At 44.6% G+C, this 72,089-nt stretch overlaps 1 protein-coding gene across 1 annotated transcript; it reads right to left on the minus strand.

The window, feature by feature from the left end:
• Nucleotides 1-9,177: 9,177 nt before the first annotated feature.
• On the minus strand, nt 9,178-54,159 carry Ror2 (receptor tyrosine kinase like orphan receptor 2). Its single transcript, XM_042686802.1, has 8 exons — nt 54,057-54,159; nt 37,017-37,304; nt 35,826-35,856; nt 23,255-23,382; nt 17,079-17,393; nt 15,730-15,975; nt 13,845-14,047; nt 9,178-11,654 (listed from the first exon to the last, which is right to left on the minus strand). Exons 1-8 carry the CDS (start codon nt 54,157-54,159, stop codon nt 10,209-10,211), a joined length of 2,760 nt encoding a protein of 919 aa, XP_042542736.1. The 3' UTR covers nt 9,178-10,208.
• Between the last annotated feature and the right edge of the window lie 17,930 nt (nt 54,160-72,089).

Below are 72,089 nucleotides of genomic sequence, written 5' to 3' on the forward strand. Positions count from 1 at the left end.
ACAAAGGAGGTGCCACATAACAAAGCAGTTCATGAATCCAATGCCTCTTAGTGCATGTCACCCTTCAACATTCTCTCTCCCCTTCTACCCACCCCCTTCTCTGACTTTTCTGAGTTTTGTTTTAAAAGGCTTTTTTATCTGTTTCTTTTTGGGACCCCATGTCTTGATGTGTCAGGACACATCCTTACACTTAAGATCTTAGGTTCATGGTTCAAAGCCACCCCAGTAAAGTCCATGAGACTCTTATGTCCAATTAGCCACCAAAAAGCCAGAAATAACACTGTGGCTTAAATGGTAGAACACAGAAAAGCTAAGGGACAGCACCCAAGCCCTGAGTTCTAGCCCTAGGACAAGCACAAAAACTAAATAGCTAACTAAGTAACTAAATGAATAAATAAATACATAAACAATCTGGTCCCTCTTGGGAAAGGTGTGAGATGAATGTTCATGTCCTGTTATTGGCTTCTGAAGTCTTTAAGTGCCTGACTGAAGGTTAGGTTGGCATTTCCATATGACGTCATATTTAAACAGTGTCCCACAAAGCCATAACTTACAAGTCACCAACCCATTGTTCATGTCTCGCTTGCTTATGGAGATTCTGCTTGGGCTGAGTACGAGAGGGGGTAGCCCCTGCCCTGGAGACTTCCTAGGTAGGAAGGAGCTTGCTTTGTCTGAGGTGCTCACTTCCAGGGCTGCTGGACAGTCACTTTGTCCACTAGCTCATGTCTGTCCATCTGCTTTAAACTGGTACTCCACGCTGCTTTCCTATTATTTTTGTGGAGGCATGTGTGGGTTGCTTCCAAGCCCACTGCCAGTCATGTAAGATGAGCCCCTAGTTGGGCCCTATAATCCTAGCGACTCAGGAAGCTGAGATCTGAGAATCACAGTTCAAAGTCAGCCCAGACAGCAAAGTCCATCAGACGCTTAGCTCCAATTAACCGGCAAAAAGCCAGAAGTGGAAGGGTGGTAGCTCAAGTGATACAGTGCCAAACTTCACCAAAAAAGCCAGTTGACTGTGAGACCCCGAGTTCAAGTCCAAGTACCAACACCAAAAAAAAAAAAAAAAAAAAAGATGGGTCTGCAGTATTCCACCCACTTACCATCTGCTTTTATTCTCCCACTGTCTGTGGTCCTTATGACCCTCACAGCACAGCTGGAACCTCACAGCACCTGCTGGAACCTCACAGCACCTGCTGGAACTGCAGCTTTCAGGGATGCGCTGGCTCAGCAGCAGCAGCAAGTGAGTTACCCATGCTATTACCTGCACAAGTGAGACATCTATGTTATTAGCTGCTTATTTTTGTTACTGCTTAAAAGGGATGAAGTCCTCATCTGAGTAAGGAAATAAACAATGGAGATAGTGTTCTAGATTATTTCATTTCAGGACTTTTTAGAAGTGCATTTAGTGACCAAAAAGAGAAACCTTTTCTGACCAGATTGTTTATGTATTTATTTATTCATTTAGTTACTTAGTTAGCTATTTAGTTTTTGTGCTTGTCCTGGGGCTAGAACTCAGGGCTTGGGTGCTGTCCCTTAGCTTTTCTGTTCAAGACTTGTGTTCTACCATTTAAGCCACAGTGCTATTTCTGGCTTTTTGGTGGCTAATTGGACATAAGTGTCTCATGGACTTTACTGGGGTGGCTTTGAACCATGATCCTCAGATCTTAGCCTTCTGAATAGCTAGGATTGCAGGTATGAGCTACTAGTGCCAGGCACCTGACCAGATTAGTTAAACTGACCATTTGGTCTAAGAAGTGCCTTCACCCAGCAGGGCTTTTTCAGGAACTGTGCATTGTTTTGGAGCTGTACATGGCACCTCCTTGTGCATCTCCAGGTCTTCCGCTGCAGCCCTGTGGGAGGAACACGGGGTCCCCTGCAGGTTGAATCCACGTCTGCCATTCAAAAATCAAGTGATCATCCTACATGGAATCAGTTTGGAGCATGTCTGGTCAGGATTTCTGTGGCTCCATCTGTAGTACTGATGCATTTGCATTTGGAATAGCGCATTCCACCCTTAAATATATCTTGTGTGCTGTTCTCTATAACTGTATTGGCTGGAAACAGCTTTGCTAATAAAGACTCTGGCTTTCCCACACATACAAAAAGGAGATTGGCCTTTTGTATGTGTAAAGTTAATAGAAAACTCCACCCACATCATGAATATGCATATTTGTTGGAACTACATAATAAATTGGGGTTCTCCCACCTGCTCAAGTCTGGTGCTCTACCACTTGAGCCACAGCTCCATTTTTGGCTTTTTGCTGGTTTTGGAGATAAGAATCTCATGGATGTTCCTACCCAGGCTGGCTTCAAACTGTGATGCTCAGATCTCAGCCTCTTGAGTAGTTAGGATGACAGGTGTGAGCCACCACAGCTAGATCACAAAACACACCTCAATTGTATTTTGCAGGAAAGAAACCTAACCTTTACCTTATACTAATGAAACCCATATGGAAAATGGTGTTAAGTAAGTAGAAGTTTCCCTTTATTGCATGATAAATAAAACGTGATGACACCTGAAAACGCGCATGTGTGTGCGCGCGCACATACACACACACACACACACCAAAAAGGAATAAGAAGAAAGCATTAAGGGACTGGGAAGGTGGCTCAGTGGTAGAGCGCTTGCCTTGCATGCATGAGGCCCTGGGTTCAATTCCTCAGCACCACATAAGCAACACCCTCCCAGCTGCTTGGCCTGGCCCTGCAGTGCGCATTCCAACACAATTGGTCCCAAGTCGAGGGCGCACTTAAAAGTTCTTTAAAAGTCCCGGTAGTGGGACTGGGAAGGTGGCTCAAGTGGTAGAGTGCTAGCCTTGAGCTGCAAGAGCTGAGGGACAGTGCCCAGGCCCAGAGTTCAGGCCCCATGACCAACAACAACAACAAAAAAACCAATAGCAATAAAAAAAAAAAAAAAAAGAAGAAGAAAGCATTGCTCACTCTGTCACGGAGTGTCCAGGGCCTGAGCTCTGACCCGCCAGGGCTGCGTATGGCAGGGAAGAGCTATCCATGTCTGTTTGTGTCACCGGGCCCCTGAGGGCACCACGGGCAGGATGACCCTTCACAGCGAGGGCTGCAGGGAAGCAACAACATTGATATTTATCCAAAAAGCTTAAACAAAGCTTAGGCTCCTGTTCAGCCAGAATTGGGTGTGCTTTTGTACAGTACCCAGTTCTTGACATGAACTTTGCAGCACACTTTGCAGAAATGCAGGTCAGCAGGTGGGTTCTTACCTAAACCTGGCACCCTACTCTTCCAACTCACTGGAATGAAACAGGCAAAAGGCAAGAGCCATGGTGCAAGTGCAGAAGAGCCAAGATTCGAGGGTAGGGGGCAGCTAGAATGCAGGGAGGATGCCGACAAGGAAGGAGCCAGGTGCTGGTGGGGGAGGAGCAGGACAAGGGGAGGGGCGGGTGGAGGTGAGGAGGAGCAGATGCAGGTAGGAGGAGCCAGGAGGAGGGAAGGGATGGCTGGAGATGTTGAGCAGCCAGGTACCTGTGGGTAAGGAGCCAGGTATAGGTGGGGAGGAGAGCAGAGAGGAAAGGGCCCAGCCTGGTGTGTGAATGCTGCTGGGTTCTGGGAGAAGTTGCTGTGGCTGGGTCTGCAGGTAGACACACAGTTGCATCCTAGGAGCATCAGGGTTTGGATGTGGCAGATGTGCAGAGCTGGTATCAAAGGCTGGCAGAAGCTGATGAGCCCCTTGACTGGGTTACACAGTAAAGCAAGCCCAGCCCTCTGGGGCTTCTGCCTCCTCGTTCACCTTGAAGCGCCCCACATGCTGCTACGGGCAGACACTTGCCACACTGTGATGCAGACACAAGGCCTTCACACGATAATGCATCATGCCATGAGACTTTCCAACCACCAGAACTGAGGAGCCAAATAACAGGCATCCCTATTTATAAAGTAGCCAGCCTCAGATATTTTTTTTTCTTACTAAGTAGGCAGGCACTCTACCATTTGATACTCTAGCCCCTCCTCCCCAGCCCCCCCTTTTTTATTTTAATTTTTGGATAGGGCCTTGGCACTTTTTCCTGGGACTGACCTTGGACTAAGAGCCTCCTACTTATGCTTCTGTGTTCTGGGGATTACAGGTGTGAGCCTGTCTTTAGAACAATGAATAAAGTAAAAAGTTGTATCCCAGAATAAAGGTCTTAGTAGACTTAGGAGCAAAGTTTTTCTTTGACTTCCGGCTCTCCTCATTCTCCCCAGAAGCAGGTCATAGACATCAGAGCCTTCTGCCCCACAAAACAAGAGCTCAAACCTAACTATATTAGTCTAAACTTGCACCCTTCTTTCTGTATTTAAGAAAACACGTCCCCACATCTGTAAGGAGAGAAGCCGTGCACAGAGGGGCTCCTCTGTGACTTTGGATCTCCAATCCGAAACTGTCCAGTCACATAAACCCATGACTGCATCCATCTGTATTGCTTTCTCTTGTTAATCTGTCTTTAATTCAAAAGATGTCAGCCAGGACTCTCAGGAGAGAAGGAAAGGCTTCACCTGCTTTCTCAGCTACGTATTTCCAATGAAATACTCCAGCCACATCTTGCACGGCTCTAAAAAGAATATGGGCATTTCTGGAGCTAGTGGATCAAGTCTGTAATGCTAGCTACTCAGAAGGCTGAGACCAGAAGATGGCAGTTTGAAAGCAACGCAGGCAGCAGAGTTCACAAGATTCCATCTCCAATCAGCTAGCAAAAATGGGACTGGAGGTGTGGTTCAAGCGGTAAAGTGCCATTCTTGAGCAAACAAAGCAAAAGGAAAGGAAGCTTTGAGCTCAAGCCCTGGTACTAGAGAAGGAGGATGGGGGGGGGGGAGTGCAGGCAGAGACAGAGAATGTGAGCACCCTTGCAGGTAACATATCGGTTAAGTTTTGACTCATGCCCGGGCCAAAGGGTCACATAACCAATACTGCTTTCTCAGAAAGACCTTTTGTTATGACTACAATATTCTTGGTTAAGGGGTGGTATTTCCAAGCTTGCTCACTGAGCTAGGATGAATCCAGCCCATAGAGTATGTCCAAAAATATTTACTGAAGGGCTGTGTGAAAATACAGAATGAGGGCATTTGGTAGACTAATCAACTCATAGTTCCTATAATTTGCCCTTTAACCTTGGAGTCCTTTCATCTAAGTAGTTCTATTCAGATAAAACTTGTGTGTACATGTGTGAGTGTGTGTGTGCACGACTGTGCATGTGCACATGCTTTTGTGTATTCCCACCATGGGAATTATTGTTCCTTAGCTTTTTCACTTCAGGGTGGAGTTCTACTATATGAACCACAACTTCACTTCCACTTTTTGGTGGTTAATTTGAGCTAAGAATCTCACAGATGTTCCTGCCTGGGCTGGCTTTGAACTTTGAACCTCAGATCTCAGCCTCCTGAGTAGCTAGGATTACAGGCGTGAGCCACTGATACCCAGCACTGGCTTAGCAATTTTGTTCATGGTTAGTGTTCTACAATGGAGCCAGACCTCCAATCCAGCTCTTTCAGAGCCTAAGTGAGAGTCTCAAGAATTGTTCTGACGGGGCTATCTTTGAACCAAGAGCCTCAGAACTCAGCTTCCCGAATAGCATACAGGCATGAGCCATGGCACCTGGCCTCAGATATTCTTAGATGTTCTTAGAAGCAGGTGATTCTCCATAAATGCCTTAGGATGGTTATTGGTGTATATTTAAGAAGATGACATCAAGAGCTTGTGAGGGTATGCAGACACTGGAGCCCTCTGACACTGCTGGTGGGAACATGACATGCAACCACTATGGAAAATAATTTGAAGCTTTCTTTAAAAACAAAACATTATGAAGCCAGCCACTAGTGGCTCATGCCTGTAACACCAGCTACTTAGGAGACTGAGATGTGAGAATCTTGGTTCAAAGCCATCTCAGGAAGACAAATCAGAGAGATTCTTTTCTCCGATTAACCAGCAAAAGCCAGAAGTAGAGGTATGGTTCAAATGGTAGAGCTCCAGGCTTGAATGGATAAAACTGAGAGGCAGTCCTCAGGCCGAGTTCAAGCCTCAATACTGCCTTTCCTCCCAAAAGACAACCAATTTTTTTTTCCTATACGACTCAGCAGTTCCTTTCCCAGGACCCTCCCAAAAGAAAAGTGCTAAAGAAAATCTTGGGGAAGTCAATGACTTGGGCTGAGCTCCAGCACTAGGGAGGTCTGGTAGATTGAACCAACATGGGAGTGACCTTTGTGAACGTTCTATATTACTAAGCCAAAACTTTGTAATTTCCAAGAAATCAGGAGAGTGAGGAATAATAGCTAAATAGTAACACGCCAATTTTAGATGGCAGGAAAAGGAAGAAAGTAACATTGAATGGAGTGATCCCCTTTGTTCTGTCTCTGACTTCACCCCTTTTCTGAACATGAAGCCAGCCTAGTTCCCAGGTAGAGAATTCTAGCGTCCCAAATCGAGTTAGATTTCCATCCTAATGTCATAATTTCGTCTGTGTGTGTGTGTGTGTGTGTGTGTGTGTGTGTGTCCCCGCACGTGCACGTGCATGTGCACACGCATGCGTGCTGATACTGGGATTTGAATACAGGGTCTCATACTCTCTCTTGGCCTTTTCATTTCTAGCTTTGGACTTCTCTTCCCGGGATGGCTTCAAGCTATGATCCTCAGATTTCAGCCTCCTGAGTAGCTAGGATTACAGGTGTGAGCACTGGAACCCAGCAATTCTGTCTTTTCAAAAATGAGAACTTAAGCCTGCAGATGAACAAATGCCAATAGTCACGGGAGAATTTCTCATTTCAGTCAGTCCAAATCCGAAAAATCCACACTTCACTGATGGATGACCAGTGATAAATGTACGACATTCAGTATAAATATCATTTAGTAATGGAATGATTCTGATCCTCATACAGCAGAGATAACTTCAAAAACATTTGGCTAAGGGAAAGAAGTCAGAAGCAAAATTCCTCATATCCTCTAATTCCTTTGATACACAAAGTCCAGAAAAGTCAAATCCTGAGACAGAGAGCAGAGTGGACCACCTGGGGCTCACAAACATGCAGGGCATTTGTGAAGACAGAAACATTCCAAATTTAGGCTGGGGTAAAGGCTTCACACTTGGGAAAGTTAATAAAAACCAATACATATGGCTCTAGAATAGGCTAAACCTATGGAAATATATCACAGCACAGTAAAACTGTTACAAAATGAGCGATTCCTTGCTAGACATTGGTAGGTCACACCTGTAATCCTAGCTACTCAGGAGCTTGAGATCCAGAAGATTGAAGTTCAACGCCAGCCTGAGTAGGAAAGTATTTGAGACTCTCATTCCCATAAACCAACAAAATGCTAACAAAAAGCCACGTGTGAAGGCATGGCTTGAGTAATAGAACACTAGATGAGCATGTAAGATGAAAGAAAGGCCCTGGTTCAGACAAATTATATATACATATACACACAAATTAGTGATACATATGATATATTTGCATATAGTATATAAATATAGTGTGTGTGTGTGATAGAGAGAGAGAGAGAGAGAGAGAGAGAGAGAGAGAGAAAGGTTGTTAAATCAGCTATAACCACAAATCTTTAGGCTAAAGAACCCAGGGATTCCCTCTAAATGATCAGGAATAGTGTCTCCTGGGGCTCACACTCCTAATTAATGACTGTCCCCAGGGAAGAAGTAGGAAGAAAGTGTGCACAAGAGAAGTTTCATTCACAATCTGAACTCTAAGAATTTTTGAGCTCTCGTTAGAGTTGAATACCCACCCATTTCCCCTCAGACATAAGTTAATTTAGTGCCCCAGCTGAAGTCTGCTCACATTTATGGGTAAAGCTTTCCTGCTCAGCAGAATGGACAGAGATGGGGGAGTAAAAGATGAGAACTCTAATAGATTTTTCTAGATAATATGTATGTTAGTCACTTGGTTTTGATAGCCTACCTTGATTGTTTTGTGTATCTGAAATTAATGATGATTTTCCTTAACAAAATTCTTGCTTCTACATCTCAGAGAGGCAGTGTTAGTGTGTTGTCTTTCCACAGCCTGGCACTGGTGGCTCATGCCTGTAAGCCTAGCCACTCAGACGGCTGAGATCTGAGGCTCATTTTTTGAAAGCCAGCTGACCAAACAAGTCCAAGAGACTCTCATTGCCAAACAGACAGAGGAGAGGGAGGCAGGAGATGGAAGAGAAGGTGTTGCTCAAGTGGTAGAGTGCCAGCCTTAAAAAAAAAAAAAGGCAAGCAAAAACACAAGGCCTGAGTTCAAGCGCCCCTGTCCCCCAAAGACCTCACTATGGTGAGAAGATATACACATTCAAAAAAAGATGCTTTTTAAAAAATTCTAGGAGAGAACCAGGCACTGGCGGCTCACATCTGTAATCCTAGCCACTAAGAGATCTGAGGAATGAGGTTTGAAGCCAGCCCAGGTAGGATTACTCACCAAAAAGCCAGAAGTAAAGCTGTGGCAATACAGCTCAGGGAAAGTGCCCAGGACTTAAGTTCAAGCTCCACTCCCAGCATAAATAAAACAAAACCCAAAGGTCATTTTCATGTCTTCGGTAATTAATTTGTACTTGAGATCTCAACAGAAAATATTTGGAAAAGAGTCATTCTGAGTCCAAAATAGTAGTGATCACTAAATATTGGGAAGTTGCAGCAAGGGTGGACAAAGGCCTGGATTTTATCAGTACATGCATATGTTGAAAAATTATGCTGAATCCTGTTCATATATCCAATTAATATAGACTAACAAACTTTTTTAAGGTTATATTAAAAATAAAGGAGTAAGTTGAGTGCCAGTGGCCCATACCTGTAACTTCCTGTTACTCAGGAAGCTGAGATCTGAAGATCACAGTTCAAAGCCAGACCAGGCAGGAAAGGCCTTGAGACTTTTATCTTCAATGAACCAGCAAAAAGCCAGAAGTACAGCTGTGTCACAAGTGATAGAGTGCATGGTTCTTCTTGAGTGAAGGACCAAGTGAGATGAAGAGGCCCTGTGTTCGAGTGCTAGAACTGGCACAAACAAACAAACAAGCAGTGCAACCACTTTTTTTTTTTTGCATTTCTCATAATTATTACTGCTATATCCACGTTAGCATGGAACACCAGTCCTAGCAAGTCTCTGAAATCTAGAGAAAAGGCTTCATCTCAATAATCAGCATTAACACAGCCTTCCGCCCTCCCAGCCTGGAGAGAGCCAGCCAAATGGTCTGCTTCACTTTATTGGATACACCAGCCATGAGATTTACAAACAGAACTGACAAGGTATTCAAGGTACAGGCAGCGGCATTGCCTGTGAGCTTTTGTGTGACGGGGATTCTGAAATGAATGGACCTGGCTTACACGTGGCACAAAAAATCAGCACATCAAAACCACAGCTTGATAGCATCCCCAAGTGGATCATGTAAACAGTTAAATTATTAAGTCATTATTTAAGATCAAATACTTCCATGAAAATGGTATACCAAACAAAGGAAAACCCCATATAAATTACACGTAAGGTCTGTACATGATTGTTAAAAAAAAATAACAATGCTGTTTTCTGTACAAGATTGCTTCCTTTTGAACATCTGAAAGCCAAGAAATACTTTTTCCAATTCTGGAATTGTGGGCACCACATATATGCAAATATAATTAAAATCATTTCACAAAATTACAAGGCTTTGTCGGTTTGTGTTAAGGCACATACTGCTTTTCTTTTTAAATTCAAGGGGGGGGCTCCAAATTTCAGAAGCCCCTTTCTCCTTAGTCCCTGGAAGGTGGCAGTGTCCTGTCCCTATTTATCTCTAGCTGCTCAGAGTCCCAGAAGAAGGCAGCTGAGGGAATCAGCAGCCTCCAGCCTCAAGCCAGCAGGCCAGCTTGCTGAGAATCTCCAAATCCCAGGTGCCTCTCCATCACCTTCAGTAGCCCTGTTTTCTCCAAGTCTGGAAATAACTTGATCCATCTACAACATGGAACAGAGATGACACAGCTCCCTTTGGATCTACCACCAGGATAAGCAGGCAGTGCCGTGGGGTCACCGTGTCCTGCTTCCAAAGCGGTCCCGTGGGCCTACAGTAGCCCAATCAGGGGGTCACAGTGGCAGCTCTCAGTGCGGAGAACGGACAATCCAGGGCAGGATTTTGCCCCGTCTCAGGAAATAAAGTCTGCAAACCAGTGCTGGGGGCTCTGCTGTGGCTGCCGGCTGAAGTTCCAGTGAGCTGCGGCAGGAACTTCTCTCCCGGTGCCCTGGGCCCTGCAGGCCACTCAGGCTTCCATCTGAACCTGGGCTTCATCCACCTGCAGGGCATCACTGTCTCCCAGGAGCTCGGTCTCCGGGACTGAGCCTTCCTCTTCCTCCTCTGCTTCCTGCACGGGGTGGTGGGCGACGTCTTCTGGAACGTTCTGTGCGTCCTCGGTGCCCTCGGAGAGTACGGCGGCCCTGTCCGCCACAGAGGTGTTGGAGGGCGCGGTGGTGACATAGCCCGTGCTAGTGGAGCCACTGCCGCTGTGGCACGAGCTGGGCTTGGGGACCACCTGCGGGGGCACCTGCTGCGGCGCCATCTGTATGGGGATCTGGACGGGGTAGAAGTTGGGCAGGTAGGCCCCATATGCCGGCACTGGCTGGTAGCCATTGACCGGGATGTAGAGCTGGGGCGGAGGCACCATGGGTCTGATCTGGCCCTTCATGGGGATGAACTGGGGCTGTGGGAAGGCCTGGGCCTTCTGCTTGGGCCCTATGTAGCGGGCGTTGCTCACGTTGCTCACGGGGCTGGTGCTCAGGGAGCTGGTCTGTGTGGTGTTGCTGGCTCCCGACGTCTGTGCCGAGCTGTTGTAGTTGGACAGATTGCCCCAGGCTCGCAGCCGGCTGTGGATGTCTTTGAACCGCGGTCGCCGGCTGGGGAACTCATTCCAGCACTCGATCATGAGGGCGTAGACCCAGGCGGGGCAGTCATCCGGGCAGGGGAGCACCTGCCGGTTCCGGACCATCTCCACCACGTCCTGGTTGGAGTATCCACAGTAGGGCTGCAGGCCATAGCTGAAGACCTCCCACAGGACCACGCCGTAGGACCAGATGTCCGAGTCGATGGAAAACTTGCCATACATGATGGCCTCGGGGGACATCCAGCGGATGGGCAGCAGCGAATTACCGGTCAGCTTGTGGTAGTCGGCAGAATAGACCTCACGGAAGAGGCCCAAGTCTGAGATCTTCACGTTCAGCTTGTCATACACCAGCACGTTACGGGTGGCCAGGTCCTTGTGGACCACGTGGTGGCTGGACAGATACTCCATGCCGGCAGCGATCTGTGCCACCACGTGTACAAAGTCGGGGGGCTCCAGGGCCGACTTCACAGTGCGGTCATCGTCCGTGCTGCCCACATCAGAGTGAGGCGAGCGCATGACCAGGAACTCGTGGAGGTCGCCGTGTGGGCAGTAGCTGAAGATCATGCTGAGGGGCTGGTCCTTGGTCACCACGCCCAGCATGCAGACAAGGTTGGGGTGCTGCAGCCGCGCCCGCAGCATGGCCTCATGCCGGAACTCCTCCCGGAGGGCTCCTTCCGCTTTGTCCTTCAATGTCTTGACAGCCACGGCCTGGGTCTGCTCCCCCGGGGTGGGCCCAAATAGGTGTCCTTTGTAGACTTTTCCAAACCGGTCTTCCCCCAGCTCCTCTGTGAACCTCACTGTGGACAGGCTGATCTCTTTGAGTTTAGCCTGCCAAGAAGAAAACCACCAAATGAAACCTGTCACAGAGATGCCAGAAGAGAGAGGCAGGGCATCTGGAGAGGCATACTCCTGATGCCACCATCATATGGCACAACTTTGTTAGTCCTACCAGCTCCAGGTCCCTGCTTAATCTAGTATTATTATTACTATTATTATCTTTAAAGAGCTGTACAAAGGAGTTTCAATTCAACCTGGCAGTTAGCAAATACAAATCAATGTCTCCCCTTTCATCTTTCGAGAGAAGGATGATTAATCATGATTAATCAGGTGTGTCTGTGTGCTGGTACTGAGGCTTGAATTTAGAGCCTAAGCTTTTATGCTCAAGGCTAGTCTAAGGTTCTACCACTTGAGCCACAGCTCCACTTCCAGGTTTTGGTAGTTAATTGGAGACTAGAGCCTCATGGACTTTTCTGTCTGGGCTCAATGATCAGATCTCAGCTTCCCGAGTAGCTAGGATTACAGGAGTGAGTCATCAGTGCCTGGCCCTGATTCATCTTAAAAATAGCTCTAATGCTATGTTGCTTCCATCCGAATACCTCGCCTCATGGTCTAACCTGGGTCCTTATGAGGTTCCTCTAAAATATAGCCAGTATGCCACCAGAGTGCAAGCGTGCACCTTTCTGCATCCACAGACCCCTGCCCCATAGTTGAGCCCAAGCACCAGCTCTCCCAATACTTTCCAACAGTGCTCCCCTATCTCCCCGGTACTGCACACATCACAGCACAGTCCTCTTTTTCTTAATGACCCTGTAGTGCCTTTCTTGGGCTTTGTTTTTGCCTGTCACTGTTCAGTCATTTTAGAGCCCAGCTCAGCTCTTGCACAGAGTCTCCCTGTAATCAGCCTGACTCTGATTAGATTCTCAATTCAATTCACTTTTGGCAGAAGTATTGTCCGGGTGGTATGGATCCTCTGGACCCTGCCTGAATCCTAGGATCCACAGGACTGCTCCCTGCCCCCCCCCCCCCGCCCCCTCCAAATGACTAGCCCTTCTTCTTCTCAGAGGCTGAGAAGGGACCAGCATGCTAGCAGCCAAGGGGCTCTGTGTTATACGTCATGGGAGACACTCACAAATCTCTGGCCGAAGAGCCAAATGAACCAACTCTGCCCAACAGCCTCTGAGAGATCATGAAAATCTACTGGGAATGATGCTTCCTCTGGCCTATGGTGAACTAACAGCCCTTCCACCAAGATGGACAAGGAACCAGTTCTGATCCCTCTAGCCACCCCCCCTCCCACACCATCTACAAACCCTCAGAATGGGGCAGCCTTTCAGAAAAGGCTTGTCCCTCCAATGTCTATTAGAGACTAGTATTCTGTCCTCCCTCAATAAATAAAAAACCAAAACAATCGACTGAAAACTCACTCCCAAACAGACTCCTCAAAAATGTCCATGTTAACCTGAGTGCTGGTAGTTCATGCTTGTAAGCCTTGCTATTCAGGAGGCTAAGATCTGAGGATCAAGGTTCAAAGCCAGCCCAAGTAGGGAAGACAATGGCACTCTTATTTCCAATTAACCAGAAAAAAAAAAGCCAAAAGTGGAGCTATAGATCAAGTGGTAGAGCACCAGCCTTGAGGGAAAAATCTAAGGGACAGCATGTTCAGGCCTGAGTTCAACCTCCAGTACCAGTATCTTTCTCCCCCAACCCTCCCCCCCCACAAAAAAAAGCCAAATTACAAGTGAAGTTGGACCTCTTTTTCTTATGTGGACAAGGTTGAGGCAAATGAGCAGTGAGGACAGATAGCTGGAGCTTCTGAGTAGCCCTGGTACAACAGGCAGGAATCCATCAACTTGAGATGGTGGAATCCAAATATACCAACCATTTGTTGGTATATTAAAACAACTCTGTAGGCACCAATGGTTCATGTCTGTAATCCTAGCTACTCAGGAGGCTGAGATCTGAGGAACATGGTTAAAAGCGAGCTCGGGCAGACAAATCCACCATACTCTTATCTTATGTAACCAGTAAAAAGCTAAAAGTGGAGGTATCATTCAAGTACCAGAGCACAAGCCTTAAGCAGGAAAAAATGATGCAAGAACTCAAGGCCCTGAGATCAAGCCCCAGTACTAGCACCAAAAGAAGAAACAAAGAAGAATCTTGTGCTGTGTGAAGGAAATTAAGGCCCTTAATCCCCACAGGTTAACCATGGAGGAGCCTGGCCAGAATATGAGTAGGGACCTGTTTGTGCTGGTTGATGAGTGGCATCTCCATGTCCTGGCTGGGGGAGGCCATCAGCTGACGCCGCTGTGGTGTAGAAGCCGATGCCTTCTGCTTATTCCGGCACATGCACACCAAGAAGAAAAGGCAGGCAATGACCAAGGGGATGGCAATGCTTGGGACCAGGATGTACAGAATTCCCATCTTACTGCTGTCTCGGGGACCTGTGAATGATAGGAAGCTTTCAGGATTGTCAGAGAACATCTTCTTTCCAGCTCTGGGCTCTCCACCAGGGGCCTCCAGCTCCCCTCCAGTGGAAACATTTCATATTTAGATGAATTGTATACAGAAGCAAAATTGCACCCCAGATTTAACAACAAGCATCCTGCTGGGTACAACTCAGACCTCCTACCACGAAACAAACTGGAATGTACCGCATCAAACACAATCGAACTCGAGGGCTCAGTACCAGCAACGCCCACATCCACTTTCCCTTCCTGATGCTTGGGAGCCATGCTCCACTATTGGATTTTGATCTGGGTTCCCCAAATGCTAACCAATGAATGACATAGAGAGAATACTCCAGATGCCCATGTTCTTAGTAAGCAAGACTCAGTACTAAGGAATCGAGATGTCTTTCGCTTCCTCAACATTTTAATGCTTGGATATTTTCTTCTTTTCCAATTTTGTATGATGGTAGCATTTTCATTTAGGATAATAACATAAGAACGAATTTGACTGAAAAGTGCAAAGGTATTCAATAAAATTTGTCCCATACAACATGTACGAGGGACAAAGGATTTGTGTGTGTGTGTGTGTGTGTGTGTGTGTGTGTGTGTGTGTGTGTGTGTGTGTGTGTGTGTGTTTGCCCATGCTGAGGCTAAACTCAAGGCCTGGGCACTCACTGTCTTTTAGCATTTTTGTTTAAGGCAGGTATTTTCCATTTGAGCTACACTTCTACTTCCGGCTTTTTGGTGGTACATTGTAGATCAGAATCTCACAGATTCCCCTGCCCAGGCTGGCTTTGAACCATGATCTTAAGATCTCAGCCCACTAAGTAGCTAGGACTAGAAACATGAGCCACCAGCACCAGGCAAGGGGCAAAGAACTCTTAAAAGCAAAATGAACCAGTTCAAGCTGCCCTTACAATGTTTTCTTAAACCAGTCTTTGTCTCCCTCTAAAGGATTTAGGAAAAATTGCAGAGGTTTGGGGTGGAGGTGGGGGGCACCAGCAGGCTGGGTGCTGGCTGCCGGCTGACCACCCAGGCTGCACTGCTCTACCTCCCTGCCCCCAGTCACCTTCCCAGGCCCTCTAGTCCCACTGTACTTTAAGAGCAGTGTGGCTATTGTCTTCTTCTTTTGTATTTTTTGTGAATCACGGGGCTTGAACTCCGTCCGTGCCTACATGCTGTTCCTAAGCAAGATCTTTTGCTCAAGGGTAATGCTCTACCACAGTTCCACTTTTTTTTTGGGGGGGGGGGGTCGTAGTTTATTGGAGATAAGAGTCTCACAGACTTCCCCGCCTGGGCTGACTTCAAACCATGATCCTCAGGTCTGACTCCTGAATAGCTATGATTACAGGCTTGAGACAGACCCTGGTACCCAACTCCAAATTCTTTTTTTCTATTTTATACTAATACCTTATACAGGGAAAAGATTGAGGGAAGGCCCAAGAAATGAGGGATGACTTGGCCCAGCATCTTTCAGAATTTTCTGTATTTTAAGATACCCTCCAATGATCCGATACTACTTTCATACTCAACAACAGCTTTCTGTAAAGCAAATGATCAGGACAGCAAGATGGGACACCAGGCCCCCAGTGTCTCATGGAAGACCCAATACCCTCATCACAGGCCAACTCAACAGTCAATGTTTATTTTTAAAAAAAGAGAGAGAGAATACATACTACATGAGGGAACGTCACACAGTTCCATGCGTACGTTTTTATTCTGTGTAAAACACCAGGGACCTTCCATCTGGCCTCCGGGGTTCCGACAGTAGGCATGGCCCCCTCCAAGCTCAGGGAAGTCTGTGCTGGACAGGTGGTGGCTGTGAGGGTGCTGTAGGGCCCAAGGCTGGCACTGGTGCCCTGACTTGGTGGTGCTGGCCATCCCCCTGTAATCCGAGCCAGAGCCGTTGTAGCACTGGTGATCTGAGAGAGAGGGGCAGAGTGTTAGAAGGTTGAGCACCAGGAAAACAGCCCACCCTGGCACAGAGCTCGCCCTCCTTCCAAGGCTACAGAGAATCACAAAACTACCTTTCCATGTACACCAAAACTTGGTACCTACTGGTACCAAAGTAAACCAAAGAATTGTAGAACAAAAGATTTTAGACCAAAAGGATTTTAGACCAAAGGATTTTACACAAAGATCAAGAAATGCCTTAATCAAATCCCAAGCTCACAAATGAGATCAAAGGTGCTCTAGAGCCATAGATGAGAAAGGAAACTTGTCATAGCTGATCCAAGGCCCTGACACCACCCTGGGGAGCCTCCAGGTACCCACATTCCACTTCCAGGGCCAGAATAAGGATGTCAACCCAACATGATGCTCACATGTCTGTGCAAACAGCAAGGACAGAGCTAGACCTGGCCCTGCAATCTGATAGGCCACTGGTGGTAGGCCACTGGCTCAGCTACCTATAAGAACAAAACACCATTTCACCTCCATGCAAGTGCTCCCAACTGAGGATGTGCCTTTGCTCAAGGCTTGTATGCAGTGTACCCTATGCACTGTTGTAGAGGTGCCTAATTACTACCACAGCCTCCACCCTAACTCTGGGAGGTGGGGACGGCCATCACCCGCCTGGTGAATATGGAGAAAGCAGGTGTTTGGGCACTTGCTCTAGAGCACAGGCAAGTCCTGCAGTCTGGGTCTCGAGATCAGGCCGTGGCTACATAGTAAGAAGCCGGCTCACTCCTACGCCCCACACTAGCCACAGAGGCGGTATACAGCCTTGGAAAAAGAGATTCCTGTGCTCCATGGATGGTCCCGCTGAAGCATTCACTGATGAAATTAGCTTTCCTCACTCTCTTCTGGGCCTTCAACCCCACTTTGCGCCCCTCTCCACCCCCTACCTCGACATGCTTGGGGACCATCAGGCCCAAACTGGCCCTTCTCCTCCAAATCCCAACAGGTGCCAAACCTCTTCCGCTTTTGAGACGTTAGATCCCCAAGCTCAAGGTAGAAGAAGGATCTAACTGGAGGCCCGATGGATATGGGGACGAGAGGCCCATTCGTAACCCCTGGCACTCACAGCGGCCCAGCCTCTCGGCGGGAATGCCGATGCGCATGCAGTTGGCGGCGGCCGGGCTCTCGGGCATGGGCAGCGCCTCGCACTTGGGCAGCTGCAGGCGCATGAGGATGAGCGGGTTGGAGCGCGCGATGGTGTACTCCTGGCGGCACAGCTCGCTCTCCAGCACCTCGCACTCATCCCGGCACAGCTCGCGGGGTTTCGGCGCCCGGGAGCGCGCATCGCATAGCGGGAACACGAAGTGGCAGAAGGACGGGATGGCGAACTGGGAGCACTGGTCCGACAGATGCGTGGAGGTGCCGATCATGGTGAAGGCCGCTGCGGAGACAGACTTTGGTAAGAGGTAGGCCTGGCCTGTACACCTCACGCCAGCATGCCACCCAGACATCGTCCCACCGCTAACTCCTACCCCGGGACCCTGATCCGGCCTCTTCCCTCCTCGCTGCGCCTGGGCCTCTACATGGGTTATCCTGTCTCTCCAGTGCCTCGACTCTCCTTCCCAGGCATCAACCATAGACCCTCTGCCCCATGCCCATCCCGACTCAGAACCCCTGCCTTCCTCTGAGACATTTAGTCAGTAGCCCGACTTCCTATTCTCCCTCAATCCGGAGACCCCACCCATAACCCAACCCCGCATCCTGCCACTTCCCACACTCATCCGGGGACGCCCTGCTCTGCCCCTCCATCGCCCTCTCTGGGCCATGGATACCCTACTCTACCTTATCCATTTGTGGCACAAGACACCCAACGGCCCCACCCACCCTTGATAACCACACACACGTGCGCATACACGCGCGCGCGCACACACACGGAGCCCTGCCTCACTCCTCCAACCTCTCTCCCCACAGTGAGCCCTGGACACTCTCCCATCCCTGCCCAACCCTTCCCTCCACTTTGAACTCAGTACAGCCTACCCCACCCACTCTCCCAACTCCCCGCCTGCCCTGGACACCCTTCCCCACTCAGCCTTGACCGTGACAGGAACCTCCAGCACTCTTTGGTAGAAACTCTAGCGGGGCTCCTAGAGGCAGGCCAAGGACACCTATCTGACCTCTCTGATTAGCAGCAGACATGGGTATGTGGAACCCTCTTACAAACTCAGAAATAAAACAAGAAAGCAGAAAAGCCAGGCCCCAAAGCTCTAAGCTGATGCCTCTTCTAGGACAGGAAGATTCAGATCTCAGGCACAGGAGCCATCTTCTAAGGACCTGACTCAGGGTTCTGCAGGCATAGGGGTACAGTGCCTAAGTATGGAGACTTCCAGATAACAGTGCAGGACAAGAGGTAAGTCCTTGAGCTCTGTCTTCCCAGTATTCCAGGCTGGCCCAGGTCAGGAAACCTCACAGGGCACAAGAAAGGTGTCCACAAAAGGGAAATGGCAGCCCTGTGTTACACGGCCAAGGAGAGTGAAGGGGAAGGGGAAGGGAAGAGAAAGGAAGGGACAGCTGATGAATCAGATGGGCATTGTGGCGGGGAGGGGTGTCAGGATGCATATCTGGATAAGATCTGGCCGTAGCAAGCTCCAGGTGTGGAAGATGTGGTGTGCCCTGGGATGGACTACATGCAAGGAGCAGCAGAAAGGAGATGCTATCCCCCTCCTCTTTAACCTACAGAAGAACTGCTTAAATGCTGATCTGTAAGAGCTTTGCCCACCCATGCTGCAGAGACCGTGTCCTCCAACACATCAAGAAACCCCAGAAGTTGGAACTTTGGTGCCGGGGATCCACCGGGAATTTTTTGTATGAAGTACCAAATCCAGCCAGCAGATGGCAATAGTGCCACTTATTTCCAGGGGCAGAAGCAGCTAGTGAAGGAGCCCTGACTCCTCCCTGTAACTGTGACCCACACTAGATCCTTTCTAAGTTCTTCTTGTTCCCAATGGAGTGATTTGATTCCCTCATACATGGCAAGGTGTCTACAGATAGTCTATAAAATAGACATGGCTCTGAATGGACCTCGAGCTGATTGACAGGGTCTGCTAACAACCTGGGAGCAAGGGCCCTGTCCTGACCAGAGTGGACACTAGAGACATCATGATAGTCCTTAAAGCTCCTTCTGTTTGAAAATCAGAGGGTGGGAAGTAAGGCACAAGATGTCTTAGATTTTGGTGGAAGAATTGAGGTTTAAACACACCTGTCAATTAAGGAGAGGGCAATAAAAAATTTTAGCCTTAGCCAGGTGCTGATGGTTTATGACTGTAATCCTACCTACACTGGAGGCTGAGATCTGAGCATCATAGTCTGAAGCCAGCTGAGGCAGAAAAGCCCAAAATTAACTACCACAAAGCAGGGAAGTGGAGCTATGGCTCAAGTGGTAGAATGACAATCTTGAATAAAAACCCAAGCAAGAAGCTGGTGCTGGTGACTCATGCATGTAATCCTAGCTACTCAGGAAGAAGAGAATGGAGGAACATGGTTTACAGCCAGCCTAAGCAAGATCAACACCAAAAAAGAGTTGGAAGTAGAGCTGTGGCTTAAGTGGTAGAGCACTAGATTTGAGCTAGTGCCTTGATTTCAAATCCTAGGACAGGCACACACAGATATGTACATAGGCATGTGTTCGTGTACACATTCATGCATGCACGTGCGCGCACGCATACACACACACACACACACACACACACACACACACACACACACACACAGAATCAAGCAAGGGTGTAAAGCTTCAAGTTCAAACTTCAGTATCTATATAAACAAAAAATACATTGTCCTTGACTCCAAACAGGAAGAAGTTATCTAATAAAGGCAATCTGGGAGTGTGTACATATGTGTGTGCATGTGGCAATGACCTATACAATGTAACCGCTGATGGTTAGAGTCCCACCTCCTTTTTCTCCTCCAGAGGCCCTCTTTGAGGGCTCATTCTGAAGGTGACATCTAGGTACCACAGAGACGGAACAGTCACATCCTTATCTCTGTCTATGCCTGAATCTCCAAGACCTAATTCAGTAGGATTGGAACAACTTCAACTTTGTAGGACACTTAATTTATACTACACCTTTCTTTCCAAATGAGTTATCTGATCCTTTAAACACTGGTCAAGAAAACTGTGAATCTTGTGTGGGTACATGAGTGTTCGTTGATTAGCAGGATGTTAAGTTAGTTTTGGAGTCTGTGGCTAGCATATTTTTGTTTTGGGGGTGCTGGTACTGGGACTTGAAGTCAGGGTCTGGGCACTGTCCCCAAGCTTTTACACTCAAGGCTAGTGCTCTACCACTCAAGTCACAGCTCCACATCTAGAGCTTTGTGGTAGTTAATTGGAGTTAAGAGTCTCATAGACTTTCTTGCCCAGGCTAGCTTCGAACTGAGATTTTCATATCTAAGCCTCCAGAGTAGCTAGGATTGCAAGTGTGAGCCATTAGTGCCTGGCCAGAATGTACTTTTACAATACCTTTTCAACAATTTTGTGTATGTAACAGTTTGTGTACACAGGTCAGGCATGGAATCTGTCTGCTGTGGTGTCTCCCAATATTTCAGATGTTTGAGCATTTGAGATTTGAGGTTTCCAGATTAAGGAGGCTCAACCTGTATGGTCATCACTTAAAAGTATACTTAAAAAAATATTTTTTACTGCAGTATTCAAAACAGCCTCCTGCTAGGCCAGAAGGCACTTTCAGATTGTATCTTTTTACTGCCCTCCTTACCAGGCCCCTGGCCCTGCCCACCAGAGGCTCTGTGCCAGCCAGGCCAGACAGGCACTTAGTGACTATGACTTAGGCCCTCCCATCTAAGGGAGATCTCATCAGTGACATCAAGTACACTTCTGCCTTAGGTCTTCATTCTACTCCATTCCACTATCTGGGAGGTGCTTTGTAATCAGTGATCACCTCTCATTCTGACGTCTACACAAAATCCAGGCTCACACCCATAATCCCAGCTACTCAGGAAACTGAGATCTGAGGATTGTAGCTCAAAGTCAGCCTGGGCCCATAAATCTTTATTTCCAAACTGGACAGCAAAAAGCCAAAAGTGGAGGTGTGGTTCAAATGGTATGGTGCCATCCTTGAGTAAAAAAGCAAATCAAAAGCTTGAGGCTCTGAGTTCAAGCCCAGTACCAGTTCAAACAACAACAACAACAAAAAAGAAAGAAACAACCAGGTGCTGGTAGCTCACACCTGTAATCCTAGCTACTTAGAAGGTTGAGGATCATAGTTCCAAGCTAGCCTGGACAAGAAAGTCTGTGAGACTCTTATCTCCACAAACTACCCCAAAAAGCCAGAAGTAGAGCTGTGGCTGAAATGGTAGAGTGCTAGCCTTGAGCACAGAAGTTCAGGGACAATGTCCAGGCTAAGAGTACAAGCCCAAGGACCAACACAAAAAACAAAAACAAAAATAAAAAAGGAGCTACCATGGACATAATCTAGCTGTATCCTGAGGTGCTGGGTATCTGTCACCATTACAAGGGTTTCCTGGTTCCTTTGGAGGTCTTAGCGGGGTGTGGGGGGAGTGGGGAGCAGAATTGTGCATATATGGGGCACGTAGGCTCAAGAGGAAGAAGAAATCTTTGCAGGACTTTGTTCTAAGTCACTTTTTAAATTTTTTTTATTGGTTGTGGGGCTTGAACTCAGAGTCTGTGTGCTATCTCTGAGCTTTATTTGCCCAAAGCCAGTGCTCTACCACTATGAGCCACAGTTCCACTACCGGTTTTCTGGTGGTGAATGGGAGATAGTCTCATGGAATTTTCTGCTCAGCTGGCTTTGAACTATAGTCCTCAGATCTCAGACTCCTGAGTAACTAGGATTACAGGCATGAGCCGCCAGTACTCAGCTCTAATTCACTTTCTTTCATGTGAGCTTTTCCCCTAATGAAGACTCACTCCACCAATGTGTACAGCTTGGGATGCCAAGGGCTGACAGCCAGCAGAGAAGTTAAACCCTCAAGAGACTGAGGATAGGCAGTTCCACTTCCTGCTGACCTGCTTCATTTCTCAGGCCCTGAGCCAGGTACTAGAAGGCCTGGCTTTGAACTGAGGACTGACAGGGGGTGTTCACTGCAGAGTGACTGACAACCCTCTGTCCCAAATAGCTGAAATCAGGCCCCATGGACCTTTGAACCAAATACAACTCATAGAGAGGGTCAAGAAATGCAGAACAAAAAAGGAGTCAGCAGAGCGAGTGCAGCCAGCCTCTGACAGGAGGTGAACAATATTTTGAACTCATCTGGTTTGGCCAAGTTAAAAATGTATGAGTTACAGAGTGTGGTAGCTCACATCCAGCATTCCAGTACTCAGATCATCTTGGACAACACATAACAAGTTCAAGGTGAGCCTGGACTACATAGCTAACTGAATCTCAGAAGACCAAGGGTGGCTGAATATATTCTAGGCCATGCCCACTTGCAAACTGTCGGATATGGTCTGTCCTTCCAAGGGTTTGTGTGCTGGAGTTTGGTCCCCAGTGTGGTAGTGGTAAGAGGTGGTGGGGCCTTGTGGAAGGTCCTTAGAGCTTTCTAGGCTGGTGCTCAGGAAGTGATCCTGCTTAGTTTCAGGAGAAAGTTCTAACAAAAGAATAAGCCTGGACAGGTACCAGTGGCACACATTTGTAATATTAGCTCGATCTGAGGATTGAGGATAGAAGCCAGCCCAGGCAGAAAAGTCTGTGAGACTTCTCTGCAACTGACCAACAGAAAAGTGAAAATGGAACTGTGGCTCAAGTGGTAGAGTGTCGGCCTTATTAAAAAAACAAACAAACAAACTAAGGGACAGCACTCGGGTCCTGAGTTCAAGCACAGTGTACATACACACACACACACACACACACACACACACACACACACAGCCTACCATCACTCCCCTCTCCCCCGCCCCACCAGAGTTGCTCCTTCCTTGCTAATAGTCTCTCCTTCCCACACAAGGATGCTACCAATCATGATGTGGGGAAGCCAGGGGACCCTTACCAGAGCCTGCACTAATGCTGTTGGGTTTCCAATCTCCAAAACTGTGAGCCAAATAAACTTACTTTCTTTATAAAGTACCCAGCTTCAGACATTTTATTACAGTTACAGAAAACGGACTAATGCACTAATTTAAACATACAAGTCGAGGCTATTTTAGGGCAAATCAAGGTAGCAATTGGAACTGCTGACTAATGACCTCTGAATTCTAACTGCAGGAGAGAGGGAAGAGGGCCTGAAGGCATGTGTCATTAGCTGATGAGTGCAGACGGGTTGTGCTCCTACCTGTAATCCGGTTTTCAATCTCCCCCTGCATCTGGAGAGAGTCCACGTAGATGGTGCGGTTCCCGATGAAGCGCGCACAGGCGATGCCCCGGTATGGCTGGCAGAACCCATCCTCCTGGTAGTCATCCCTGCTGAGCACAGAGACCCTAAGTACACTGAGAAGTAACAGTTACTGCCTCGGACTTATTTGTTGTTGGTTTTTGGTGTTTATCCAACTGAGTCAAAAATGGCCACACAATACCATGCACTCACAGCTTTCTGGCTGAGTTTTTCATCATTGCCAAATCTTAGAAGCAATGAAGATATCCTCAAGTAGGCAAATGGATAGATAGGCTGATAGATCAGACAAAGGACTATTGTTCAGCTCTAATGAGAAATGAGCTACCAAGTCATGAAAACACCAGGAGGAAGTTTCAATGACAGGCATGTGAGTCCTGAACTGAGTGAACCTGAAGTCTCCATCCTGAGGTGCTCCAGCTCTGCAGCACTCAGGAAAACAAAACTACAGCTTGCTCACACCTCCATTTCCAGCTTTTTGGTGACTAAATGGAGATCATAGTCCCATAGACTTTTCCGTCTGTGCTGATCAGATCTCAACCTCCCAAGTAACTAAGTTTAGGTCTGAGCCATGTATGCTTGGCAAGCTTGGCATCTTTAAGAGAGTATGAACCACAAGGCAGGTTGTTAAGGGCCATGTCCACAGATGACAGGTGCTTATGCATACAGTCGCAAACACATGGAGAATGAAACAACCCTTGATCCACACCAGAGATGTCACATCAGGCCTCTGAAAACAAATTGGGCTTTTATGAGAACAGTGCTAATCTGTGATGTTGCATTTTCAACCACAGGATAAAATCTCTGTAGAGGAGACAAGCAGCACACAAGTATCTCTTCTGCTATATTTCTAGGAAGTGGGAGAGGGTTCCAGGAAGCCTGGCCCCACCCAGCATCTGCAAGATGGGCTGCATGTGCACTTGGCCTGGTGGCTGCTGTGTAGACAGCACGTGCAGAAGGGTGTGCAGGGACTCAGGGTGGCAGTCTGTTCTACTTTGTCTCGTGTGGACAGCCTACTGAGGGGAAGGGACATAGCCTCTTCCCAACCCCAGGGATGATGATCTGATATTCTTTTCTCATAGCCTGTTACGGTTTGGCTTCACCAATGTAACCCACCCTGGTTTAATTAATACCCAGATGCACCCTTCGTCTTGTCAAAAGAGATAGGACAGTAGACTACAGCAGGTCCTTCATGGCTATGGTCTGGTTGGAGGGGGAAGGCAAAGCAGTGGGACTAGGGCTCCCAGGATAAGCCTCTGATAAGCCCCTACCCCTGGAGTTCAATACCTTATTTCTAGCAAACTTGGAGCCAATCCCACAAGCCCGAGGGCATTTATCTTTCCATCTTGGATGAATGAGGACCATCCCCAAATGAGATCCGCATTTGATCAATTTACCCAAATGGGTATACTCTCCCTGCTCCCATCCTAGCCCCATGTGAGCTGTCACAAAGGCCAAGGCTGAATGCCTGGGACAAAAGGCTGTGTGACATTATCTCTTCTACTGTTGTCTTTTCAAGCCTCAGAAGAAAAGCCTTTCTCAAAGGAGAGAACCCAAGTAGTCATAGTATAAAAGTGGAGGCCTGAGGGGGTTTACCCTGAGTGGGAACCCTTTTGGAAAGCTCACTGACCATATTTCCTTGGGGCCTTAGCATAGGAGCCCAAAGCGTGTGTGGTTAGAGTGTGGGCTCTGCGGGGACTTCTCTTACCCTCTGAGCTGAAGTTAAATGTTGAGCAGACACTGGCCAGTAACTCACATGAATGAAAACTACCATGAAAGTTGCCTCTGCCCTGGTCCATGCCGACAGCTCCTCAAAACGCAGGAAAAAGCAGGACACACATGATTGGTCTAACACCAACTAATGAGCAGAACAAGATTCCGTTCAGTCCATGGTGGTGAACGCCCACAAGGGGGCGCAATTTATCCATTTCCCTTCTAGAAGAGCCAAGGATAAAGTTCAGGTCTCAAGGCATGATTCTCTGGGGATGGCTGCCAGGCATGGGGCAGGTGGCAGGGAGCTGCAGAGCCGGTCTCATACCAACAGCTCCCCCTTAGCCCACTCAGCAGCCTGGATTTCTAATCTGAACTTCGGGAACTCAATAGAAGCTGAGCATCCGTGACTCACACCTGTAATCCTAGCTACTCAAGAGGCTGAGACTTGAAAGACCATGGTTCAAAGCAGGCCTGAGCAGAGAAGTCCACAAAACTCCATCTTTCAAAAACCAACAAAATGCTATACAGGCAGAGCCCCAGATGTGAGCAAGAAAGTCAAGTGGAAGTCTCAGGGCCTCGAGTCCAAGCCCCAGTAGCAAAGACAAAACAAAATTTTCAAAAAAGGAAAGCAAAACTAAACTAAATAAAAGTGGCTGGAAAAATAGCCTTGTTCAGGCTTTTGAATTTTGAGTACAAAGGTACTGATCTCTTCTTTCAAAAAGAATTACGTTTTGTTTTTCCGTGGCATAGCTTGGGAGCTCAAGAAAAGCTGTATACTTGATCATATTGCGACTAAGGAAACAGAACCTGGCATCTGAAGTTTCTCCAGCAACCTGAGTGATAAAGATGTCCTTAGCTCATGCTATGACACCAACATTACGCAAACTCAGTCTGCAAATTTCTTGCCTTTTAAATTTTGCTGGGCATGATCCCTAATGACACCCACAGAAAAGAAAGGGCTGTGTGGACAAATAAGTGGCTGTCAAGGAGGGGAACCACAACAAAACTTTGAGCAACAAGATTCATCAGAAAGAGGAGGGGAGAGGGAAAGGGGAGAGGGAGGGGGAGGCAGCAGCTGTAGCAACGAGGAGGAGCTACTATGCTGAAGAAAAAAGTGCTCTACAGGGAAGGAGAGTAGGAGGGGGAGGGAGGGAGGGAGGGAGGGAGGGAGAGAGGAAGGAGGGTTGAGAAGACCTAGGGACTGACCCAAGTACTTGTTAAAAGTAAAATCCACTGGGGGGGGGGGGGGGGGAGGATTACTTAATTCAAAGACACAAATAAGGAATGGAAGTTTAACGTTTTTCCCTTTAATAGGCTCTTTTGAGAACAAAAAATAATTGACAAAAATTCAATTGTGGTTACACATTATACCGGAAGTTAAATAACTTTTCCCACAAAGCAAACGTTTGTTTAAAAAAAAAGTAAAAATATTGTTCATACTTGATCCAGATGCCATGGTAGCTGACACCTGTCAGCTAGCTCCTCGGGAGGCTGAGAGCTGAGGATTAAGGTCTGAAGCCAGTCTGGGAAGAAGAGTGTGAGACTCTTATCTTCAATTAACTAGCAAAAATCCAGAACAGGAGCTATGGCTCAAGTAGCATAACTCCAGCCTTGAGCAAAAAAGCCAAGCAAGAGCATGAGGCTCTGAGTTCAAGTCCCAGTGTAGTACAGACACACACACACACACACACACACACTCTCTCTCTCTCCTCTGTCTGAACCAAGCAGAGAATGCTAAACATTCAATTTAGTAGGAGGCAAAGCAAAAAGACAAAGATGAACCAAAACAGCACACTATTATTACAAAACAGTGTTCTTCACAGAAAGATTAAAAAATAAAAAAGAAGAAATCCAAGCCACAGTGAAAGAAAAATGCACAACTAAAGTTGGAAATGGTAATATTCATCCCTGGCAATCAGTAAACTAGAGAAAAACAATCAGCAAGGAAATGGTGAGTTTTTAAGCACTCTCCCTGACCCAGAGTACCGCACCAGAGCAGTCACATACCTCTCATGTACATAGAAACTCGCCCCGACAGATCATGTGCCTGGCCATAAAACATTCACAATACATTTATGAGACGTCAACCCATAAATCTGTAAGCACACAGTATTAAACCAGAAAGCTATGACAAAATGATATTGAGAAACTCTCTAAACATTTGGCAATCTGAATAACCAATGGTTCCAAGAAGAAAATGCAAAGAAAAAAAATTATCTGACCATGAAAATTTAAGACAGGAAAAATGAAATCCAAGGATCTCAATGTTTGGAAAGCACCTAAAAGCTTCAATTAAAAAGGAAATTAAAGCTTTTGGCACTATAAGGTTGAAAAATAATAGCAAAATAAAACAGAAGAAAACACTTACACTAACAGGAGTAGAAACTTAAAAGTAGAAAATAAAAATAGAAAATCCAGAAAGTCAAATGTCAGTTAAGGAGTAAGAATGACAAGAGACGCATTCATATTGTTAGGACTGCACAGAGCAGGGACATGACCAGGCTCCATAGATGTTAAATCCCAGTAAGTAAGTGGAGATAAATCCAAATACTTATACCAATGGCAAATTTCTTAAGAAACATGCAACATCCAAAAATAATGCAAATAGAAGGACACAGGTTGGCCATGGGCAGTGGTGGTCATGTCTGTAATCTTAGCTACTCAGGAGGCTGAGATCTGAGAATTGTGGTTGAAGCTCCCTTGGACAGAAAAGTCCATGAGACTCTAATCTCCAATTAACCACATCCCAATAAAGGAAACAGCCAGAAGTGGAGCTGTGGCTCAAGTGACAGAGACTGAGTAAAAAATTCTAAGGGAAAGTATCCAGGCTCCGAGTTCAAGCCCTACAAAAAAAAGAAAAGACGCAGACTAGACATAACCCATTTAAGAAACTTAAAGTCATAACAACAACAAAAGCAAAACAAGAATAACAACAAATCCTTCTCCAACTTCATACCCAAACTGGAAAATTCTACCAAACATTGAAGTTTTGTCCAAACTCTTAAGAGAAAATACAGGGGAAAAGCACTTTGTAATTCATGTTATGAGACTAGCATATCTGATCCAAGGACATCAGAACAACATCACAGCTGGCTTCTAGGGTTCACACTTAGAATCTTAGGTATTCAAGAAGCTGAGATCTGACGATTTTGGTTTGAAGCCTACCCTTGCAGAAAAGTCTGTGAGCCTACTATCTCCCCTTAATCACCAAAAAAAAACAGAAGTGGAGGGATGACTAAGTGGTAGAATGCCAGTTTTCCCAGGTCCTGAGTTCAAGTCCCAGTACTGGCAATAAATGAATGAATGAGTGAGTGAATGAATGAATGATGGAACATTATATCTCACAATCATTGGGAAATAACCCTCCTCATAACAGCAGCAAACTAGACCCAGTAAAATAACCACAGACAACATAACAAGTACAGAATAGACCAAATGGGGTCAATCCAGAACAAGATTACTTCAACCTTACCACAGAAAACAGACAGAAATCATACAATCACCTTGGTTAATAGAAAACCAGCAATGACAAAAGTAAACTTTCATTCATTTACTATGAAAGCTCTCAAAAAGGCAATTAAAGAACTTTATCAACCTATATAAAAGGTGCCAATTAAAAGCTCTCAAAGAAGACCCTTGATGGTGAAATTAGAAGCATGTTTCTCCTAAAAATGAAGATAAGACAAAGGTTGTCTGCTCCTGCTATGTCTATCCAACATTTCTGCTAAGATATCAGCATCACAAAAAGGAAGACCAAAAAGGGGGGGGGGGGGGACAGAAGGGAGGGAGAGAGAAAAGGAAGAAGGGCAGAGGGAAAGGAAGGAGAGGGGATGGGAGGGGAGGGGAGATCTAAGATAAATGACATATAGTTTATAAAGGAAGAAATAAAACTATATTTGTGCCAGGCACTGGTGGCTTATGCCTGGCTATAATCCTATAACTACTCAGAAGGCTCAGATTTGGGGGTCAGAATTCCAGCCTGGGCCAGGGAAGTTTGTACAACTTCTCTCCAATTAACTAGCAATTAGTTGGTTAGTTAGCACTAGCCTCAAATGAAAAACCAAAAGGGCAGCATCTAGAGAGTTCAGACCACAGTACTAGAACAAAACACCAAACCAAAATAACAACAACAACAAAAAAGTTAAATTTGCCAGAAAAAAAACAAAACCTCTAGCAACAAGGTGACACTGAGAAAATAAATGAGGTGGCATCTCTCCACTCTGCTGTTCTATTGGAACTGGGTTGAGCCTGAGAAGGCTGGTGGTCCATGGATTTAACATCCAATAGTCTATCATTCTTTCGCTTGAATACATTTATGGAAGAAGTTTGGTTTCTAATGGAGTCATTGTTATAATAACTAGCTTGTCACTTGGCAATTTCAATTTTTTTTGTTTTTACAGTGCGATTTTCCTATAATTAGGATAAAGTAAGAAACTGGACTTACAACAACTCCCTAAAAACAGCAAGGAAAGGAGGCAGAGGTGGAAGACCGCCAGGCTCTGCTTGAGGTGCCCTGGATACCCAGCCCTTGAGTCAGACACGTGGAGACGTGCTTTCTGTGGTGAGTGAGCACAGAAAGTCTGGAGATGAAGAGGGACATGGGAGTGGACATGCCAGGGTAGGAAGCATGGACATGGACAGCAAGGTCTTAGAACTGATGTTTGTTAAGAAGGCTAAGACACCGGCCCCAAAGAAAGAGATTTGCCTCAGTAATTAGTACAATTTTAGTTGTTCAAAAGAACAATGTGGCCAGGCCCTGGTGGCTCACACCTAGAATCCTAGCTAGTCAGGAGTCTGAGACCTAAGGATCAAGGTTTGAAACCAGCTTCGGCCGGAAAGAATGTGAGACTCTTAGTTCCAATTAAGCACCCGGCTCTCCCCCTACCTCACCCTCCTCCAAAGCCAGAAGTGTAGGAGTGGCTCAAGTAATAGAATGTCTGCCTTGAGTAAAAAAGCTAAGAGAAAAAGCAAAAGCTTTAATTTAGCAACAACAGAAGGCACGGTGTACTTATACACTTGGCCACAGGTTGGTTTGGGATAGCATGGAGAGAGGAAGGGAGTTCTGTCTAGTCCTGAGTCTTCAAAGAGCACCCCTACCTTGCCACCCTGCCCCTCCCTAGCAATCAGCATGTGTATATGGGTCTGGAATAGTGAACACTGCCCACTGTTCATGTAAAAAGCAAAACAAAGTCTACCTATGAAATGTTAGACCTACACCTAGCATTAACCCCCAAGGCACTGCCCAACCTGGTACCTGAGTAATATTAAAATAACACTGATGTTTGAGGCCCTATCATGGATGGAACGCCCTCTCTCAAAGCTTTTGTGCTTCACTGTTAGTACCACCTACTGAACACAGATGAGTAAAACACAATGTTTTGATGGCAGTAAATCCCTTCACCTCCCACAACATCCACCCCATTTTCTCCAACACACAGTTGGAGTCTGATCGGCTGCCAGGGCCCACATGTGTGGACCTGTGAGGACTGCGGGCGGGATGAGGGCATGCGTCAGCTGCTCCGGCTCCGGCTCCGGCTCCTGTGTGAGAACTGACAGCCCCGAGTTAGGCACCATCATGCTCTGCACAGGGATAAACCCAGGCTCCAGAATGAGTCAGTGTCCAACTCTCTACTCCCACAGAGAGGACACACCATCTGACCTGAACCAAGGAGGGATGATCGGGAACTGTTGTGCGTTTGCTTAAAAGAAAATGGCCCAAGAACACAGTCGCCAAATAGAACAGACGGGTCCACCAATGAACAACTATGGAGAATTTGTGCTTATCTAATGTCTTAAGCTTGCTATTTTCCCTCTTCCTGTTTTCATTTTAGTTAATTTCCAGAGATGTCCTAAACACATCCTCACAAAGAGAGTCAACCTATTGGTTGTTTTGCTGCTAAGCATCAGGAAAAAGAAAATCATGGTCACAGAAAAATGACTCCCTTCCATCCCCAATCTGGTCTCTTAGATGGAAGGCATGTGACCAAAGGTGACTGAACAGAAAGACTACTCTCCTGTGATGAAGTTAGCTGCCAGTCTGGAGCAGGTAGGGTTTGGAGAGATGGAAATTAAAAGACCCAAAACTTGATTGAGGCAGGAGGAATCAGTGCCATGCCAAGATGAATATAGATAATAATACATTACACTGTTTTTGTTTTCTTTTCCTTTTGTCTTGTTTGTTCATTTATCTGTCTTTTGGCCAGAGAAATGGTGGGGCTAAGGGTGAACAAATGCAGCAGTGGTATTCACTAGATACTATGTTTAAAATGAACTATACGGGCTGGGAAGGTGGCTCAGTGGTAGAGCGCTTGCCTTGCATGCATGAGGCCCTGGGTTCGATTCCTCAGCACCACATAAGCAAAAAGAAAAAAGCTGGAAGTGGCGCTGTGGCTCAAGTGGTAGAGCGCTAGCCTTGAGCTGAGGGACAGCGCCCAAGCCCAGAGTTCAGGCCCCACGACCGGACCCCCCCCCCCAAAAAAAAAAGAAGAAGAAGAAGAAAAAAAGACAGTAGATTTTAAATGTTCTCAACACAAAAAGATTAGTATGTATGCAAATGCTATGTATCTTCATCTAGTCATTTCAGAATATATTAATTTATCAATACATCATGTTGTAAACCACAAATATGTAGTTTATTGGTGTTAGAGCTTGATCCTGGGGTGTTCCACAGTACTAAGCAGAAGCATTATCACTGAGCTACAGCTCAGCCAATACATACAATTTTAAATTCATCAAGTAAAAAATACAGTAACTAATAGACAGGAGTTGATGGCTCATGTCTATAATCCTAGCTACTCAGGAGGGTGAGATCTGAGGATCACAGTTTGAAGTCAGACTGGGCAGGAAAGTGTATTAAGATTCTTATCTCCAATGAACCACCAAAAAGCTGGAAGTAGAACTACGGTTCAACTGATAGAGTGTCAGCCTGGAGAGAAAAAAAGATAAGGAACAGCAGCCAGGCTCTGAATTCAAACCTCTTATCAAAGAAACAACAACAACCAAGAAAACCCTAACAACAACAAAAAAGACTAGCCAGATCTTGATCAAGAAAATAATAAAATTTTATTGAAAGGGGTAGAAAAAACAGAGTAAATAAATTTAAAGAAAGTATCTGTTATCCCAGTCAATAAATTGCATGAAATTTCAATATAAATTCATGTGGAAGGGTACCAGGCAAGTACCAGTCAAGATAACTTAGAAAAATGACATAGTAAAAAGATAGGTATAATGCTCAGGTTGCCATTACAAATGCCATGAACTGGTATTTACCCAGAAATTCATTACCTCACACATCTGGGCTGCTCAAAAGTCAGAACTAACCAATTTGGTTCCTGATAGGGGTTTCATTCCTGCTTCACCAATGGTCACCTATTCAGAGATCTCAGATGATGGTGAGAGAAATAGAGATGTCTGGCTTATTATTATTTTTTATTTGCTTTAGGTAGTTGTATAAAGGAATTATCATTCAACAAACCAGTTTATGGATACAATGCATCTTTTCTTTTTTGGTCTGAGACCAGAACTCACACTTGGTACCTGACACTTCCTGTCATTGGCTGGTGCTCTACCAACTGAGCCTGGCCTCCAATCCCCCACAGTGCATCTTGATTGATATATCATTTTTCCTCATTCACTCTCTTCCCTCCAACTCAACCCCTCCCCTCAATTTTCTTAATTTCATAGAAGATGCATTAAAATTATGACTGTATTCTCCACCCATCCTCTCCTCATTTGTCTACCCTACTCCTCTGCCGCTCCCTCCACTTGTTTTATTAGGATATTTCTATTGGATCCTGGACCGAACGATTATGAATCCATTTAGCCTTAATGACTTCCTTAATGGCCCCTTTTCCAACATAGGAATTTGGGGTGGGGGTTGGGGCAGGGAGAGTCTAACCCATAGCAGTAAGTGTATGGGGGAGTATCTTATCTTACTTATGGCAACAATATTTAAAGCTATACTGTTAGAATGATGAAGTGTTGGTCCAGAACCAGAGGCTACTGGTACACAACAGAAAATCTCAAAGCAGATCATTATGTGTAGAAATTTCACAGGAGAGGGGTGATATTAAATTTAATTATTAGAAGGTGGGCACAGTGGCTCACACGTGTAATCCTAGCTACTCAGAAAGCTGAGATCTGAGGCTCACAGTTGGAAGGCAGGCCAATTAACTACAGAAAGAAAGAAAGAAAGAAAGAAAGAAAGAAAGAAAGAAAGAAAGAAAGAAAGAAAGAAAGAAAGAAAGAAAGAAAGAAAGAAAGAAAGAAAGAAAGAAAGAAAGAAAGAAAGAGAGAGAGAGAGAGAGAAAGCAGGCAGGCAGGCAGGCAAAAGAAAGAAAGTGGAGGAAGGAAGGAAGGAAGGAAGGAAGGACGGAAGGAAGGAAGGAAGGAAGGAAGGAAGGAAGGAAGGAAGGAAGGGAGGGAGGGAGGGAGGGAGGGAGGGAGGGAGGGAGAGAGGGAGGGAGAGGGAGGGGAGGGGAGGGGAGGGGAGGGGAGGGGAGGGGAGGGGAGGGGAGGGGAGGGGAGGGGAGGGGAGGGGAGGGGAAGGGAAGGGAAGGGAAGGGAAGGGAAGGGAAGGGAAGGGAAGGGAAGGGAAGGGAAGGGAAGGGAAGGGAAGGGAAGGGAAGGGAAGGGAAGGGAAGGGAGAGAAAAGGCAAACCAAAAGAAGAGAGGAAAGGTGAGCAAATGCAGTCATTATATTCAATGTACATTATGTAAAATTAAACTGTGTAACTTGATAGGAAGGGGAAATGGGGGAGAAGAATAGCAGAGGGGACATTAATCACGAAGTATTATACTCATAACCTGAATTATAGAATTGTGAAAATGTAACCTTTTTGTACAACTACTTAAGAATAATTTTTTTCAAGCCAGAAGTGCAGGGGTGACTCAAGTGCATGAGACTTGAGTGAAACAAAGCCAAGAGTGAATGTGAGAAACAATAATAACAAACACATGGAAATCACCAAACGAAAGCATTAAAATATGAAAATTGTAACACTAAATAGATTATAGAGAAAACACCTGCTTATAGGATGGGGGTCAAAGTCAGAGCATTGCCTTGCCTGATGTCAGTTTGTACTGTGGGTTTGGTGACTTGAACTTTTTGTGCATGTCCATGAGTGACTGAAAAACCCTAATGCTGACTTTTGAGGTTTTAAATAATCTTCAGTAAACAAATGAACTTGCAAATCTAAAACTCACAAGAAAAGGCTGTCTAAAGGGCTATTTAATGGCCACTGCATAAACAGGACAATGCTCCTTCTCATTTATATTAACCAGTGAGACCTAACATAACATTAACTCTCATTACTACTTTACACCCAAGACACTGGTAAGTTCTGATAGTACCTCACACCAGAAACCAGGGCAATGAGAAGCTAGGTACTGCTAGTGTTCCTTAACTCAGGAGGAGGGCAATCTGGCCACTCGTGGTAGACAATGGAGGGCACACCTGCAATTCTACTCCTGGATCTTTGTCCTCAGAGACACAGATCTCCCTGGAGATGTCCGTATTTGTGGGTAAGCACTAACTTTCACTCAGCAGGTGGTACAGGATTAAAACACAGTACTCATAGGTTTGAGTGCTGAGTGCTATGTATAAGAACATCTATTACCAGGACTTTCAGGTTGGAAAACCTCCCTCACTGATCTCCAAAAAAATCTAGTTAAATGTTACTTACAAGATACCTACATAAAAGAGAACACAAAAAGGTTTAAGACAGGGAAGGGGTGTGTATGAGGGAACATGATAGTAAAAGAAGGTTCTGGCAAATGCAAATAAAAAGAAAGCAGGTGCAGCTATTTAGTTAAGATTGAGTTCAAAAGGGGTGACTTTGATCAAGAAGCACTAGACACTTAACTAGACATGTTAAATTATAACTCCCTTGTACAGCCTTTTAAAGTTCAGAAAATTGGGGAAAAAAGAAATGGCTGAGTTCAAGGCAAAAAGCATTAAAAGGAACTACAGTCAAGCCACACAACAATCAAAAAGATAACCAGCATCTAACCTAGAGATACTTAAGGACATAAACAATATTAAAAATTAGAAAACACGCAAGCCACCTGTAGCTCACTACTCCTGTAATCCTACTCAGGAGGCTGAGATCTGAGGCTATAGATCCAAAGCCAGCCCAGGAGACATTGGATTTTCCAATTTCTTCTTGTTTTTCTCTTCCTTCCTTGCTTCTTTCCTTTCTTTTTTTCCTCCTTCCTTCCTTCCTCTCTCTCTCTCTCTCTCTTTCTTTCTTTCCTGCTTCCTTTCTTTCTTTCTTTCCTGCTTCCTTTCTTTCTTTCCTCCTTCCTTCCTTCCTTTCTTGATTCCTTCCTTCTTTCCTTCTTTCCTTCCTTCCCTCCCTCCCTCCCTCCTTCCTTCCTTCCTTCCTTCAACTGGTTCAGCCTTTTCACTTATGGCTGGCACTCTACTACATGAACCATACCTCCATACAGGATTTTGCCAGGTGATTGGAGATAAGAATCACATAGACTTTCCTGTCCGAGCTGGGTTATCTCCCTTAGATCTCAGCCTCCTTAGTAGTTAGGATTAAGGATTATATGAGTGAGCAACCAACACTCAGCTACCAATTATTGGTTTTATGACAGTTTTTCTTTACACTAACCATGAAATATGTCAGTTTCCCAACACCAAACAAGCAAATTGTCATCTTTGTTTCAAGTGAAACCCAGCCTTACTTGTAGTAAACCCAGCAAAAATGAATTTTCAGTCATTAAAACTAGGATTTGGACATAACAGAACTCCTTGAAGCATTGAGAAAATGGCTTATGGAAAGCAGATACTTACTGGAAGTTATGATTTGGGCTGTGAGTTGGACCTAAAGAGAGAAAACAATAGGACAAGTTACTATATGTAAGGCAATATATAAAGCACACATGTTCAAATCAGGAGGATGGTAAGCATGGGTAGGGGCGGAGCATCATCTGTTGCTGGTTGTCCTCTGTCCTGCTCAGGAAGACAAGCCTGGGGCCCTGGAAGCCATGAACAGAGAAGGGTATGCTTGAGTTTATGAGGCTATTTTTTTAGATACTTTAAGAAGTTTTGCTGTTGCCAGGGGGCATTCATTACCAGACACTCTCCCACAGCTTATGTACTATGTGTAACAAGCATGATAATGCCAAACTCTGGGTGGGCACTGGTGGCTCATGCATGTAATCTCACCTACTCAGGAGGCTGAGATCTGAGGATTTTGGCTCAAAGCCAACCTGGGCAGGAACTGTGAAACTCTTACCTCCAATTAACCATCAGAAAACCAGATGTGGAACTGTGGCTCACAAAGAGCTCAAGGACAGTACCCAGGCCCAGAGTTCAAGCCCTGGGACTGACAATAAAACAAAAACCCAAATTTTCCCTCTGCTTTGCCCTCCTGCCCAGCTGGGTCAGGCTTACCTGGGCAGAAGTTATATTAGCTTTACAGAACCAAAACTTAGACTGGACAAGTCCACCTGTGAGTTTTCAGGATTAGTCCCAGGCCTGAGCTCAGAACTGTGGACCTTCCCACCAAACTTGCACCTTGCCACCTGTGTTAGATTACTTTTGTGTGTGTGTATGTGTGTGTATGCTGATACTGGGCCCTAAACTCAGGGCCAAGACACTGTCCTTTAGCTCTTTCTCTCAAGGCTGGTGATCTACCATATGAGCCATAGCTTCACTTTTGGCTTTTTGTTGGTCAATTGGAGTTAAGTCTCACAGACTTTACAGCATGGGCTAGCTCTGAATTGCAATCCTCAGATTTCAGCCTCCTGCGCAAGTACACTATAAATTTACAGACAATTTCCCCATTTTCCTTTCTCAGTTAATTCATAGTTAACAGATCAAATGTGATCTAGTACACAGTGGGTATGGACTTGGGGAATGGTTTTATTGATCTCTCCTATAGACCTGTGTGTATTCAGTTTCAAATAGCAAATGAATCTCTCCCTCAGTTACTGTGAACACTTCTTTGCTTATCAACATGTTTTGACTGTCTCCACTCACCCAGCCGCACATAGAGGACTCCAGTGGCAGTAATGGTCTTCACCCCATTGGTGGCCACACACTGGTAGTAGCCAGTATCTGTTGTGTCCAGGTCTTGGATTCTTAGTCGAGAGCCATATTCTGTTTTCCGGATAATGATACGCCTGGGTTCCTGCACAACTGGGGCATCATTCTTCAGCCACCGCACACTGGGGGGTGGATTTCCTGCTACCTTACAGTGCAGGATTGCTGTCTGGCCCTGGACAATGGTGATGTTGTTTACAGGCTCCAGAAAATTCAAAAAGTAACCTGCCAAGGAGAAGGGTCCAGAATGAAGAAATGTAATGGGAGAAAGAAAGGAAGGGAGGAAGGGAGGAAAGGAGAAAGGGGGAGGGAGGAAGGGAGGAAGGAAGAAAGGGAGGAAGGGAGGATGGGCGGAAGGGAGGAAGGGAAGAAGAGAGGGATGGAGGGAGGGATGGAGGGACAGGCCCTAGCACTCCCTGGACTCTTGAACGAACTTCTGTGGGGAGGGTGCTCATTTTGCCCACAGATGTTATCAATTCTAGATGCAGGCACTAAGTGTGTCACATTCTAGAATGCTGCTATAGATACTGAGTCGCCCTTCTTGGGGGTAACACAGGTCAGGCTCTGAAGTCTGTGGTCATAACATTTTTGTCAACTAGCTAATGCCTAACTGCTTTATGTAAGTTTCCATTTCATACATATTCAATATATTTTGTTGATTCTATGACATTGAAATTTAGCCTTGGAACACAAGCCTGACTGTGGCTTTTCTCTAAGAGCATTTCTCTGGGAGGCCCATTTCAGCCTTCTGCCCATGCATAGTGGATACCTGGGGCTCTTGTAAACAACAAGTACACTAACACAAATCTAGCCAGGCTGTGGTGGCATATGCCTGTAGTTCTAGCTACTCAGGAGACTGAAACCTCAAGATCCCAGTTTGAAGCCAGCTCAGGCAAGAAAGACCATGAAACTCTTATCTCTGATTAACCAGCAAAAAGCTGGAAATGTAGCTGGCTCAAGTGCCAGACTTGAGACAAAAAGACAAATGAGAGCATGAGCCCTGATTTCAAACTCCAGTACCAGTATCAAAACAACAACAACAACAACAACAACAAAACCTCACAAAACTGCAAAAGCAAGGATAGTAAGGAGAGAAGGACGTATGTCCACAGTAACCCACAAGCAGAGGGCCACCTGGTTCAAGCTCAGTTGCAATATGTATTCTGGGTTATCTCTGCAAGACTGTGACAGTATCAATAATGCTTTGAGGACTGTAGATACTTATTAATGAATAGGTGAATTTGCATATAAGCCACCTGCAAACAATGAAGTTCAACTGCACTTCCCTTTCCAAATACTACATGTTATCCAAGCTAGTCAATATGAGGTCAGTATCATACTTAAGCAGAAAGCCGCAATAAGTAAAGTGTATGGCAAAACATGTCGTCCAAAGGAACAGAAAGGAGGATAGGATAGAGAGGGAGCAGGGGCTGGGTGCTGCCACACATACCAGGGGCAGCAAAGGCCTCCTTTACTCAAAGGAAGACAAGTCCTTAAAATTCCCCTAGTTAGTTCCTACAAAGGGGGTTGGAAACATTGCTAGTATATGGAGGCTCCAGCAAAGCCATCAGGAACTCTGGGATGGCAACTGGGAGTCAGAGGAATAAGAAAGTCTGGGGGCAGATGAGGAAGAGTGATATATGCACTGTGTACAGACTTGTGTTGTACACAAGTACATGTGTATGCATGGACATGTATGTGTGCGTGTGGGTATGTGGGTGAATATGTGCATGTGACTGTATATGCAGACACACACACACACACATCTGTATAAAGTACAACAGGGTACTCTCAAGATAAACATGCAAACTAAAACCCCATCCCTCACAGGGCAAACTAATGTTCAATAAGAATCGATTGTGAGTGGAAGAATTTGTGTTAGCAAAACTGAATGGAACAGTGCCCGCTAAAAATAACTTTAAAATAAAGTCACTGCTATTATTCCTTGGGGGATGGGTGCCAGGACCCACTGGGATACCAAAGTCCACAGCTGCTCAAGCCTTTTATATAACATGGCCCAGTATCTAACCTATGACATCTTTCTGTATACTTTAAGTCATCTCTAGGATTTTTCTGTATTACTCAAAATAAGGTACATTCTAAATAAATAGTTGTTATAGCATGTCTAGCATTGAGATGAAGTCTAGTGGACACTTCTGCCCAAAATAGCTTGGAAAGTCAATCCTCCCAGTCTCAGCCGCTCATGTAGCTTAAGATGGCAGGCAGATCCACTGAGGCCAGCTATAGGTTGAGAAGTAATTGTGTGAATTTTTCTGTTCTCAGCCTCCAAAGGTAGTTTCTTCATTTCTCCTCTTACTTAACAAACATATTTCAGAAACTAGCTCAAGTACTTTTCATTGACATGTATAGCTCTCATCTCTGTCTCTCTCTCCTCTCTCTCTCTCTCTCTCTCTCTCTCACACACACCACAAACTAGCTTTTCAATGGCTGTTTCTTAGTTGTTAGCTATGCTCTGTTTTTAAGTCATCAATGATGACTAATAGTGCTGACTTTATTTTTCTTTTTGCTGGTCCTGGGACTTAGACTCAGGGCCTATGTGCTTTTCCTGAGCTTCTTTTTTCTCAAGGGTAGCTAGTACTGTACCACTTGAGTCACAGTTTCACTTGTGCCTTTTTAGTAGTTTGAGATATTAAAAAAAAAAAAAAAAAAAAAAAAGCTCAACAAACTTTTCTGCTCAGGCTGGCTTTGAATTGTAATTTCAGATCTCAACTTCCTCAGCCACCAACCCTTGGCCTATTGTTGACTTTTACTACTAGGGATCTTGAAATCTTCCAACTTTTTATAAATTCATTCACCACCAATACATCCTGCATCTTTCACCTTTCTCCTAGGTTTAGCTGAACTCATCCTGATTCACATTCCTTGGATAATGGACTGAGCCTGTAAACACTCTTAGGCTGGGTCTAAAGCTATCTATTACTTCCATCTTGAAGAATAGTTTAGCTAGGAATAAAATTCCAGACAATTCTTGCCTCCTGACTTCTCTGTTGAAAATCTTGCCCATGACTGTTTCTTTGCAGGTAGTTTAAACTTCTCTTTGTAGGTTACTCTTCTCTACCATCCCTCCTTATTGGTCCTGAAGCTCAAACTCTGGGCTTGGGTGCTGACCTGAGCTCCTTTTTGCTCAAGGCTAGCACTCTACCACTTGAGCCACAGTGCCATTTCCAGCTTCTTCTGTGATTAACTGGAGATGGGAGTCTCACAGACTTTCCTGGCCCAGCTGACTTCAAATCAGGATCCACAGATCTCAGCTTCCTAAGTAGTTAGGATTTTAGGCATGAGCCACTGGTGCCCGGTGTAGGCTATTTTCAATACATTGCCTTTGTTATTGTAATTCTGAAGCCTCTATTAATAAAGATGAGATTATTTTACTCTCCCCAGAAATCAGTGTTTTTCTTTACATTGAGAACACTCTATCAGATCAGTAAAATACCTATCAAAATGCCTTTTTCCATTATTTCTTCTGTAAACTCTTCCTTTAGATAGATACTAATAGTCTTGATCTGATTCCTTACACTGCCCACCTACTTTTTATTTTATTTTTAATTTTTTGTCAGTCATGGGCTTGCACTCTGGGCCAGGCACTGTCCCTGAGCCCTTCAGCTCAAGGTGAACACTCTTATCACTTGAGCCATAGCACCACTTCTGATTTTCTGGTGTTAATTGGAGATAAGAGTCTCACGGACTTTCCTGCCCAGGCTGGCTTTGAACCACGATCCTCAGATCTCAGCTTCCTGAGTGGCTAGGATTACAGGCATAAGCCACCAGTGCCCAGCTGTCCATCTACTTTTTATATCCAGTCCCTTCTATCTTTAGTTGTTTGCCATCTGCTCTGCAAATCTCTATAGTCCTGCACCATAATTTTATTTTCTAGAGGGTCTGCTTTGTTCTTTTAAGTTTACCATTGCTTTTTTTTTTTTCTGTGCAGTTTTCCCTTTTTTTTGGGGGGGGGGGGTGGTGGTGGTCATGGGGCTTGAACTCTGGGCTTGGGCACTGTTCCTGCACTCTTCAGCTCAAGATGAGGTGCTCTACCACATGATCCACAGTGCCACTTCCGGTTTTCTAGTGGTTTACTGGAGATAAGAGTCTCATGGACTTTCCTGCCTGGTCTGGCTTTGAACCATGATCCTCAGATCTCAGCCTCCTGAGTAGCCAGGATTATAGGTGTGAGCCACTAGTGCCTGGCCAGTTTTCCCCTTTTTTGCTGTATTTATTTATTTATTTGTTTGTTTGTTTTACTGGTATTGCAGCTTGAGTTTCAGGCCTGGGTACTGTCAATTAGCTTTTTCACTACAGGATGACATTCTATGACTTGAGCTACACTTCCAGCTTTTTGGTTGTTAATTGGACGTAAGAGTCTCATGAACGTTCCTTCCTGGGTTGGCTTTGAACCTCAATCCTCAGATTTCAGCCCCTTGAGGAGCTAGAGTTACAGGCGTGAGCCACCAGCAGCCATTATCTGTGTGTGGTTTCATTCCCTTCTTTTTATTTAGCCCTCAGGCTTCATTGTTTACTGCTTGCCAATCATCTTGTGCTTCTCTGTGAGTGCTATGTAATTTTTCATTGTAAGGCTGGTTTTCCTGGGGAAAATCCCTTGAAAACTGGGTTCCTCTGGCAGACAATGAAAGTTTTATTTTAACTTTCTGCCTTGGGATTTCCCACAACATTCTAGCAACTGAACTCTAGTTTCCAGAGGTGAAGGCCCTAAAAAAAGACCCTAGTTAGATTTCTCACGAGTAAGATTTCTGAGGCATTTCCCATCCGAAGTTAGGGTCAAGTCAAGCTCTATTCTCACCTTCCTGGGCAAACAGGGCAAATGTTCTCAAGCCTCAAATCTCCCATCTCCTAGCTTTGTATAGGCTTGTTCATAAGACCTCAGCTCTGTGGATCCCATGGGTTCCCTCCTGGCTCAATGTCAAAGCCTAAGACTCTGAATGAGCCTGCATCATAGTATCTGCAGCAGCAAAGAGATTGCAGAGTCTTACATTAAGGTACAAAAAGTAAATTCCTTTGTATCCTTAAAAACAAACATGATGCTTTATTTCTTCTTGAGAAAAACTTACTATATCCAATATTAAGTAAAATCAGTAAGTGTAAGGTACATATTTACTCTCAATCAAGATTTTTCTACTGTTATTTGTTTGTTTTGGTGACAGTATTGGATCTGAGAGCTGTCCCTAAGCTTTTTTGCTTAAAGCTATCTCTCTATCACTTGAGCGACAGCTCCACTTGCAGCTTTTTGGTGGTCTGTTGGAGAAGAGTCTCACAGACTTTCCTGCCCAGGCTGGCTTCAAACTTTGATCCTTAGATCTCAGCTTCCTGTAGCTAGGATTATAGGCATAAGTACTGGTACCCAGAAGGACACACCAACTCCTGAATATGCTCTTTAACATGGCACTTATATTTTGAGAGTAATCCAATGCCAAAGCTTTGGAGGATTCCCTGTCTCAAGGTGCCCTTTTGTAGTGCATCTACATCTTCCTGTTGTCTCCCCACTCTGGAACCCACCCCACTATTCATGTGGGCAAGCCCATGCCCTTACTACATGACAGTTACAAAATCTAGCTCTATCTTCCATAGATTTTCCCCTCCCTCCCTCTGAGGACCCCAAGAAAGCAAGCTGTTCTCTGGGCTACCTCTCAAGTGTTCTCTGCTCAGGGTTGCTACTCAAAACTGTTTCCATTCTCTCCCCCTGTCTTCTGGGCAATTCTCCATGTCTCTTACAAGTTCACAAAAGCATGTCTTTTGATAATGTTTTATTGAGCATGTGTACGTAATTGCCATGAAAGGGCTGCCAAATTAATTTGGTCCACCCTCAATCGCTGCCTTCGTCAATTCTCTGGAGATCCAACAAGAAAGCTCTCTGAAGATGGAACATAATAGTCTTCTCTCTTTTTGTTTAATTTACAGCCAGCCATGTCACCTCTCTCTTGGCTTCATTTCCCTTATGTGCAAAATATGGCATTTATACTAATCATTGTCTAAGTTCCCTTTTTAGCTCATACACACAAAAAATTCCATTAAAGCTGCCCCAAACCTCTTCAGAAAACTAACAGGCTGCAAGGAGTCATGCATGGCTGATGTGTAGAGTTCCACTAACATGAACCACTCAGGTCTCCATTTATTAGGAGCAAAAGCCTTTTAATTCACCCAACTGAGTTTTCCTTCTGCTCAGCAATGCAACTTTAGCAGCTGATGCTGATGGTCCCTAGTGCCCTGGCCAGCTCTGTGCAGCCCTAAGCTCAAGACAACACAGCTGAGTCCAAACATTAAAACACCCCAGAGGCAAAGGTAATTCCATCACCAAGAACACTACCCTCCTGCACAATCAAGGTTAGATCAATGATTAATGACTTTTATATCCCAACTGATTGCCCGAGTAGTCACTCATGTGGTCAAATTACTTAGGTGTTTGAAGATCTGCTTATTTACCAGACCAGGCTGACTGGTCTAGGAAGGAGATAAAGAAAGCCTTATGTGTAGGGGTCACAAGGTCACAGGGCTTTGACTGGTGGGAAATAAAACAGATGAATTTCCTGGAAAAGCAAGTGAAAAGGAGAACTCAAGAACTGAAAGAAAGATATAAAGCTGCTCTTCCCAGGAGAAAATATTTACAGGTCAATAAATCAGCCAGAGACAGAAAGCTCACGCTTCAGTTCAGGCTCTCCCACCGAGCTGTCCAGTGGTCTTGCCCAGAAAACAAGAGGACAGAAAGGATAGGGATCAGAGAAACTCAGGAAATTGAGGAAAATAAAAAGCAAAGGGACAAAAGTGATGGAGAGAACTAAATTGTATATATATATATATGTATATATATATATATATATATATATATATGTATATATATATATATATATATATATATATACAAATACATATATATATGGACATGTGCAGGGTGATAAGCATATATATATAAACATATTAACTCAAGTACTGTGTATTATGCAGGGAAGGATTCCAATGCTGTAACTCCACTGAACAGCTAACTTACAGTTTAACAAAATGAATACCAGAAAGCTGGAACATGTGTTATTCAGGGGTGGGGCTTAGGTCAAGAGGAGAAGCATAGATGAATGGAGAGAGGAAGGGCAGGTGAATACAATATAAATGTATATATGAAGATAGAAGTAGGCAATTGAGGGGAATGGGTAGGGTTGGGAGAGATGAGGAAAATGATGAAAGGGGTGACTCTGATTAAGATGCATTATACTTATAAACTGATTTGTTGAATGGCAACTCTTTTGTATAACTACTTAAAATAATAAAATATGATTTTTTAAAGATGCATCGTAGTCACAAGCTGGTATGTTGAACTGAAATGCCACTGAATAGCTACTTCAAAATAGTAATTGTTAAAAAGTGATGGAGAGAAATACCTAAGAGCATTTGTACTTTCATGGGACAAAATGTGTTTCCTAACTTTAAAGCCATGGCCCCCAGACAGTGAATTTGACCTTACTTGGAAAGAGGGTCAGTGCAGATGTGATCAAATGAAGATGGTCAGTCTTGATGAGAGTGGATCCTAAACCAATGACTGGGGCCTTATGGACAGAGGTGAATTTGGACACAGATATATAGAAGTAAGACAGCAGTATGAAGAAGGAAGTAGAGACTGCAGTGATGCTCCCACAAGCCAAGAGCACCAAAGTTGCCTGCAAACTCTGAAGCTCAAAGAGACATGGGACAAATTCTCCTTTAAAGAAATCAGCCTTGCCCACATCTTGATTTTGGACTTCCAACCACCAGGACTATGAAGAAAGCACATTCTTGCTGGAACAAGGTGCCTGTTGTGAGACTTTGCAATGAAAGTTCTAGAAAAAAGTAACCAGAGAGGTACAGAGCCTGAAGATGAAGGAAGAAGGGCTGTAGGAGGAAGGAGACAGCCCCACAAACTAGATACACACCCACACACTCACCAAGAGACTAGGAAACACGCACAGGAACAGACAGGTTAGGTATTAAACCAACAATAGAGGAAGAATTCCTGCTAAGTCACTTGAAGTAAGAACAACATCCAACTACCATCCTTAACGTCCAGACAAGTGGGAGCCAGTGGCTAGCTGTAATGATTTTATCAGTTGAAGTAAAAGCTATCGGAACAATGAAGTTGTCTTTAGCTCATACTTTGACTCATTTTCTGGCCACTTCTGGCCACTCGAATGGCCTTCCATCCCCACCAACTATTCAAAGGGGAGGTACCATGAGCCCAAGAGCGGTAGGGACTATACCTTCATACTGAGATGGTTCCAGTATTAGAATTTGGGACAGAGCACCCCAAAATATGTCTGTAGAATACCAAAACATGCCACCATGAAATACCTTTCTGTGGCATATTGAGAGCTAGTTATTCAGAGAAACTGCAGACCAAGGAGTAGCCCTGAAAAGATGTGCTTTGGTAAAAGGAATTTCATCTCTAAAGTACTTATAAAGTACAATTCTACACCAAAAAGACATTTCAATCAATGGCAGACAAAGAGACCTCGTAAGATCAAATTGCCTGGTAACAACTCAGCCATCTCAGCTCCTGCAAGCACAATCTAGCATGTGAAAATCACCTAAAGCTATACTACTCAGATGAACCAAGATTGTTTCAGAGACAACTTTATTTTCTGTGAGCAGAAAGGCCACCTCAAAGCATGATACTTAGGTGCATTGATATGGTAAACTTAGGGCACTTGGAGACAATGGTTGTAGACTCTGGCTTCTTTTGAGCTCCTTTATCTGTGAGGATAGTCCTCAAACATGACTCTCCTTGACTGAGATTCTAACCAGACAAGATGCCCTTGATCATGGGACAAGGGATGGAGGCTGACACCAGATGGAACTGAGGGTCACTCTTCCGTCTGATGGTATGTTCATCTTTCTCATATTGGCTTGCTCTTCTCCAAATGTCTTTCTATACCCTGTGAAGAGGTAAATGAGCTACACCCTGCTGGGGTCTAGAATACACATGAGGTCCTTGTGGTATAATAATACATCTGTATTATTTTTCTCCAACTAGCCTACCTTATGTTGGTTTAATTGATAACTCAGTGATAAAAACCTACCCAGGTGGAGAAAGCCATCCCCACCCCTGTGCCAGGACCTAGCACTTGGTGGGCTTCAGTGAATACCTGCTGAGTAATCCATGACTCAGTTCAGGAACCATGTTCTCCCAAAAGCTTCCCCAGCCCTTACGGGCCCCAACTACAGTACAGTACTCCCCAGGCTATTTTATATGTCTTATTTCTGACCTCCAGAGGGCAGGAACTCAAACTCATTCCATTATAGGACAGTCTGCTGCAGGGAACACCAGCACCGAGGTGTCTTTAGTTCACACTTTGACTCATTTTCTGGCCACTTCTGGCCCTGGAATGGCCCTCCACCCCACCACCTATTCAAAGGGGTGGTATCATGAGCCCAAGAGAGGCAGGAACTGTACCCTCATACTGAGATGGTTCCAGTATTAGAACTTGGGACAGAGCACCCCAAAATATGTCTGTAGAATACCATTGTCACTAATCAACCCTGCATGGCTTTATTTACATTTATGGGCCCTCCGGGGTCTGATAAACCTCATTACTGCCTGTTTGTGTTCCTCCCCCCATTACCTAGATTTGAACATAGGGCCTCAGATAGTGCTGTACCATTTGAGCCACACCTTCAGCTGGCTTTCTTGCTAGATATTTTTGAGATAAGAGTCATACTTTTCTACCTGGGATGGTTTGACCCATAATACTCTAGATCTTGGCCACCTAAGCAGCTAGAATTACAGGCATGAGCCACCAGCAGTTGACTTGTGTTCAAGCTAAAAGAATTCTGAGGATAGTTACATCCATCTGGCAGGAGGGGAATAGGCCTCAGTGCCCCTCACCCTGGGTCAACCCCAAGCCCTTGGTACCTAAGCCCACCTCAGATTTTTCATAATGTGGGTGGACACCTCTTCAGCTTTGGCCTGGGCAATTGGTAGTATCCTGTTCTGGAAAGTGCCCTATTCCAAGGAGACAGCCAGTCCACAACAAAAATCTCAAGGACTAACGTGCATCATGACTATGTTGTAGATGAAAAAAATGGAGCTTGAAAAGTCTAGGCGACTGGCCAGGCTCAGCTCAGTGTGGGGGGCCAGCCGCAAACCTGGAAGCAGAGGCCAAGTCTAAGTTAACTACACAGAGGACAGGCGTCAAGTTGACAGCTTGCCATCAGGATTTTACTCTATGACTCTATGGTGAAACTTAGAAATCATAAGCACATTCCTGTGTATGTGTGTGTGCACACATGCACATGCACACACACACACACACACACACACACACACACACACACACACACACACTCTCACTCACTCCAAGACTTCAGCAAGAACGAGAAACACCTACAATGTGTTTGCTCATTGATCCCCATGACCTACATGAATCAAGAAACCCACTCTTAGTAAACACAGAGCAACAGGCATTGTCTCCATGACAACTAGTGCCTTGTGTTTTCTTTCCAAGGAAATTTTGGATCAGCACGGCAGCATAGCCCACCACAAACAGGAGCAGCAGCCTAGTAAGCACAGGGCGAGTAAGGCATGAGCCCCTCATCCCTGTGATTTAGAATTCACTTGAGATCATCTCTAACTGCCACCTATCCTCGCTTGGGCAACATTAGAACCTCTTCTTCTGGACTCAGCGTGGACAGGAACTGTTCTCCCAAAGCCCATGCACAGTGTCCATCCTGGCTGAGCAAGAACACAGAAGGCCACCAGATGGGCAAGCCCAGCTCTACTCCACCCTGAAGTCCAGAAATTATCCACTTCCCACAAACATTCCAAAGTACTGATTTTATAGAACATGAGCCGCATTACACATGCATTTAAAATACAGCCTTGGAACAAAAGAGCAAATGGTTTCTAGGTGAAATGAAGGCTTTTGTAAGTAAAGTAATAGTAATAAATGGAACATATGAATGCACACATATAGTGATGTCTGATAGAACAGGGAACATAAAATTCCAAGCATTTATTCATGTATTAACTATGCTATAACTGGGGTCCTAAAACTGCTTCAGTCCTGATGATAGCACTCTGCTATGTGGAAATTTACAGCAAACATTTCATCTGTAAACCAACATGCTTGGTGGTCGCTTCCTCGTCTACATAGGCTGTGTGCTCTGAAACCTTCCCTTACCTACCTCTTTCTCTGCTCCTCACCCTAGGTAAGTCAGAAAAGCAGCCCTTGAATCTGCAGGAGATTGATTCTAGGACCTCCCACAGATGCTCAAATCAAGTTCCTTACATAAAACGTCATCATATCTGTATCTAACCCAAGTACATATTCCTGTGTACTATCTCTCAATAACTTGAAACACCTAACGGTGCAAATACTGCTACCATTGTTATACTGTATTGCTTAGGGAATGCCAAGTGTGGCATTTATGCTTGTTTATACTTGTTCAGTAGACACATTTTAAAAATATTTTCAATATATAGTTGATTGAATCCCTGGATTTGAAACCCACAAATATGGGAGGCCAGTGACCTATGTTATGTGCTAAATAGTAGCATAGGAGTGTAATACTGACAGCTATATCCCAGTTACTCAGGAGACAGAGATCTGAAACTCATGGTTCAAAGCCAGCCTAGGCAGAAATGTCCATGAAACTTTCATCTCCAATTAACTCTCAAAAAGCCAGAAATGATAGACCACAACCCTTAAGCAAAGAAGGCAAGGAAGAGTGCAAAGCCCTGGCGCCAAAATAAGTAAATAAGCAAATAAATATTGTCACAGTACACATTAGAACAAAACCACTGCATACCTAACTGTCAGATTTTACTTTCTTGGGACCAAGGCAAACTTTCCTGGTCACAACAGATAGACTGACCCAAAGGTTGATTTTACCTGCTTGTAGTTTAGAGACGTCTGCATATCACAAATTATGACTAAAGAAAATGCTAATACAATTTGCTCAGCTATTTACTTACATATCTAGTTTGAACTACATGTGGCAAAGAGCTGCAGTCCAGTAAGTTGAGAGAGGAGTACTGAGTGTGGGATTGGCCAGGCTAAGTCCTCCCTTCCCTGATGGTATACAGTTTGAGATTGGAAAGGAAGGAGAAAGGAAGAGTGTAGTGCGTTGTCTTTTGCACAAGAGCCATCACCTAGGACACACACACACACACACACACACACACACACACACACACACACACACACACACACACACACACACACACACACACACCAGAATCAGAAAGTCAGATTGAGGGAAGAGCTAAAATCCTAGAGCTACAGAGTCTCCTGAGAGGCAGTTTACTATAGATCCTCAAGGGTCTGAAGTCTTGACACTGGGAAACTCAGGGATCCACCAGTAATCATAATTCTAAGAGTCAGAATGGCACCAGCACCAGCCACTACTTCCAGGTGCTGGCTTGTGAGCTAAGAAGCAAGATCTTTCATCCTTCCTATCTGGAGCCTGGGCCAGAACAGTATCTCCCCCAAAACCAGCCTACAGCATGATAACACCACCCTCCTATCTTCCTGCAAGCTGATCATGTAGTATGTTCATTCAGCCATATTGTCATTGCAAGGATGTGTCGTAGCACGTACACACGCTTGCTCCTTTCCAGGGTGGCTTGACAGGTTGCCTTCTGCAATCAGTGTTTCTGTGCCCTGGGGAAGCCCTTAGGCAAGCCTCCAAACTCTGATTAAAAACTTCTCCCAGCCCTGCAAAAGGACTGATGTACACACATGCATTTTAACCCAATCATTTGTAGGTTACCAGAAGGGAAAAAAAGGGCAAGAAGCAATCAAGTCCCAGATAAGCAAAGAAACTATCAAAGGGGAAGCCTTATAAAGTGCCTGGAGCTTGTAGCTGGATGAGACTAAAAATTTCTATAAAATTTTTGATATTTTTCTTCACTAAGGTAAGTAAATGCCACTTCTGTTAGGTGAGTCCTAGATGTCTTGCTTCTCTGTGCTTACTCCTGATCACTAAATTTATGTATATCCCTCTTCCTGCCACACAGTTCTATCCCAACAGGGAAGCCCCACATCCTTTAGCTCACCCTGGAGCTGAGAAGTTCGTAATATACTCTATTTTCAAGTAAAGTAACATACTTCATTTTCAAGTAAGTATCAGAGTTGTACAGACGGTTGTGAGCAGAATTTTACACTGTTACTGTGACCACATGGTCCTCGGCTCCACCCCTAGCCTTCCTCCAATGCTGGCTTCTCACTGAGGGAATTCAAGCCTATCATGTTCCAGGCCAGGCACCTTCAAAAAACACCCATAAAACACAAATTATCCTGTGCCTAAAAAGCAGTGCATAATGTGTTCCAGGACTGGCCAGACAGGACTTCCTGTGAGCTAGAATGTTCTAAAACTGTGCTACCTATCCTGGGAGCCAGCAGCCATACCAGGACAGAGTAACTGAATCTTTAATTGTTTTGTTTGTTTATTTATGCCAGTCTGGGGCTTGACTCAGGGCCCTGTGCTTTCCCTTGGCAATTTTGTTCAAGGCATTCCACTTCTGCCTTTCTGCTGCCTAATTGGAGAAAAGAGTCTCAGGTGCTGAGATCCTGATGTCTCAGCCTCCTGAGTAGTTAGGATTACAGATGTGAGTCACCAGAGCCTGAATCTGAATTTTATTTTAACTGACAAACTTAAAGAGCTACATTTAGTTGGTGGCTAGTGTCTTGAGGAGCATAGGTCAGCTTCTACTGATTTCTATGACCACCATCCAATAATCCAGACTACTTCCCTTCAGCACCTAGTTCCTCAGGCCCTTTTCCCTAATATTTCCATAACTGCTTCACCAGACAATGTCTGTACTTCAGATCTCAGCACAAATCAGGATGCCACCTTTTCTTCCTGCTCCCTACAAACTGGCTCCTTCCTTCAGGCTAATCACCATTAAATAAAATCATATTAACCTAATAGTTTCCCCTCAAATTACCAGGTCTCTCCCGTCACACAAAGCAGAGGACATGCTCAGTCACCATAGAGGAATGACCAGTATCTATAGGCCATCTGCAGGCTTGTGGAATGAGATGGGCATCCAATCCTCAAAAACACTGATAGGATAATTCTAGCTACTCAGGAGGCTGTTTGTTATCTGATGATCGTGCTTTGAAGCTAACCTGAACAGGAAGGTCTTTGAGACTCTTATTTCCACTAAATTTCCAGAAAACCCAGAAATGGATCTGTGTTGCTAGTCTTGAGCAAAAGAAGCTTTGGGCGCCCAGGTCCTGAGTTCTAGGATCAGTACCCCAAAAACTTACCACTGATGGTTCTAGTCTGTAATTCAAACTAATCTGAAGACGGAGAGGCAGAAGATTAATGTTCAAAGCTAGCACGCAGGGGAGGGGCGGGGGAGGGGGGAGAGAAGGGGCGCTTGGTCTAGGTAGTAGAGTACCAACCAAGCAGGTAAGGTGAGAAACTTTGAGGCCCTGAGTTCAAAGCCTAGTATCAGAAGAAAACACAAAAACAAAACAGAAAACAAAACTATTGCCAGGAGCTGACAGCTCATGCCTGTAAATCTTAGCTTCTCAGAAGATTGAGATGAGGATCTTGGTTTAAAGGCAACTTGGGCAGAAAAGTCCATGTGACTCTTTATCTGCAACTAACCAGCAAAAATCTGAAGTGGAGGTATGGCTCAAGTGGCAGAGACTCAGCCTTAAGAGACAAAGTAAAGCAAGAGTGCGAGGTCCTGAGTTGAAGCCCCAGTACTAGCACAACAACAAAACAACAAATTTAACTGTCCTTTCTCAGGAAATGTGTGTCTGAGGCTGCTCATGAAGCCATCAGCTCACACACATCAAGTGACGCTCCCACAGACAGAGAGCAGAACCGCTAGATGTGCCCAGCATTCTTCTCCTAATAAAACTACCATTGTATACCTAGCAGATCTGTAAAGAGCAACATAGTCAGTACATCTGGGCTGAAAAGGGAGTAAGTAACATGTGCTCATCAATATCTTAGAGAGGACAAAAGCCTCTCCAAGAAGTCTCTGAATGCCAGGCACCAATGGTACATCTCACCTGAATAGGTCTGGGTTGGAGTGCAGCTCAATGGTAGAACACACACCCCTGGATTCTACCCCAGCACCCCAATGCAAAACAAGCCAAGTATGAGTGGCTCACACCTACAATTCTAGTTACTCAGGAGGCTGAGGTCTGAGAATCCCAGTTCAAAGCCACAGTTGACAAATCTGAGAGACATTTTTCTCTAATTAATCAGCAAAAAGCCAGAAGTAGAGGTATGGCCTTGGGTGGAAAAAGTCAAGTTAGAGTATGAGGCCCTGAATTTAAGCCTTAGTACTGACACAAAAACAAAACAGCGCAGCTGGCCTTGCACAGACAACAAGCACTGGCTATGGCTGTGGTGCTATGTTTTGAGTATGTCATTCAAATTTCATGGTGTGGAAACTGAACTCCCAAAGTCACACGTGGATAGCACGGAAGTGAGACCTTGGGAGTCATTAAGGTTAAATGGGGTCAAGTAGGTGAGGACCCCCTGATGGCACTGGTGATTTTATACAAAGAGGAAGAGACCTGATCTGGCACAGCTCTACCTCAGCACGTGAGGCCCTCACCAAGTTATGATGTAGCAAGAAGATATCACCAGATACCAGCTCTAAGCTCTTGGACTTCCAACCTCCACAACCATAAGCCAAAGAAACCTTTACTTGTCATAAATCACCTAATCTGTGGTAGGAAGAAAAAGCAGACAAAGATATAAGAAGCATCATGCCAAGAAACCCTGTCAGGACATAAAGTGACACCTTAAGTTGCCAGATCAATGTCAGTCATAACTGCTCTAACACTCAGGAGACATAGCCTTGGCAGGAACCTAGAAGTAAACAGGCTACTGAAGCAAATTTAGCAGTTCCTAAAGGTTCCAAGGCTTAGAAAACACTGTGGAGCCAGGTACTCAGACCTGTAATCCTAGCTGTTTAGGAGGCTGAGATCTGAAGATCTCAGTTCAAAGCTAGACAAGGCAGAAAAGCTCATGAGTCTTTATCTTCAACAAACCAGCAGAAACGTTTGACTGGAGGCATGTCTTAAGTGGCAGAATATCAGCAGTGATTGAAAAAGCAAAGTAGCACCAAAGAGAGAGAGGGAGAGGGAAAAGAGACAGGCTAACTGCTGTGGAGTTCAGCACCAGCTATGGAGAGAACAGAATAAATTGACTGCTCTGCCAGAAAGTGACTGGCCCAAGCATCTGTAGCCCTCCATGATCTCCATGAAGGAGGTAACTGGGCTTCGCCGAGGCCCAAAGGAGCTTCCTGTCAGTCCCTCATGTGAGGATAGTAAGAATGCGTACAAGGGCCCCCTCAAGGAGCCAACTACACCAGTTCCTTTATCTTGGGCTTCTGGCCTTCAGAACTAGGAAAAGATAAATGCTTCCTATTCCAATCACCCAGTGTATGGGATCTCATCATGCTGGCCCATGCTGACTGAGACAACTCAGAAATACACACTGACCGTGCGCAAACTAGGACTGGTGGCACTTCCTCACGTGGTTGGTCCACATCTGCCCAGCTTGGCTTAGCTTGCTCTATCAACTCTGCCCTTAGGGAGTAATTAGCCAGTAGGACATGATAGAAAGAGTGCACTCCCAGAGTAGAGGAGAGACCTGGCCACCTCACATACCTTCACACCTCTGGACTATTTCATTGAGAAGAAGAAATAAGACTGGTGCTTACCAACAGGTACTTAGTGGCTAAGAAAAGAGGCTCCACTCAGGCCTTTATCCTTGTATCAGCCACCTCTGACAAGTCCTTCTGACAAGTCCCAATCAACACCCAATACCCCAGCCACCATCAAGAGACACAGGAAGCCGGGGAGGGGAATCATCCTCAGGTCCATAGACAGAGGGCTGCATTGTCCAACCCACCAACCATGAGATTAAGAAGGTCCAGCCCTAAGAGGCAAATCATGTGACATGACAAGTCTGGAAATATGAAAAGAGCATCTGCTCTTCCCAGCTTACCTTTCAGAGTAGGACTGGGACTGTCCTGTCCATCGGGTTGTCCTAAAGGGTCATTTGGATCTGGAACCTCCACTTCACCTGGGAAAAGAACACAGGTATACATCAGACAAACCCTCACTTCAGAAACCTGTAATTTGTGTCTCGGGAAAAGACAAAGGTATTTGGACAAAATTTCTCACTGTTTGCAATAAACAAGGAGGGACTGGTATTACGACAACTTGTCCAGGGGTTATTTTCTTTCCTGCCTTCCTTTTTATTTTGGCTAGAAATTTAACCCAGGACTTTAAGTATATTACTCAAGTTCTTTACTACTGAACACTGAAACAGAAACGTTTCTATGACTTTAAAAAACATAGTAGTATAACCAATGTCTGATTTAATTGTGGCCATGCTGTTGGAAGCACATTTACTGTTCTGTGACAGTCATCTAAGATTAATTCATTAGCGAAAGACAGAAAAAAGAGTTCATGAATCTAACAGAGCCTAAGTGTACCACTAAATGAAAAATGAGCATTCCCCTTAGCTTCCTAGTTTCCACAAATAATCACACGTCTTTGAGATCCACTCATAAAAAGCATTTCAAGGAGTTTCACAATAAGGAACATCTCATACTGTAAAGACCTTCCCTCTCTCCCTCCTTCCCTCCTTCCCTCTCTTCTTTCCTTTCTCCCTCCCTTTCTCTTTCTTTGGGTCTGGTCATGGGGCCTGAACTCTGGGCCTGGGCCTGGGAGCTGTCCCTCAGCTCTTCAGCTCAAGGATAGTGCTCTACCACTTGAGCCACAGTGCCACTTCCGGCTTTTTTCTTTTTTTGCTTATGTGGTACTGAGGAATCAAACACAGGTCCTCATGCATGCAAGCGCTCTACCACTGAGCCACCTTCCCAGCCCCTCCCCCCCGCCTCTCACCTGAGGTTTAAACACAGGGTCTGGGCACTGTCCCTTAGCTTTTTCACTCAAGCTTGGCACCACTTGAACCACCTCTCCACTTCTGGCTTTTTGTTGGTTATTTGGAGATAAAGACTCTCATGGACTTTCCTACTCTGGACTGGCTTTGAACCATAATCTTCAGATCTCAGCCTCCTGAGTGGCAAAATCTTTATTTTTTAAATCTCTCCCATGCCTTTCTTGGGCAACCACACCATCCTCCCTTGGACAAATAGATGCATGAAATATAATACTACAACACTTGAGGGCTAGTGGTCCTATCACTAAAACCAAGATGGTACATCAGCTACACAAAGCAGTCAACAAATTGCTGCTGCAAAATTAAAGATGTGCTAGGATCTAAGGTGAAATTTTTTTATTTTGTTTTTGTGCCCATCCTGGGGCTTGAACACAGGATCTGGACACTAGGTCTTAATTTTTTGCTTAAGCCTAAGCTACATCTCTACTTTTAACATTTTGGTGGTTGTCTGGGGATAAGAATTCCATGGACTTTTCTGTCCTGATCTGGCTTTGAACAATGATCCTCAAAAAATCAGCTTTCTGAGTAGCTGGAATTACAGGCATGAGCCACCAGTACCTAACATAGGATCTGAAGTTTTAAATTGACATATTACAAAAGAAACAAAAATCAAATCCCAGTGCATGTACTAAGCAGCAAAATGTAGTGTTAGCTATCCCCCAATGCTGACAAGGTCACAGTGACTTTGCATAAATGGGCCAGGCTCTGCTTCCTCTCCTCCCAGACCTGCCCAGACTGGAAACGTCTCCACTTCTGAATTGGAAGCTGACTAAGATGAGTCTGCAAATCGTTCCCCCCATGGAATTGGGACAACAGGCTTGTATTTCTTCAGGGTGTGTATTTATATGACTTTTTCACACTATTTGTCAATTCCTAAGCAGTTAATAATGCTTATGCTTCCTCTTTTCAATATGTGTATATGTAAATATAGTACGTGTGTTTGATTTCGTGCCAATTTAAAATGTCAACTGTATGACTAGATTTTCCTAAATGAATATCCTGTACCAGCAAGGAGAATAGAAGGCTGGATGGAAGTGTGACTATCAGCACATAAAATGGCTTGGTCAGTTGGTGCTGTCAGTACACAGCTCACGTGGGCTCCACACATGGAACAGGAGTTTGGCTGTGAGACACGGGCAGGGAGTAAGCAGAAAGACTTGTCTGGTGGAGCAACATCCCTGACCTACCCTGTTGCAGAGTTACTGTTCCTACTGCAGTCACAACCCAACAACCTACTTGGCAATCATTGTTGCTGTACCTAGCAATATCTCCTCTGCACTCATGCTGAGTAAGCAGTCTCCTTATCTTCAGAATTGCTTTCTGTTAACCAAGGTACAAACATATGACATGGAACATTACAGAACGCATAAACTTTAAATTGTGTGTAGTTCTGAGTAATGTGATGAGTTCGTGAGTCATCCACTCAGATGCAAACCACTGCTTGGTCCAGAACATCCATGCTGTATGCCCTGCCTGACCGTTGGTCACATAGCAGTGATCTTCATTATCAGACTGACTATACAGTGACATGTTTCTTGTGTTCAAGTAGCCGCTAAGCAGTAGTCTAATGTCACATCTCAGTGTCCTTGTCATTCACCTTTCTCATCTCCTCATGCATGAGTTATATCAGTTCACATCATCTCAAGAGGTACTCAGGGTGAGTGCAGTATAATAAAGTACTTTGAAAGAAAGAGAAAAGACTAGAGTCACATCATTGCTATTGCAGTACACTGTTAAAATTGTCTGTCTCATTAATCTTATTAATCTCTTACTGGGCCAAATGTATAAATGAAACTTTATTACAAATAGGAACAAACACCTACATACAGAGTCTGGGACTGCTGGGCTCCAGTGGCTCGCACCTGTAAGCCTAGCTACTCAGGACATTGAGATCTGAGGATCGCAGTTAGAAGCAGTCTGGGCAGTAAAGTCCATGAGGCTCTTATCTCCAACTAAGTACCAGAAAACCTGAAGTGGTGTTGTGGCTCAAAGTGGTAGAGCACTATAGCTTTGAGTGAAAGAGCTCAGGGACAACACCTAGGCCCCACAACACACACACACACACACACACACACACACACACACACGGGGGGGGGGGGGATGGAGAGAGGGATAGAGGGAGAAGGTGAGGGAGATGGAGAGGGAGAGGGAAGGAGAGAGAGACTCTGGGACTCCTTATTGCTATGCATCCTCTGATGTCTTGAGACCTGCCCCGCCCCAGATGAAGAAATGACTAGTTCTTCATATCAAGGATCCTTTAGTTTCTCTGATTCAGGTTTCCTCTGTCTCCAGCTATCTGACAAGCTTGCTTTAGCAAAGCCTGTGCCCACATAGCAGGACGAGTTGTGGAAAGGTTGTGGAGCCTTCTGCACTGTCAAAGAGAACATTATGAAAGCAGAAACATCTCAACTCCTCAGCACTTTCTCATCTGAAAAGAAGAACATTACTCTAGACAGATCATGTGGCTTCATATTAGTGACATTTCAACAGGTTGTTCCATTCCATACCAAAGGCTCACACATGTTGAAGAGTTGTTTAAAACACCTTTTTTTAAAAATATTTTATTGTAAAGATACTGTACATAGGGGTTACAGTTACATGAGTACATTTCCTATCAAGCATTGTTACCCCCTCCTTTGTTTTCCCCTACCATCCCTTCCTTTCCTACCTCCCCAACTCCTCCTTCCCTGCTGTCCCACCAAAGTTTTAAAGTTCATTTTCAACATAGTGTCTTGCATGTCTCATTGTTACAATGAGTAAACCTGTATCCTTGTTTCGGTATTTTGTTATTTCTCTTCCCCTCCCCAAATTAGAAAAATGTATATATAAGACATAGGGCACCAGAATCAAATACAGTGACAACAGGGGTTATACCATGGGGGAAGAACACACAAAAGAAACAAAAAAAAATCACATAGTACATTAAAAACAACAAAGATAAAACCTCTTGTGTCCCTATCTTAGGGTTCATTTAACTTAGCATCATCTTATATGGTCATATGTGCACAGCTTTTTTTTTTTTTGGGGGGGGGGGGGGGTGGCAGTCATGGGGCTTGAACTCTGGGCCTGGGCACTATCCCTCAGCTCTTCAGCTCAAGACAAGTGCTCTGTACACAGCTTTTGACCTTTTCTGTTTGTCTGGTAAGATTATCCTAGACATATACTAGTATTACAAATAAGGAAAACAGTTCCCCTATGACCCGGCAATCCCACTTTTAGGCATTCACCCAAACAATCACAAAGAAGGCCATACTAAAGCTACCAACACAACTATGGCTATCACAGCATAGCTAAAATATGGAACCTACACAGATGTCCCTTATAAAACACCTTTTAGGGGCTGGGAAGGTGGCTCAGTGGTAGAGTGCTTGCTTTGCATGCATGAGGCCCTGGGTTCAATTCCTCAGTACCACATTAGCAGAAAAAGCCAGAAGTGACGCTATGGCTTGAGTGGTAGAGCACTAGGCTTAAGCTGAAGAGCTGAGGGACAATGCCCCGGCTTAGACTTCAGGCCCCATGACCACCACCCCCCAAAAAATACACCTTTTATATTCTGTCCCTCTCTGCCTCTGTTTTTGTCTCTCTCAAGTTCTGAGGCTTGAACTCAGGGCCTGGTGCTCTCACTTGCTTCGCTTGCTCAAAGCTGGTGTTCTACCACGTGAGCCATTCTTCCAGTCCGGTATTTTTGCTGGTTAATTGGAAATGGAATCTCTTGCATTTTTCTGCCTGGGCTGGCTTCAAACCCCAAGTTTCCAGACCTCAGCCTCTGAGTCACTAGAATTGTAGGTTTGACACCCTCCCACTTTACTTTTAATGATTTTATCCAGGAAAGGGCTCCAAAGCCAAGCATCAGTGCTGATCAGGGACCTAGAATATGACTGGATTCATTGGTTTGAATGTCATTCAATAATACTATGCCAGCAATTAGACACCAAACTCTTTGGAGAATGGCTGAATACTACATTGACTGCCATTGACCCAGTGATTTCAGACCTTGGGCATATTCTGAGGAATACTTTATCAAGGCCCTGTGTGTTCAGGGTTGAACCAATAAATGTCTATAGAACAACAAGGAACAAGACTCACTGTTATATTAACAATGCTTATTGGCAGTCATTTTCACAGCCTTGCATGCAAGAGCTAAAGGCACAGGCCCCACTCAAATGAGTGTGAATTTTGAATAACAGACACTGTGGATCAGTCAAGAAAAGCCTTCTGCAAACCTTTCAACATAAATCACTCATGTGGCACCTTGTCTAATAAATCAGTAAAAGAGAGTAAGTATGCATCTGAAAAGTGGCACAAAGGTGTGTCTTGCTCCCCAGGCTTGCTCTTAAAGAATGCAATTATCTCCCTCTCATTAACAGCAAAGACACTATTAAGCAAGAATTTACTAATGAAGTTCAAACCTATGCCCTTGAACTTGAGTCCATGGTGCTAGTCTGGTTTTTGATTTGTGTTTCTTTTAAAACATGTTTTGTTGTTCAGACTTTGCATCCATTAAACCCTTTACCTGTCCATCTGAATCAGGATGCATACTGTGATATAATTAGATGCAGTCTTCAGAGCAACATTCAGAAAACTTCAAAGCCATCTGATTTTTAATTAATGAGGCAGGAATTCTATTCAACCCAAGCTTGGAATCCTTGGATTTAATCCTCATGAAAAAAGTATAATTCCTAGGATATGAGAATGGAGTCATGATGCAGAGACTACAGCCTGAGAGAAGGATCTGGCTGCAGACCAGTGGTCTCTTGGAAAGGAAGTATATAAATCTGACCATAAACTGCCTGCATAGAAGTTCCCACAGCACTTCCTCCTGCCCATCTGTAACTGGAAATGCCAGTCACATGCTCCAAAGACTCAGCAATGCAGCAAAAACATCCCTGGAAATGCAACCGTGGAAGGGAAATTTGTAGTTGGAATGAGCAGTGTATACAGTCCTAAAAAGGTGAATGAGCCTGGGAGCTGAGCCAGGTAAAAGGTGTCTATATTGAAGCAATCCAGGGTTCCAGGAATGCTCTCTGAAAATCTTATGCTGTGTTTTCAATGCCAGCTAGACTTGAGTGAAATGGCTAAGGGACAGTGCCCAGGCCCTGACTTCAAGCCTCAGTAATGGCAACAACAACAAAAATAATAAATTGCCAGCAAGACCCACATAGCACTAGGAAACTGCCAGTTTATTGTTGACTAGTGGTCTTAACAGTGTGTAATTTTTTTAATTTCCATTTTGTCTAATTGTGAGCTGAGTAAATATATTTTAGAAAATGTCTCTTGCCAATATGATCTTGGCTTTGATCCCATTTCTTCAGCAAACCTATTAAACACCATAACTAGTCCAGGTACTGGCTCAACTCCCTCCACGACCACTTCCCGAATGCTTTCCTACCTTCTCCTTCTGACTAGCCAGCAGTGCACAACAAAAGTCTACTGTCAAGAAGCCAAGGAAATATTTGGTTGAAGAAGGAGAGAGGGCCCTAGGGCAGCTGATTTGAGGTCTTGCATGGACACTGCCTTTCCAACATCTATCATCCTGAGAGCTAGCAGCCTGGCCAGGTCCCCTCCCCCAGATTTTGCTGGGAAGGTAAGGAACTGCCCCATCACTAGGACAGCAGGCCCTGAGGCCTGCTTTCTCTAATGTGCCTGCTTGTTTCTGCAGCAAACCAGTAGAGAAAAAGCAATGAGCGATGCTTAGAAAACATTCCGAGTTTGCTGCATCCTCTTCTTGGGTTTCAGGGAAGATTATTTTGATTTATCAGCCAATCCTGTCCCATCTGGATTTTAAAGATGTTTTGAACAAATAAAATATTTACAATTTAAATTGTTTAAAATGTTAAAGATGTTCAAAAAAATAAAATGAAAAGAAACTCCACTGCCTTGGGAAGGAAGGTTCTTTACTTGATTCTTCTTCTTATTTTTGTGCTGATACTGGGCTTGAACTCAGGGTGAGAACTGTCCTTTAGAATTTTTTCTCAAGGGCTGGGAAGGTGGCTCAGTGGTAGAGCGCTTGCCTTGCATGCCTGAGGCCCTGGGTTCAATTCCTCAGCACCACATAAGCAAAAAGAAAAAAGCCAGAAGTGGCGCTGTGGCTCAAGTGGTAGAGCGCTAGCCTTGAGCTGAAGAGCTGAAGGATAGCGCCCAGGCCCAGAGTTCAGGCCCCACGACTGGACCCAAAAAAAAAAAAAAAAAAAAAAGAATTTTTTCTCAAGATTGCTGCTCTATTACTTGAGCAACATCTCCAATTCCAGCTTTTTGATGGTTAACTGGCAATAAAGAGTTTCACAGACTTCCCGACCAGGGCTGGCTTTGAACAATGATCTATAAATTTCAGCCTCCTGAGTAGCTAGAATTACAGAAAGCTGACCCTGGCCTGCATCTGTGTGAGTGGGACTGTCAGTTTTTAATTCCAGGGCTGCACACGAGTCCTGGGTTCCCATTTATATCCTTGCTTGGATTTCTTGTGGAAAAGTTTAATAGATATAATCACTATGAGGCTTCTGTTTCAGCACCTGATCTTTGTATCCATCCCTTTTTGGGTAGTCCCCAAACTGCCTCAAAAGGTTTTCATAGCACTGATTTTGACTTGAAAGTGACTTATAGGGCAATCAGGCTCAGAATGACAGAGAACTGCCCTGGAAAAGAATGAGCAAGTTACTGAAGGCCATATAGGAGTCAGTAGACTAGACTGCTCGTGCCGGGAAACTGACAATACCTGCTTGTGGCACCAGCTAATTCTTCCTTCCTGGTGCCACCTTCTTACTTCTAGGCAGTGTCCTGTTCATCCTCCCCCCAAACCCCGTGACCCCATCCCTCAGCAGTCTATCAGTTGAGATATGTTCATCCTCTAAGCTCCCTCTCTCTGAGGATCCCAGCAGAATGGGTCTGCCTCAGCTCACCCACACCAAATTCTTCAGTTCCTCTCCTGCTGGCTGACATTCTTTTCTGACACAATGCTTATGCCAACACCATTCCACAACTCAGGAGCAGCATCAGCTCCAAGGGCATTTGGGGGAATAGATGTGGGGCCTGGCCTTGTACAGCCTGACCGTATTTGGTGATGGTCTTGTTAGACATTTACACAGTTCACACGTTCCAGCTTAGGCACATCATCCTCACAACTTTCCTCACTTGCATGACCACACCTGGGTCTTGTTCTGCTACAGGATGCCTGGAGAGATTCTCCTCTTTTCTAGTCCACTATGCAAAAAACAAAAAAAAAGTCTCGTTCTCTTTCCAGGCTTGATCTCTGGATGACCTACTTAAATAAATGACATCAAGATTTTCAGGTATCAATGGCTCATGTGCATAATACTAGATACTCAGAATGCTGAGATTTGAGCATTCCAGTTCAAAGCCAACCCAAGCAAGAAGATTCTTATCTCCAATTAATCATCAAAAAGCAGGGGGTAGAGCTGTGGCTCAACTGGTAGTCTTGAGCAAAAAAGCTAAGGGACAACACCCAAGCCTGTAATTCAAGCCCCAGTACTGTCACTCATACATACAGATAGACACACACAGACATACACACAGACATAGACATAGACACACACACACACACACACACACACACACACACACACACACACACACACACACACAGGAAAGACAGCAAGGAGATAATCTATCACATACATAGATTGGGATTTTGTTTTTCATCAGAACCCAGAAAGATAACATAATCAAAATATAAAGAGAAAAAATTATCAACCCATAATTCGACATCCAGACAAATTCTAATACAGAAATGAAGAAGTTAGGACATTTCCTAATACCTAAAATATTAAACATCTGTCTTTAACAAAGTACTCTAATGGAAATAGCAATAAGCAGAGATGAAAAGCCACTGGACAAGAATTCTAATTCACATGAAAAGGATAAGAAGAACACCATTAAAAGAACTAGGTACAAGGAAAGGCAGTGTAGGCATGCCCTTTACGACTCCTTTTTTGCCTTCTTCACTTATTTGTCTTAAAAGATTATTGCACTAGGCTAGGCACTGATGGCTTAGATTGTAATCCTAGCTTCTCGGGAGGCTGAAATCTGAGGATTTCAGTTCGAAGGCAGCCTAGGTGAAAAAGTCCATAGGACTTTTAAATCAATTAACTAGCACAAAGCTGGAAGTGGAATTGTGGACTAAGAGGTATGGTGTCAGCCTTGAGCAAAAAGCTAAACAAGAGCTCCTGGTTCCAAAGTCAAGTCCCAGTAGAAGCACAGACAAGAGCTTACTACACTAAATTCTAACTGTAAAATTATGTTGGGCTGGAGGTGTGTGTGACAAGCAAGTGCATGGCTGAGTTTAAAGACTAGTACCACACACACACACACACAAAGGCATTAAAAATCAAGATGCTACCACTAAGAAAATAATTACATGCACATGTGAACAATCAAAGAAAATTTAAAGTATAACTAGGAATATTCCTATAACTACTTATATTTTATACACAACTAAGAGAAGACCCAAAACAAAAAAAGCAAGTCAGGTATGGTAGTGGCTCATACCTGCAATCTCAGCACTCAAGTGTCAAGGAAGGGAGAATAAAAGTTTGAGAGCAACCTGGATAACAATGCAAAAACGCTTTCTCCAAAAACAAAACAACAAAATATAGAAAGGCAAATACTAAGCCAGACACGGCAGTGCATTCCTGAATCCTAGTTTACTCAAGATCACTGAGTTGAGTTTGATGCCAATCTAGGCAAAGTGAGCAAGACCCTATCTCAAAAAACAAAGGAGTTGGAGGCCCTTTTAAAAGCTAGTCTCAGCCTTGATGAGAACAGCAAATATCAGAATACCCAAATGCTCATCGCCTTAATGAGTTAATAAATAATAGTGCAGATACATAACAGTTAAATGATAAATTAGTAACAACAGATGTGACAAATGTACTACAGTGTCTGACAGCAATCATTTCAAGTTTTGAACATTTTACCCTGCTAGGCACTAGTTGAATTGCTTCTCATCATCCTCTTGTTTAAACCTCAAAGTAAGGACTGTAAAAATCCTCTCATTGCCCCCAATCACTGTAAGCAAACTGTTATACCTCATTGACTTGCAGTCTGAAAAATAAAAAACAAAAAACTTCGTGCAGGAGATGCAGAGGGTAGTGGTCAGATCACAAACAGGCAAAGCAAGGCAAGAACCAACTAACTGTGGCAAGCTACATACCACTCTCACACATGCAGAGACTGAGCATTAAGCCACCAAGGCTGCACATAAGTCAGATCTATGCTGAGGTTCTCGAAGGAAACTGGGTGAGCTTCTGTTGGAATCCTTTAGGCATTTCCTCTGTGGTTAAATAAAAAAAAAAAGCTACATTAATTGCTTAAACAAAAAAATAAACCCAAATACTTAATCTTTGTGTTTTGAGTTTTGAAATATGAGTGAATTATGCAACTTAAAAACACCTATTACAACCAGATGCTGCCTATAATCCTAGCTATTCAGGAAGCTGAGATCTGAGTATTAAAAGTTCAAAGCCAATACAAGCAGACAGCTCTTTGAGACTCTTACCTGCAGTTAACCAGCAAAAAAGTAGAAGTGGACCTCTGGCTGCCTTGAGTGAAAAAGCTAATGAAGCGTGGCCTGGACCTGCGTTCAAGCCCCGATACTGGCACATACATATACACATTATCTATTGCACAAAACCAGATGTATTTTAACTCTCTGTCACAACCCCAAGCAATTGCCACCACTTAGGGGAAGTATTTGCATTCCAGTCCTGAACATCCTCCATCCAACCAGGTCCACATACCAGGTACCATTAGATGATGTCTGAATTCTGCAATTTGAAGAGCAAGGGTAGTGACATCATAAACATCTATATTTTACAGTGATACAATTGTAGCACTGAAGTTGAAAAATATTAAAACAATTTCAACCACTGCTGGTGAGTGGTTATCATAAAAATGCATGTAATTGCCAGCTATGAATGCATTTCTCTCAATTACTGTCTGTGGCACTTTGGAATTTCTCCTTTTAAAGGAAAAGAATTTACTGCAAGAATTATGTTAGCAATCATATCAACAGACACTACTTATTTCTCAGGCCACTGTAAAGATTATATAGAGAGAAAATTTTTTCTATGCATTGTTTTACTTAATTGAGACTTGTAAACTCATAAATCATGGTCATTTCCAGGCTTTTCTTTGAGGATCTTCTATTTTCACAGCCAAAAGCCCTAAAGTAATCAATCCTGGCGCAGTGTTATGGGTGATGGCTACAGGGTAAATGTTCCTGTGTGTCCCTCTGCACGGCAGGTGGGCTCCCCTCTGTATGTGAAACCCTTTTGCCTTTACAACCAAATGGTACCCAAGAATCTGTTATTCTTGCAAAAACACATGTGCATGCCTGCAAAGATGGGGCAGCCCTGTTGTTTTGCTGCTATGTTAGCAGTTGGATTTGTTATTAAAAAAAAAAAAAAAGACCTAATTTTTTTAAAAGGTGAGGGGTGGGATGGGGGTAGAAGACAAAAGACCAGGCACTAGCGACTTACAACTGTAATCCTAGCTACAAAGGAGGCTGAGGTCTGAGGATCACGGTTCAAAATCAGCCTGGGCAGGAAAGCCTGAAACTTTTTTCCCCCTGCAATTAGCCAACAAAAAGCCATAAGTGGAGTTATAGCTCAAGGGTAGAGTAAGCCAGCCTTGAGTGAAAAAGCTAAGGGATACTATCTGGGCCTTGGGTTCAAGCCTCAGCACTGGCACAAAAACAGTGGGGGAGGGAGGGAAGGAGGAGAAATGCGGACAGCTGCCCTCACAGAGATGCCTGAGCTGGAGGCCTCATCACTGAGAGAAACAAGGGTCAAACGACCCTTGCGTGACGACCAGACTTTCATACAGCCTCACTTACAGTGGCATACTCTCCCAATAGATGACCTGCATTTTTCTAAAACTTACCCTTGGATCTTTTACTTTAAAAAAAATTCTTAGAGCACATTTTACCCTTTCTACATTTCCTGTTCCTTCTTACCTAATCTCAGGGGTGCCTTTGAGTGGTAAAAGGCCTTTCTGAGACTCAGATCCTGGGACTGGAGAGACGCGTTAGCACATAGATGAAGGGCTGATGGCCTGGGCTATGATTCCTTGTCCATGACATTGTAGTGAAAGGTCAACCAAGCTCCCTGCCAGGAAGAAACCCTAACAGGATTGTGTGTCTGTAAGGCTGGTGGACTTTGGGATCAGAGCAGCAGCAAGGAGAGAGGCTACTAGGGAGAAAAATTACCTGCAAATAATTTCACATTGACAAAACACCCTCTTGGGGGCCTGGGCTGAGGAATTTCCTAAGTCACACAGTGTTGAGATCCCATCTGTCCCTTTTTCCCCCTCACCCATTCAGTTTCCCTCTTTGTCTCTACATGTCTCCCTCCCCTTACACCTCTCTTTCCTAGTCTGTATGTGTCTCTCATATTTTACTTCTGCTTTTCTTGCTCCAGGCCTCAAGTCTTGTTCTGCTTCTTGTTTTCATTCTCATCCTACCCTCCAGATTGCTTTTCCTTCACTTCAATGGTTCTGTCACCATAGCACATGTGGCATTTTAGACCATCAAGTTGGAAAGGGGTCCTTGGATTCCCCTGAATGAGGGCAAGAGATAGTCCAAATACCTCTGCACAGAGAAGGCCTCACCACAGAGAACTCAAAGCTCGGAGGTCTGTCCTGCTCCAGTCTACATTGGATTTCTCCAAAGCCTATGAGTCAAAATAAAAATTTAGGTATGATCTAGTCCAACAGTTCCAGTTCCTGCCTCTGCCACTCACTAGCGCTGATCCAGGGCTCCTTGGCAACTCTGTTTCCTAAAATGCAAATGAGGGTGAGGAAATCTCAGCCTCTGAGTAGCTGTGACAAATAAATAAACAAAACACTAACAAAAACTTTGCCAATTGTACCTTGAGTTCCTTACACGTCTACATATAATCATTAGTATATATTGTTTTCTCATCTGAGTTTTTTTCTTCTAACAACTCATCTGGAATACAGTCATGACACACAGGTCCTGGGACCATCATTAGTGAACTTAGCAAGGGGCAGAAATACTAGCCATTCATGTCACTAGACCAGGGAGGTTGTAACCTGGAGTCATTAAACACAAAGGGCCTTCCTATTGTTAAGACTTCTTGGTGCATTGCAATGCACCAAGAAAAGTAATCAGAGCTTTCCATATAATTTTGGGCATGTGTGTATGTATGTGTGTGGGTGTGCGCACACACACACTCTGGGGATTGAACTCAAAGCCTTATGTACTCTGAACAAGTGTTTTACAATAGAACTACCACCCCAGTTTTGGGTTTATTTCTTCATACAACATTGTCTTCTTTGAGAGCAACAACATGGCAGACACCATGGTTATGGTATCTCTAACTTTCAGATCTGAATTTGGCTGGGCACCAGTTGCTTGTGCCATTTATCCTACCTACTTAGAAGGCTGAGATCTGAAGATCACAGTTCAAAGCCAGCACCAGCAGAAAAGTTCAGAAGATTCTTAATTCCAATTAACAAGCAAAAGGCCAGAAGTGGACCTGTGGCTTAAATGGTAGAGCACTAGCCTTGAGGCAAAAAGCTAAAGGACAGCACCCAGGCCCTGAGTTCAAGGTCTAGTACCATATAAAACAAAACAAAACAACAAAACAAAAGCTGTGCTTTGAATGCAGAATTTGAATCTTTTTTTGGGTTAGCAAAAGGCAGTACCATCCCCATTCATGATATTGGGATGCATCAGTGGACCCCACCATACCCCATCAGCCTAACAAGAAAGAGAAACAACCAGCCAGACAACGTGATGCACTGTAGGCTAGTTGTCTTGGATGTAATTTCAACATAGGATATTTTCAGCTTCTGATAGGGTTATCAGGACACAGTCCTTGGTAGGTTTGAGGTGCATCTGTATTTGCAAAGTGTTTACAGCCACTGACTAGAAAATGCTTCCAGATGCCCAGAAATGTTGACTATTGAAGGCATCTGTTGGCCTAAAATCAAGAAGGGACCAACTTCCCTATAGGAGTTTCTTAGCTCAACTCCAATAAAAATGCAAGCATAGAACAAGAAGGTTAGCCAGAAAGAAACAGCATCTGAGTCAGAAAGGAATCAAGAGGCAGAGGCACCGAACCTGGAGTTCACAGGAAAAGATCCTGGACCAAAAGCTTGGCCTCTCTGCCTTCAAGCTCGTCCCAGCTGGTTTAACAGTTATTTATTATGCCATAGTAAAGTTCACAGCCGTGTTTCCAAAGAGATTCATTATTTATGCAAACACACTGCTTCTCCATGTGTACTAGCTGGAAGAGTGCAAGGAGCCCTTAATGGGCCACAGGCCTGTTTAAAATATTTACCAATATAGATGCCAAGTCTAGCACCATGTAAAAGTAGATGAGGAGAAGAGCTGCAATACTTTCATCCCGGAGGGTAAACTGTAGAAATGCTGGGGGTTCCCAGAACTCTGCTTTCTTTGTGCCTGGACCATTCCCACAGAAGAGGATGACCTTTCCTCCATGGGGGGGGGGGGGGGGGGGGGGGGGGGGAGGGGGAGGGGGAGAGAGAGAGAGCTGAAAACTAAACTTAGGCTTTATATAAGTTCTCTACTACTGGTTTATATCCCCAAATAATCAGGAAGAGTTAATTAGTCACTTCTCTATAATTTCTTGCCCTGACTCAGACCTTTGAATCTTGAAGATTTTCACAGTTTGCAACACATACTTCATCTAGTCTGGTGTACAAGCACTCTGGTCTTCTTCCTTAACTGTTCTCTTGTGAAGGCTTCCACAACCACATAAAATGAACTAAATAAAAAATACATCTTTCTCTTTGCATCTGTCTTATGTCAGTTTAATTCTTAGGCTGAACCAGAGACCTCAGGGAGCAGAGGAGGAATTGTAATCCCCCACACCAGGAGGTATGATCTAGAACAAAGTGTGGCAGGATTTGCCATGCGGCTTTCCTCCTCTGGAATAGGTTCCTTGAATAAACACTTTCAGCACAAACCAGCTAGATAACTGGTTTACAAGGGCAGACCATGGCAAGGTTGTAAGGAGAGGCACCTTGGGACTTGCCTATGGACACATCCAGCGTGACAAATTCCCTTACTTAAGGAAGAGAACTATCTCTGACAGCCCACTACTGCCACAAGAAGCTTGGCGTCTCTGTGGAATTGAAGGTCCACCTGGTTTGCTTTTGCTATAACCCCTGCTTTCACTGTATTTGATGCTGGTATAATTTGTGGAGGGGAAGGTAAAAAACAAATCGTTTAAATAGGGATACAGGTGGACCCATTGCAACAATGAGATGTACAAGACCTTATGTCGAAAAACAAACTTTACAACTTTGGCTGGGGGAGAGGGGTGGGGGGTGGGAGATAGGAAGGGATGGGAAGGGGAAACAAAGGAGGAGGCAACAATGCTTGATAAGAAATGTACTCATTACCTTGCCCATGTAATTGTAACCCCTCTTATGGTATTTTCACAATTAGAAAAAAAGGGCCCTTGTGTGCCTCTGGCTTATAAGCCCACCTCCAACCAGATATTACCTGACATTAAAAATGGTGCTAAGCCAGGTGCTGGTGGCTATGATCTTAGCTACTCAGGAGGCTGAGATCTGAGGACAGTTTAAAGCCAGCCCAGACAGGAAGTCCATGAGACTCTTATCTATAATTAACTACCCCAAAAGCCAGAAGTACCAGTTTTGAGCAAAAAAGCTTAGGGACAGCACCCAGGCCCTGAGATCAAGCCCTAGGGCCAACGAGAGAGAGAGAGAGAGAGACAGACAGACAGAGACAGAGACAGAGAGACAGAGAGACAGAGACAGAGATACAGAGAGAGACAGAGAGGAGAGAGAGAAAACAACAGAAGAGGAAAGTAGAGGAGAGGAGAGGAGAGGAGAGGAGAGGAGAGGAGAGGAGAGGAGAGGAGAGGAGAGGAGAGGAGAGGAGAGGAGAGGAAAGGAAAGAAAACAAAACCCAGTGACCAAGCCAGGTGCTTGTGGCTCATGCCTGTAATCCTAACTACTCAGGAAGCTGAAATGTAAGGATTGAGGTTTGAAGCCAGGTCCAGGCAGGAAAGTTTGTGAGATTCCGATCTCCAAGCAGCTACCAAAAAGCTGTAATTGAAGCTGTGGCACAACTGATAGAGCACCAACTATGAGTGAAAAAAAACTAAGAGAAAGAGTGAGATCTTGAGCTCACACCCCTGGATCACCACACACACAAAAAAAACTATTCTCCATCACACAGGCAAACATCACAGGAGCAGGTCACAGGACAGAGCTGGCTGAGGGCAGGTGAGGGCACCTTCACTCAAAGACAGTGTGGAAGCAGAAGACAGTGGGCAACATCTCTCAGACTCAAAACAACATATACACCCAATACCCACAATTCTACTGTGGGTAATATGTCCTACAAAGCAAGCTCACAGGGTTCATATCCTGACTTCTGCTGTCTTTGTGATTTAAAAAAAATGATGGGTAGTTTTTTAAAGTGGTTCCCTTCACTTAATATAAATAAAGACTTCAAAAATCATTCAACTTGGTGCCTGCAGAAGTTAGACATTCCTCTCCCTAGCCAAACTATTCCATAGAATGAAATGGATGTTTTCTCTGTTCCTCCACAGAGGGACATCTGGCAATTACCAGATTGAGACTGTTATAAATGAAGCTCTTAAAAACACTGTGTGAAGATCTTTTTGTGGAGTTCATGTGCAGGTCTTTGTATGAACATTTTGTGCAGGTCTTTGCATGGACATGAGGTTTCCTGCTCTGGGCAACAGCATCCCCTCCATGCCGATCCCTTCGGCTCTCTCTCTCACCTTTTTATTTCTGGGGAGCGAAGGCCTAAACTCGAGGCCTTGGCATTGTCCCTTAGCCAGTTAGTTCAAGGCTAGCACTCTGCTACTTGAACCACTTCGGAATTATTACTGGCTAAATGGAGGTAACAATCTTAAAGGCTTCACTGCCCAGGATGGCTTCAAACAATGATCCTCAGATCTTAGCTCTTGAATAGCTTGGATTACAGGAATGAGACATTGGTGCCTGATTCCCCTTCACTTGTACGTGAACCTTAATGAGCCCATAATTGTGCCCCCAAACATAAATTACACCCCCCCCCCAGATCTTCTTCAGCGAGATTCTGACTCTGAAAGTGGGAGAAGGGGCTTTGTTCCTGTCTTCCGCTCAGGACTATTTGCTACCCACACTGCTAATCTATAGTCCTGGGTTGTGGACCTTGGCATGGGAGGGGGAAGGGGAAACGATATCTCAGACTATGTCCAAGTGGATCTATGTTCCAGTGTGTCCTTTCAGATCTGGGTAAGCAGTGACAGAAGCTGAGAGCAAGGCCCATGGATTCGCTGATGTAGGTCATCACAAATAAACCCTTCCTTATTGTGAAATTTTTAAATATAATTTGTACACTTGGCATACTTGGCTTAATTTGCCCATTTATATTACCCATCAGATCCCCATAGGCATTTGAGTTAGAGCCCTGCCAAGTCTTAGCTACAGACACAGGAACTATTTCCAGAGGCACCACAGTTTATAGACCAAGGAGTTAAGGGCACACTTCTACACAGCTAAATTTCTACCTTTCACTTCCTTGACCTCTCACTTTCTACTTGGTGAACATGTAATAAGAAAGCAGCAGATGCCAGCACCCTGATCTTGGGCTTCCCAACCTCTAAAACTCAGAAATGAGTAAGGAGAGAGAGAAGGGCTGGAAGAAGGGTGATGAAGTTTAAGAACCACCAACTCAAACAGCATCAGCAATGTTCTTCTTTTTCCCATTGTAAGAGGATTCAATATAGCCTGAAGCTGAAAGCCAAGCTAGAAAAATGAGTGTGTTCTTGGTCTTCTGTCTACCAAGAAAGTGATGGAACCACCATGCTATGACTGCAGGAAGATGGAAGCATCTGAGAACTATGCAAGTATGCTGCCTGGTGAAGAGCTGAAGAATCTGACCAAAACCAAGCAGAGGACTTGAACAAATGTTTCTCCAGAGGTGATCACACTAATGACCCACATGCACATGAAAAATATATTGAATGTCATCATCGGTCATAGGGCAATGCAAATCAAAACCACAGTCAAGTATCATCTTTC

Source organism: Dipodomys spectabilis, unplaced genomic scaffold (assembly GCF_019054845.1).
Source record: "Dipodomys spectabilis isolate Male_0828 unplaced genomic scaffold, ASM1905484v1 ptg000098l, whole genome shotgun sequence".
Lineage (NCBI taxonomy): Eukaryota > Metazoa > Chordata > Mammalia > Rodentia > Heteromyidae > Dipodomys > Dipodomys spectabilis.

Excerpts from the sequence above, each read along its gene's own strand:
- Ror2 (XM_042686802.1), bottom strand. The coding sequence starts at position 54,159 with ATGTATACCTGTGTTCTTTTCCCAGGTGAAGTGGAGGTTCCAGATCCA. Across the intron at positions 23,383-35,825 it reads AGCCCAAATCATAACTTCCA|GGATGACTACCAGGAGGATG; the intron begins GTAAGTATCTGC and ends TGTGCTCAGCAG. Across the intron at positions 14,048-15,729 it reads GTGTGACGTTCCCTCATGTA|GTCCCCGAGACAGCAGTAAG; the intron begins GTATGTATTCTC and ends TATCATTCACAG.